Genomic DNA, 72,089 nt, shown 5'->3' on the forward strand with positions numbered 1-72,089 from the left:
ATTTCAAATTAAATAACTTATATAATGGTGATTTCATTTATTATTATAAATGCTAAATTGAATAAGTCATAATTACTTTCGATTAAATACAATGCTGAGAGAGGTAGAAAGGCAAGCCCTTGCATTTCTAGGCGAGGCCTCTCTAATGCCTACACTTCCCCTTATGCGATGTTTGTTTGAGTGGAAAATGGAAGGAAAGAAAAGGGAGGAAAGAAAATGAGAAGGAAAATGATTATTTTTCATTGTTTGGTTGGAGAGGAAAATTGAGGGAAAAGAAAATGGATGGAAAAAAAACTGGTGGGGCCCACCAATTTTTTTTCTCCAACATTGGAAAGAAAATGGAGAGAAAACTAATGTTTCTCTCTCTACTTCCAATACTACCCCTTCACTTTTTTCAATATATATTATAATATAGGGGTAAAATTGTCTTTTTATAACATTTCTTTCCTTCTTATTTCCCTTCCAACCAAACACATCTAAAGAAAATAAAAATCCACTCAATTTCTTTCCTTTCCTTTCTTTCCTTTCTATTTCCTTTCTCTCTATTTCTTTCCTTTCAACCAAACATAGTCTTAGGAAAAGGAGTGAGGATGATTGGTAGGTCCGCTTACAACGAAGCTACCTACCTGATGGAATAAGTCAAGCTAGAAGGAAAGTATTTTAGATCGGTTGTGAACTGGAATTAAATGAGAATAAAATCATATATTATCTTTATTTGGGCTTTAGATACTATTTTTATTTGGGTTTTAGGGTTTAATGAGTGTCATGCTCAAATATAAATAATGACTTCAAAGTTTCGATCTCCAACATACCAAAATCGCTTTCGCAACTCTTTTTCCATCAGAGAAGTTGCAATTCAACCGTGATACTAGGAATACAAAAGGTTTCGATTGAAGAAGAGTAAGACAACTCTTCTATTAATTTTTATGAATAAAGGTACACTTTCGCATTGTAACATATACTTTTAACGGTTTAATATGGATGATCTAGATTATAAAGCAATTAATTCTAACAAAACAGATATCCCATTGATCCTTCTTATCCCAGGATACTTCTTGATAGTGGAATGAATTTCCAAGTAATTCTCTAATAAATTCTTAAAGTAACATGGTCAAAAATCACAAATTTGAAACAAGCATCCATAAACTATAATATCATTAAACTATAATATCGTTGGAGATGATAAATTCGTTTATAAAGTACAGTGAAGAAGAGTATTCTCATCCAATTAAAACATGTAGCATACTGAATGTAACATTAACAAAACAAAGGTGTGTAGACTAATGCCTTTTAAATCCATATTGTTACGAGGTTGCTGTTCATTCGAGAATTAAGATCATCTGACTACTGTCTTTGCCATCATTCCCATGATACAAGCAAATGACGACTCCTTCATCACAGTCCATGGAAATTCAGCAAGTTTATTGTGTGAGTAACTTTGAATCACATGCCACAATTTTAACTCTTCCAACATTCTCTTGACAGTCATCAGTCTTAATCACTGCATCTTGTAACATGAAGGTCCAAACGTTGTCACAAAATCTGTATGTGTGGAGATGTCCCTGTGAAATTGGACAGACAAAAAGAAAAGGAAAACAAACAAGTCAGATTTTTCTTACAAAGCAAAAGAGGAAAGGAAGGGAAGAGTTATTATACCATTCTCACAAAGAAAATAAGTACGTACAAATCTATAAAAAAGGAATATGATGATTGGCTACCCCAAGGTTGCTTTGAGAATAGCTACTCAAATCTTCGGTTTTTTTTTTTTTTTAATTGGATAGAAAAGGAAGAACTTTATTAAGAGAGAAAGAATTTGCAAATGAAAATGGTTACCATGTAACAAAGCATGCCAATCCTTTTGCATGTTAGTTAATGAAACACCTTTGAGCAAACTATATGTTGAACACTAAAAGGAAGCGAAAAAAGTATTCCTCCCAAATAAAATCAACCAACGGAAGGAATTGTTGAAAAATCTAGAGTTCCTGTGTTGAACCGGATTATTAACATGAAAGATCAACCCACAATCAAATTAAAATCAAAATTTAAAGACACATCAAACCTTGCCTTTTCAACATGCATTCAGCAACAGGCTCTAATAAAGTTAAAACACTGCATCAATTGATAAACTTTCAATCACATGCTTTCATTACGTCACCTTATATTCCATTAAAGTAGAAGAGTGATTGGAGAGCACTCTTCAAGCAAAAAGTTTTACTTTTTATATACAGAAAATAACAAATCTCCAGACAACCGATGTTGAAAACAGATCAAATATGAGTAGAAAAAATTATGCCAATTTGATAGGTTTAGACAGTTTTCTTTTCTCACCAAAAAGCCACTAAGAAAAACAACAAAGGGCAACTAAGAGCGACAAAGAAAGCTCTTCTTTCAGACTGCATATCAAAATATAATGTCTGCAAGCTTGGACTACATTTTATTTTAAATACAAAATGAAAATGCAACAGAAAAATGTCAATAACTGTACTTCTACCTTATCCAGATTATCAAGGACTCGACAATCAATATATATGCAAATTATCAATGACTCAAGATCTCTGTAATATAGATTCAATTTAAATCTAAATGTTTTCCCTCTCTTTATGCTAAACTACTAATATTCATATATCTTCATATGTCATAGGCATTCCTTGAGTTTCGGGGCTAGGATAACAAGTTGTCAAAGGGAATAAAAATCTTCATAACCTGAACTATCAATTAGCACTATCTTACAACTAGACCTCTTTGACCCGTTTGAGGAAAGACAATAAAATTAACACTTTTAATTATGAAAGCACTTATCATAGAGTATATTAAGTTTCACACATTTATTGGTTGCTAATTATACTTGAAGATTTCAAACATCAGAAGTAGTTAAGGGGTACAAATGGCATCATGACGAATAGTACAAAAATGGTTTATAAAAAAACTTTAAATAATTTTTGTCAAATGGTGTTCCTTTCATTTGCATTTCACTCATGATTCTATCACTCCATGTTTTCCATAAGCCGCATTATTCTCAAAAAAACCTTTGAAGTTGCTTCTCTGAGCCAAATAGTGTTATTCTTCAAACATTTGTTATTTACTATTAAAATCCAGCAATCAACAATCATTACTAGTTATAAAACTCATCAGGTTACCAAGCTTAACTAGCAGTACTCTCTGGTTACCTTATCGTGTTAACTACTATTAAACAGTTCTTGACAAGTCTACACCAACAATAACAATAGAAACAAGCAAGTCCATGTCAAATCTAATTTAACCTAAAAAACAATACTTCATGTTCATCAAATCTAAAGAGCATATTTTTTTGGTACCTTAATGGAGACCTTGCTCTTAACTTGCGTTTCCAATGCTTCAGCCATGGACTACAAAATCCACACGCCATTAAAATAAAAAAAAAAAAAAAAAAAACACTAAACACATAATATCATGAAGTTTTCAAAATTGAGGCCAAAAAAAAAAAAAGAAGACTCAGAAAGATATTAAGAAAGAACCGAATCAAAGAGCATATATAGAAAACAAATTTTACCTTATCAAACTGAACAAGAACCTGAATAGCCAGCTCTGGGCTAAGGGTTCCGTTTTGAACCATCTCGTCCAAAGTCTCCGTCAGGCACATTCCTATCGTTGATCTACGGTACAACTCGAACGTCGCCATTATCGGACGATAACTGCAAAAATTCATGTTAAAAAAAAGGTGCATGTTAAAGAAGAAAACAGAGAATATAACAGAAAAGAAACATAACTAAAAGTAAAAAGGAGAAAAAACAGAGAGAAAAGATTGAAGTGATGGAAGGAAAGAAGAAAGATGCAGAAGTTGGAATACATGGTGAGAAATCGGGAAATGAATTTGGAAGAGTTGAGTGAAGCTTATTGTCGTTATAGTTTGTTGAGCTCTGCTTCAATTCTTCTTCCTTCTGTTAATCGGTTTTTCTTCGATTTGATTTGGGGCTTTTATATACCCTAGGATTCGGAGCTGGAGGTATATATGGGAAAGCATGAGGTCAATGTGCAATGACGGTTTTGCCCTCAATCTTTTCATCAGTTAATACCAAATCAGTTAATTTCAAAACACAGGGGCAGCCTTGTACCAAAACATATTTTAACAGTTTTTTTTACAAATTTTTAATGGTATAGAAGAATTAAATTCTAGTAAAAATTGAGTTTTAGTTAGAATTAGATTAAATTTTAATATGTAGAATAAATTAATAAAATTATGGAATTGAATTGAAATTTAATATTTAAAATATTAATTAAATGAATTAAAATTTTATAATAAATAATTTTATTTTTTATTAATATAATATTATATTTAAAAAATAAATATAATTATTTATTAAATTATGTAAAATAATTAAAATTTCGTATTTTTTAACTAAAATTTTTTCCAACTAAAATTTATTCACTTCTTTAAAAAAAGCAAAAATTAGATTAATCTAATAATATTAAATTAAAAAATATTGTTATTAATTAAAAAAATAAATAATTTTCTATGGTTAATTTTAACGACAAACCAACAACAAAAAATAAACATAAGCTATCAAAAACTAACATGTTGAGTGGTCTAATGATATAATAAATAAAAAAATTAGTTATTAACAATAAATTATAGCAACTAATTAATGTTATTAAAATAAAACAAAATTATGCTATTTTTTGAAGTTAAACCCCAAAGTGGTCCGTGAGATCCACAAAATGCACCAATTTAGTCCCTGACTTTCCAATTGTACTAATTAAGTCCTCCAGATTGAAAAAAATGCATCAACGTGGTCCCCCTCATATTTTCGGTCATATTCTTTGCCGGCAGGAGTGACGTGGCGAATGAGTGTCACGCTAGAGTGTCTAACGGTTAGTTGATGTGGCAATTGAAAGTTTAAATCCCAATTTGGTCCCTGATCCCTTTTTAAACCCCAACTCAGAAGTAGCGCAGCATTTCTTCGTCTTCATCGTCATCTTCTTCTTCTTCCTTTTTCCCCACACTCTTCAAACGCATCCTCCATCCCCTTCTCCACCTCCACCTCTTGTTCCTCTTCATTTCCACCTAAACTAAACCGCACTCACTCTTCTCTTTTTTCTTATTATTTTTTTAATGATGTCTGAATCTCTTCTCTGCGTCTTAACCGAGGACCTCCTCGTCTGAGTCCTTTACCACCTCCACTCTGACGCCGACCGAAAATCATGGCGACTCATCTACAAGCACCTGAACCGGGTCGAATCCCTCACCCGAAAAACCATTCGGATCCTCCAGATCAAGTTCCTGCTCGCCCTGCTCCACAAATTTCGTAACATTCAAGAACTTGACCTCTTCCTCTGCCCGCGGATCGATGACGGAGCTGTCAAGGTTATGCTGAGTTAGGGATTGCCCGGTTGGACTCGGGGGCTTAAGATGTTGGTGCTGAGTCGAGCCACCAGTTTGGGCCACTCAGGTCTGGAACAGCTGGTTCGTACGTGTCCCTTGTTGGAGGCCGTTGACGTGTCGCATTGTTGGGCTTTCGGTGATAGAGAGGCTGCGGCCATTTCGTGCGGCACGAGGTTGAGGGAGGTGAACATGGACGAGTGCTTGGGTGTCACTAATATTGGGTTGGCCAGGATCGCTGTTGGCTGCAGCAGATTAGAGCACCTCAGCTTGAAGTGGTGCTTTGAGATTTCTAATCTTGGCGTTGACCTTCTTTACAATGAGTATGAGAATGAGCAGGGAAGAAGAAGATGATGATGATGATGAAGACGAAGAAGTGCTGTGCTACTTCTAAGTTAGGGTTTAAAAAGGGATCAGGGACCAAATTGGGGCTTAAACTTTCAATTGCCACATCAACCAACCGTTAGACACTCCAGCGTGGCACTTATTCATCACGTCACTCCCGCCGGCAAGGAATATGACTGGAAAATATGAGGGGGACCATGTTGATGCATTTTTTCCAATCCGGAGGACTTAATTAGTGCAATTGGGAAGTCAGGGATTAAATCGGTGCACTTTGTGAATCTCATGGACCACTTTGGGGTTTAACTCCTATTTTTTGCTAGTGTCATGATGACATAACTTCATGAAATGTTCAGACATAGCAAACTGACAAATGCTTGGTGTTATTAATCTAAGTTAAACACATAAAATTTATACGTATAGATTTTTTTTAGATCTACATAGTAGACCTTCCAAAAAAAAGTATATATTATATTAAGTGAGTTGAAGAAAAGAAAAGAGAATGAAGGTGGTGAGAGAAGAGAGAGTATGTGTTGAAAGATGGGAGGCGTTGAGCGAAAGGGAGTGATGAAAGTTAAAAAGAAGTAATTAGATTATAAGGATATTTTAATTTAAACATTTTAAATTTTAAGTGAAATCCCAATGGAATGGAATTTCAAATCAAACTCATTTAGGTTGAAATTGAATTGATTCTATCTAAACTAATTTAATTATTTTTGTTTCAAATACTGAAATTGAATTTTAAGAAATTTTCAAATATCCTGTAAAATCATAACAATAGAAACGTTTGAGAGCAATGAATGGGGTGATCGAAAGTGAGCATAAGCTGGAGAGAGAAACACGATGAGGAAGTCGGCGATGTTGGTGAAAGTAATAAGGGGGAGTGAGTGGGAACGGGTGCATCAAGGGTTAAAGAGGGTTTGAAAGGGTTTAAAGTTTCGTTTAGGGATAAGGTTGTAAGGGGTTCTAACCCAAAACCTTTGATAGTGGATAAGACCTTAGATGGGGACGACCTTGCGGTTGTAAAAGGAGGACAGAGTGATTTGGATCCTTCTCGTGTGATTTTCAACGATGAAGAGCAACGGGCATTGTCAGAACCTTATGATGGCTCATTTGTTATTAAGGTCCTAAAAAGGCACGTTAACTAGACTGCGATGATCCATAGGCTTAGAAAGTATATGACGTGTTCGTGGTGGATATGAACTCATGGATACCAGGTATGGTTATTTTTTTTAATGAAGTGTGATTTGCTTCAAGACATGACGATTGGATTTTTGACGGTTTAGAATTTCATTAATGAAACCTCGTTGTAAAATATAGTCTCTAAACCAACAATAATCCTTTCATACAAAAAGTTGTTTGTCACAAGTAACAAACCCCTATATTTATAAACCGAAGTATTGAACCTCGGGTCGTTCTCCCTAGGAATTGTAATGAAGTGTTTTGTTATTGGTTGTGAGTTATTTTTTGGGTTTTGATAAGAAGCATGAAAGATAAATGGCAAGAAAGTAAACTAAGGACTAAAAAGGTCTTGGCAAGGGTTGGTGGTCAAGGATCTCTATCCTAATCACTAACCACAATATGAGAATTGGCAAGGATTAATCTCATTAAATCATCCTCTAACTAGTAGTAAAGGAAAGTCAAATGAGCTATATCAATCCTAGTCCATAAGTCCTAACTCTCCACTAATTCAATTAGTGAGAACTAGAGTCGATGGATCCCAATCATCAATTACTTGGACATTAGTGACTCAAGAGTTCCTAAGTTACCTTTCCAAGCCAAGAACATAAAACTCTACTCTAAAATCCAACCAAGCATTTCATCAAACACTTGGAAGACACAAAAGGAAAACATAGTAAATCAACAACAAGAACAAAATCTAACAACAATTATTGAAAGGAATTAACAACACAAATCAAAAGGAACACAATTATTATGATTTACCTTGAATTGAATTGAAAGAGAAAGGAAGGAACAAAAGTGGATCTACAACAAAGTATAAGAACAACATAAAGGAAGTTACAACAAAAGAATAGAGGAAGATGAATGTAACAACAAAGAATTGAAAGGTAGAAGTAGAAGAAAGCAAAGATTAAAACCTAGATCTAAGAACTAATCCTAATCCTAATCCTAGAGAGAAGTGAGAGTTTCTCTCTCTAGAAACTACTTCTAAACTAATCCTAAACTAATGGTAACTAACATATGTTTCCCTCTTCACTCATTGGGTTAAATAGCATCAGAAATGAGTTGGATTGGGCCCACAAGGCTTTAGAATTCGCTGGCCACGTTTTGCTTTAAGTAAACCAGGTGGCAGCAACGGTGCATGCGCGTACTTTGCGCGTGCGCGCCACCATACGTGTAGCAACTATGGCAAATCTTATATCGTTTCGAAGCCCCGGATGTTAGCTTTCTAACCCAACTAAAACCGCATCATTTGGACCTCTGTAGCTCAAGTTATGGTCGTTTAAGTGCGAAGAGGTCGGCTTGACAGCTTTCCGGTTCTTTCATTTCTTCATGAGTTCTCCAACTTTTCATGCTTCTTTCTTCATTTCCTTGATCCAATCTTTGCCTCCTAAACCTTAAATCACTTGACAAACATATCAAGGCATCTAATGGAATCAAGGAGAATTAGATTTAGCTATTTTAAGACCTAAAAAGCATGTTTTCACTCTTAAGCACAATTAAAGGAGAAGTTATAAAACCATGCTATTTCAATGGATAAATGTGGGTAAAAAGTTATAAAATCCCCTAAAATCAATACAAGATAAACCCTACAAATGGGGTTTATCAAGACACGGAGAAGATTTTGTTAGGGGGTCCTTGGAAGTTAAGAGACCATTATCTGGCTGTTAAACTATGGACTACATCGTTTCACCCTTGCAAAGAAACTTTTGGTTTAATTAACCTTAATATTGGTGCGTATCTCCAAATTAAACATATGGTATTATCATGAGAGAGCCATGAAGAGAATTGTATGGCCATGGATATTCCTACGAAGGTTGATTTGGCAACTAAGGAAGCAAAACGTATGAAGTTTGAACGTGTCTGTGTGTAAATTGACTTGGGTCGTCCGTTAGTATCAGAGGTAATTATTGATGATCACAAATACCAAATTGAAAACAAAAATATGGATCTCCTATGCAATTGTTGCAAGTGCTTCGGATATGATCGTGTGTCTTCTCCGAGAGTTACTAATAGTGGATCACAGGTCTCACATGAAGGTTAGGATTCTCAACCAGCAGTGGTGATTCAGGCCAAGGAAGATAAAAATGAAAAGAAAAAATTTGAAAATCAAAATGAAAAAGAGAAAATCTCAGAAATTGATTTAAAAAATCAATTTGTTCTTGAAAAAGAAAAAACTTCTAAAGTGGAGAGCATTGGGAAGATGAATTTTTCCATGAACGTTGCATGGGAGTAAAGTAGTGAAAGCAGATTCATGCATGAGATTTTGTATGGGATTAATAAAGAAATGAATGCTAATAATGATGATGATTAGATCCAAATGCTTTGAAAGAAAAAAAACCAAAAAATAGAGTTGGAAGAACATAGTACATGTAAATTCTGAGAAATTAGTAAATAATTAACTAATAAATTAATTATTAATCAAATAAATTATAAAATAGAATTTTATGATTTAGTGAGGTAGAACTAATTAAAATAAGAATTTCGACACTAATTTTAAAGAATTTGTCCCAAAATTAGACCGAACAAACTTAACCTGTAACACCCTAACTACCAAAGCTCACGCTTCCGGCTGCGCAACTCTGATAGTTCGGATATTACGACGACACTTATACTATTTAATACTAAAATATGAGCCTGTTTAAAACTTTAAACCGCAATACCATTCCCAAAAATACTTCATTCGATAACGTACATCCATAGATATCATACAACTTATAATAAACTTGTAAAGAGTACATCCATATATATACATACATATACAAATAATATTACAGACATTAACCAATACAATTCCTATCCCTCTTATAGAATATATCAAGATAAGGGCGAGGGTACAATAATTAATAATCCAAAGCAATACAGAACATCACAACAATAACTAAATAAATTCTTCGTAACTTCTGCGCCCATATCCTGGAAGGGGAAAAATGTAAGGGGTGAGAACATCATCCTCGAAAGGGTTCTCAGTAGAGGGTTTTTGGGAATTACTGTAATAGGATACACGAAGATAAACCGTACCAGTGATTATTAACCATCTTATGCCTCTTTTCAAAAACAACAGTTTACAATAAAAGTAAAGTCAGAAATCTTTTCTGAAAGAGGAACCGTTCAATTCTCAGAACATCAAAACATTTCAAAAAGGTTTATCTATTCTGAACCAAAATAACCTTTCATATCTCATTCCAAACCAAAACCACAAAACCAAAATCAACCATCGGTCCATCTCATTCAACCGCGGCCCTAGGCCCAAACAATCCAACCACAACCAATCCACCACAACCCAACATAGTTCCAGAAGCAAACACAAGTAGGAAGATGCAAACACAAACAAACAGTTATTGCAAGTAGAACAATTAGCAGTTAATCACATAGGCAAACCAAGTACAATATGCATACCCAAACAATGTCACATAGATGCATATGATGCATGCCTGTCCCTAGTGGCTGATGATATCATCTGTCGGTTACCAAGCCAACCCGACGTGTCCGGTAGCTAACCCGGACACAGTCTCTCTGTTGCGCATTATTATCATTAGAGGGTATCTGCGCCCTGTCGCCATTAGAGGGTATATGCGCCCTGTCGCCATTAGAGGGTATATGCGCCCTGTCGCCATTAGAGGGTATCGGTGCCCTGTCACCCTTACAACCAGAGAGAAAACACAAGCATACTCGCTTACAACTTTCATCTCAGCCATTCGGCTTGAATTCACAAATCATTCAATTGCATACATGCACATATATTCAACCATGGATCACCATCCATCTCAGCCATCCGGCTCACGGTTCAATCCAGAACCAATCAACTTATCAATAAATACAGCCCTTCGGCTTAAATTCATAATTCATAATCGGCCTTACGGCTTATAGCTCATTCGATAATCAGCCATAAATCAATATCACACACAGCCATTCCGGCCCATAACAAAACAGTACTTCCATCATTCAATATCATCAAATTCATAAAACCGACATTTAAGCCATAACTCACTTTTCTCAAGCCATTTCACTTTGAAATCAAATTTTAACTCTTTTCAGCCTTGGCTTTAAAGATCTCATTTCTCAAATCATCTCAGGCTCATAAGCCAAATTTACTCAAAGTGAGTTCCCTTTTTAAAACAAAGCCACTCTCGGCATTCTCTTTCCAAAACTTCCAAAACCATGGCAAGTTAAGGATTTATTTCAAAGCATTCAAAATCACCCATCCAACAATGGGATTTTATAACAAAAGTTTCTCGGCAGAGTCCCAAGTCTTTAGGGAAGGTCAACTTATATAAATTCCTTAAAATTCATTGAAACTCTTAAAATCATAGATTCTCGGTTCAAGTAAATAAAACTGAATTTACTATAAAACCGGCCATACAAAATCACAAGTTCCAACCCGGTCCAAAAATCAACTCATTTGAAACGGAACCGGTTTATTTGAATCAAACCACTTTCAAGTTTCTTTTTAGAACCCATTTTTCTAACTCTTCCAAAATGCCTCAAACTTGATTAATCAATCAAAAGTCTAGATTCCTTTGAAATCACTAAAAACTCCTTTTTATATTAAAATCAATATTGGAGCATCATTCTTTCCTTTAGTGATTCAAATGGTAAAAATAGTTCAATTCTAAATAAGCCGAACTCAACGTATAAGGTTCATTAAATAAATTAAGCTTGAAAACATAAACATCCTCTTAATAAATCAAATAATACAATTTCTCAAATCTAACCCTTTTTAAATAACTTTTCAAACAAGACTAGGATTTTGCAGAAATTTCGACAGCACCTCCCCTAAAACTTGGACTTTTGCCACCCGGTTCGGGTCCCAACTAAACCATTTCTCATTCCTTTTCAACAGCTCAAAACCAGAAATCAATTTAAAGCAAGCTAAATCCAACAATCGCCTCAGTGGCGTATCTCAAAGATACCATTTCAAAATCAACTCAATATCAATCGATATAACTCATTTCCAAAGCTTTAAAGAAACGGTTCAATAACAAATCACTTGTCCAAAACCAAATCAATTAAAATGAACCGGGCTAAATTCAAAGGTACATTCGACTTTTCAAATCATCAAAATAATTTACTCAAATCAAATCAATCCTCAACGGATTAAACTCAGATTCAAATCTTTAAAGAATCAACTTCAAACATTACATTTCACAAGCCGCACAACAATTCAGCCAAATCAACATCCATAATCATTCGAGTTAATCAAATAATACATAAGGCAGATACAATCACTAAATACACAAGATCTCACATCAGTATCCATATGTAATAATTCCAATACATAAAACATAGTTTTTGGAAAGCGCCCCTACCTCACAACATTGGAACCACAACCCAACTCGTTAACCAACTCCTTTTATCTCGACCCGGAATCACTGGCAATCAAAATCTCGGCTATGCTCGCTCTCTCAAAAGCAGAAACAGCCCCAAAGGCACAAGCAAACCGGATTCTAGCTCCTAAAACCATTAACATTACGATTACTTTATTACACAGAACAGAACACTAACGCAAGGCTTTCCAAACAGAATTTACTTACTGAAATAACAAAATAGGGCAGCCACAGCTCTATATCAGCCTAGCAACGGCTCTGTCAGTGGCCAGAAGCTCTAGTGGCTCAGCAACAAACCTCCATTTTTGACAAGAAACCCCATAAAGTTAATCTTACAACATATATTCATCCGAATCCATAGCCATAGATAATTAGAACGATTACGGTTTGAGTTTCAGAGCGCAAGGGGCTTACTGTAATGAAAAGGAATGGCAGAATGGAGCAGCGGCTCCGGCGGCTACCTCCTGCAGCAACCACACCGTCTCCCGGCAACCAGAGGCACATCGGGGTTTCTTGGCGGCAGAAGCGGCGGTGGTTGGGCACGGTTCTGCCTCTTCTCCTCTGCGCGACCCAGCGGATGGCCACCATCAACAGAAATAGAGAGGTGATGGCGGCAGCTGGACTTGTCGACAACAGCGGCGGCAAGGGAACCGGCGACGACGAAGACGGCACAGACAGCGGTAGCGGCGCGGCGCTCTTGGCGGCGTCCTCCTCCCTTGCGCGACCCTGCTCCGTTTGTGCCTCCAACAGCGGCAGATCGGTGAGGACGTAGTGAGGGCGACGGCTCTGACAAGGACGGAACCCTCGGCGGCGCAGGGTGCGACGGGGCTCGCGGCGGCAGAGCGCGATGACTCCCCTTTTTTTTTCGCGTCATCTCTGCTTCTTCCACTTGCGAGCTTGTCATCAGCGACCATGGAAGCTCTTCGTGCGGCGGTGGTGAGGACGATCGGCACAGTGATAGGCTCGGCGGCTGCGCCGCCCTCCTCCCCTCTCAGATTTCCCTTCCCAACCTCCCCCTTCTTGCTTTTTCTGCTTTTCTTTTGCTTCTGTTCCTTTCTTTCATGAAGAAAGAACAAAAAGGAAACTGTGCGTGCTATAGCTGCTGGGTTCTTGGGGGAAAGGGTAGCTAGGTTAGAGTTTAGGCAAAAGTTAGGTTTAGGGGTAATTTGGTAATTTTAACAAAATTAGGGTAATGGGGTTAGTTTTGTAATTTCAAATAAAATTTGGTATAATATAGTAATTGAAACCCAAACTGAATCCAACACTATATAGAAAATACCATTTGTTCCTCACTTTTACAAATTATTTTCCAATGAAATGCCCAAATCTAAAAATTAGGAATAATATCATTATTTCCTCTATTTTCTCAAAACAGTAGTAGTAATATTTAAAATATTAATTATTCAATCCAAATCATATAAAATCCTTATTATTTCACAACTACCAGCTTTATAATTTAAATATAGAAAATAATCTAATAATGGTAAAATTGGAAAATAATTATAATTCATCTCAAATTCAATAAATCAAAACTTGCCTTAATTATCCTTAATAAAATAATTCCTGAAATTAAGGCTATAAATAACTATATGATTTGAGACTTGATCATAAAAATACTTTTCAAAAATACTTTTCACAATTATCAATAATTCAGCATAAACATGCATGAATTCTCATCCATGGATCAACATCCATATCAGCCATCCGGCTCACGGTTAAATCCATAACCAGCCAATATTCATAGCATACACAGCTATTCCGGCTCACGGTTCAATCCAGAACCAGCCAATATCCATAGCATACACAGCTATTCCGGCTCACGGTTCAATCCAGAACCAGCCAATATTCATAAACAATTACGGCCCTTCGGCCAATGGCATAACAAGCACTTCCACCATCATCCTCCACATCTCACATAATCCTCAATGATCCTCATTGATTATTCATTGTTCCCCTTGCTTCACTCGCAAGTTACCTCATTCACTAGCCCTTTTCTAATAGCTAGGCATATCATAAAGATTTAAGATATAAGTGGTGAGATCGGAGGCTTAGAAGTATGAGATTTGGCTTTTAAAACTCAAATATCAACTTTGGCATGAAAACAATGCCACGCGTACGCGTACTCCACGCGCACGCGTGGATGTCCTTAAAAACTCATCGACGCGCAAGCGTCGTGCACGCTAACGCGTGGATTAAAAATTTGCCAAATCGACGCGCACGCGTCAACCACGCGTACGCGTGGATACTCTCGTGCCCCAGGCACAAAGCTGGCACAGTTCTGGCACAACTCTCTGAAAAATGGCTGGGCATTGGGTGCAGCACTATCGGCGCGCCCGCGCACATCACGCGCACGCGTGGATGGCGTTTTCTGAAAGATCGGCGCATACGCGCCAAGTGCGCCCACGCGCAAGGAGTTATTCTGCTAAAAATTTACTAAGTTAAAAACTGCAGAATTCACAGCTTCAACCCCCAATCTTCCGACGGACATAACTTCCTCATTTTAAATCGTTTTTCACCCGTTCTTCGAACGGCATGGACATCCCGGATCCAATTTCATTTCTAAACAGATTTGGCACAAACAAAGATCCGTAGTCCAAGTTATGTCCCGTCAAGATATGCCCAAAAACCATGTTTTTCATATAAAACCACAAAGTGCCATTTTCAAAACAAGCCATTTTCAACTCTTTTCAAAATCAATCAAAACATGCCATTTTCATCCCTTTTCTTTGAAATCAATCAAAATACATCAATTTCAACATCAAGCCTCCTCAACTCACACATTGACACTTTACCACAAATCACAAGACCATCATATAACCATCTTTACCCATTTCAAGCAAATGGCTAAATTACAAACATAATAACATGTCATACATCCTTCCTCATCTCAATTTCCAACAATACTATTTCCAATCAACCATCATTATACATAATCAATATCATAATCACTATCACGTGGTTTCACCCACAAATCAACCTTAATCATCCCTCAAGCATATATCACAACATATATACCTCTCATGCATCACCATACCATCAAGACATCAATAATCATAATCACATATATGACCACATAATATTTCTCAACCCAAAACCAAACATACTTCATCTACATAATTTCACCCTTCAACTCCTCAAACCTCATTATTCAACAATCAACCCAATCATTCGCATATTCATTATATGAAATTCATCCAATCACTTGTGTCATCATACAATGCACACATCAACTTACCTCCCTTACCTCTTTCCGGCCTCCGGCCCAAAATTTACGGCCTCCGGCCCAATTTCACAATTTAAATGCATAAATCACAAATCAATACTCATTACCCAAAACATCAAATTTTCAATACACCAAGCATACAAGGCCACACAATTCTCAACCCAAATCATCAATTCACATTACATACCAACTATGCATATTAGCATCAACCATTTACACAATCCAAACTTAATCCTAGGGGCATCTAGCCTAGGAATTCTCATCACACCACACGGTACTTAAATGGAACTTAAACCGTACCTCTTGTAGCCAAATCAATTGAGCCTCTTCTTTGGAAGTCTCCACCAACCTTAGCTCCAAGCCTCACCAAAGCTCCACAAGCAATACCAACCTCCCAATTGTGCATCAAAATCACCAAATACACTAACATAACCAATATCACATACATACATCAACCTAGGGCTCATAAGGATGATAAATCACAAGAGTTTGAGCACTTCTTACCTCAGCCCATATGAAGTAGGGATAGAACCCACTTAGAATCCATGTTGGAGTATCCCTAAACACCCAAATCACAAGATTTCAACACTAACTTCCCAAAAACGTGTAACAGTGGGGAAATTCGAAAACTGGGCAGAGATAAATGGAATACTCACCACAAAACTTAGATAGAATTGTAGAGGATGAGAAGAGCGACGCGTGGCCGCAAACGGCTCGTCAATCGGAGCTCCGTAGCTCAAGTTATGGTGATTTGAAGATCAAAGAGAGTTAGGTTTTCTCTCTTCTCTCCTCTCTTCACTATTTCAGCGCCCCAACCCTTCTCTTTAGGGTAAAATGAGCTGAAATGCTCATAACTAATGTTTATATATGTTGGGTCTTGGGCCCACTTAGCCCAGTTCACTTATTTTTGTCCGTTGGCCCAATTTTGGACCAAAACCCTTAAGATTAGCGCTCTAAATCGCACTTCAAATATTTCTACCTCTCCTAATTATAATTCCTCATTTCTTAATCTTATTTACCCATAATCAATTTTCTCAGCTGTAGTACCAGACAAATCTCAGCCGGTACTTCCGGTCAAAATTCCACTGCGCGCTTTTACGCAGAAAACTATGTTTTCCGACTCGGAAAAATTCACTGAATCCAAATATCATATTTAAATCATCAAATTCCAATTGCAAAATCTTCCAACCATATTCGCTCCTACTTAACTTATTATTTAATCAATTTCGGTTAGGCCGGGTTTTACATTCTACCCCCCTAACAGAAATTTTCGCCCTCGAAAATTCCATCCATCACTACGAGTACGCGAGCATAGTCTGCCTTTATATCAACGTATAACAGTTCCAAGGTCCTTTTTACTCTGCGCGCTTCCGTTGCCGCACTCTGATCTCTCTATCCCTGAGGGTCTCGGTCGTTCGTTCAACGCCGACCAACAGCCTCGTCCCCTACTTTTACCGGCTCATCAACTCACACCCTATTAAATCTCGAATCATGTCATCAATAAGATTGCCATCATCGTTAATCATAGCCATTTTTTTTTTCACATCACTATAATCAATCAATGATCATCACCACACCTTAATCATACTCCATCACTATCCTCTCTCTCTCTCTGCCAAGCCAATTCCTCTAATCACAGCTCAACTCCAAGCATAATCTCCAAACTTACTTTCTTATTCTCAAACCCTCAAATTTCTTCATGACTTGCTGATATAAAGCCTCTGGCTTATCAATCAAAAACCCCTTTCATTTCTAGAAACCAAATGAGTTCGGAATAGCGAGTTAACAAAATCATAAGAGTTCGCATTTCCTTTAATAATCTATAAAAGCATTTGAGACACATCTCTTTTGTTAAAATTACTCATATCAAAAATCATCTTCAAAACCAAAACCAACACTCTTTCAAATTCTTGGGGAAAAATTTTCAACAGTACCTCTCCAAAAATTGGAGTTTACCACCCGTCACGGGTTCCCTCAAACCAATCTCAGTACCGCATCAACATTTCAATCTAATGGTTTTCACATTCTTCTTTCAAAACCGATCATTATAAACCTCAATCTAAATCCAAGGTCACCATGACCAAACATCATAGCACTCATCTCTCGAACACAACAACTGGCACTCAATCATCACCTAAATCTAATTGTGCATTAATGAAATTTTCCTCATCCGCTTTAGAACCATCAAAGCTCGCAGCCGCAATCATTCCCAACTATTTGGGGATCATTACTTGCAGTAACCCTCTTAACCCTTCTAGTATTCAAACATAAGATACTATATTAAACTTTTACAACTCTTATTCGTAGCTATCCTGTGTTACTGCTTCCACAAGTTTCCGTTGCTTTATTCTGACCTCTCGTCTAGTACGAGCTTTATCACTTACTTCCTCAAGTACTCAACCACAACTTAGCATGACTGGCATTCATTAGAGTTCTATCTATGATAGCCAAAATCACATACTAACTTAATCGTGCCTTTAGCACGTTGTTACCAATTCCCAAACCGTCAGATCTAACGGTATCCCCCGTTGTTGTAGTGAACACACGACCTTGTTGTTGGCTCTTGGTAGTATTCCGGTTGACCTTCTTAGGACATTTCTAGGACACATGTCCAACTCCTCTGCAACCATGGCAAAGTCCCAATCTACCTCGACACGGAGTTCCCGAATGATGGCTTTGACATCACCCACCAGTCATTCCATTCTGAGGTTGCTTTCCGTTAAAGGCCTACCTAATCATTTATGCTCACCAAACCTTTTATTAAGATAACTTAGGGTTATCTAGAACAGATCATAATTTTTCATTCGACCATGTATTACGAGTGAATACCAGCCTTCAGCATTATGTAAAGTGGTAAAGAATTAAGTTATCAGTTTTCTTATTACCTTAGGTACGAAAATCGGACCTGGCAGTCTCCCGATCCTTCCGGTGTGGGCAATCTCTGACCACATGTCCTAGCTTTCCGCAATTGTAACACAAACCCGAACCATAACGACACGGTCTATTTGGGTGATGACCTCCACATCTCTGACAGCTCGAAACATCAGAAGCAGCCGCTGCCCGTTTTCCCTTACCGTTTCTTTGGGACTCCTCACTCGTCGCAAAGTCATTTCGCCTTTGAGGAAAACGTTGTGGGTATCCTCTTCTCTTAAACTCTTGACCCCTTGTTGGGTATTCTTGATTGTGCTCCCTGCGGTGGGACTCCCGACGGTCATTCTTCGCCTCAACAGCCTTCCTCACACATTCTTCAGCAATACGGCTCTTGTTCACAAGTTCGGAGAAGACCCTAATCTCCATCGGTCCAACGGAGTTCAGGATTTCACTTCGAAGTCCTCCCTCATACTTAATACACTTCCATTCCTCAAAGTCTCCTGGAGCTCCCTGACACATGCGGGAAAACCTGAATAGCTCCTCAAATTTGTCTGTATACTCAGATACGGACATAGCACCTTGCTTCAGCTGTAGTAACTCCAATTCCTTGGCTGTTCTGGCGGAATTCGGAAAGTACTTCTTATAGAATTCCACTTGGAAGGCACCCCAGGTGATAGGATCATTCCCCTGCTGCAGGAGGCGTCGAGCCCCTTGCCACCAATGCGATGCTTCCCCCGTGAGCAGATAGGTAGCAAATTCAACACACTGCTCTTCAGGCACCAACTGCGCTTGCAGGGCTCGCTCCATGGCCTGAAACCAAGTGTCAGCTTCAGTCGGATTAGTGGTTCCCTTGAACTTAGGTGGATTAACCTTTAAGAAAGTTGCTAGTGTCATCGGGCCTTGAGCTCCTCTTCCACCATTGCCATTATTGTTTATCTGTTGCCCAAAAGCCTCCGCAGTGGCCTGCATAGCAGCAGCCATATTCTCCAACGCCGCCATAAGGTTTACCGGGTTATTCGGGTTGATTTCCGGTTCCTGAGTACTAGTACGATCTCTCTCACGTCCCCGACCGGGTCCACGAGGCGCCATCTGGTTCCTATACACACCAAACAATCGATATCAAGTTGATCAGTCTCAATATCGGAAGTATAGTGCTTCAAAGTACCAAAGGTACACTCATGAACTTCATGCTAGATGTATCGGTTAGATACCCTAACTAGCACAGGCACAGACTCAGAGTATGCATTGAAGCATAAGCAGTTCCATCCCTCAGGCTCACGAGGACGAACTGCTCTGATACCATAATGTAACACCCTAATATTCAAATCCTTATGCTCGAGTCATAAGTCAATGAAATTACGGTGGTACGACTCTCAGGTGGATTTTTAATATATAAATATATGTAATTTCGAAAGGAGTATTAATCAAGAAGCCTGAAAAGAGTAGAAATAAAATCGCGAAGACGTATCACTCACGTTTCGACAACGAAAAGATAAAACGTGAAGCCGAAAGCGATATACGGACAAGGCATAAAGGAGATCAAGAGATAGATAACAGATAGATATATATATCATAAGTAAATAGCCACTAGTCGCGACCCGCGAAGTTTAGGCCGGCTAGGGTACAGTATGAAAGCAGTTGACAACAGTACATCCTAATCTCTCCCAAAAGAAACATAAGAGCCTCTATAGGCAAGTTCCAAAAGAGTTCAATACATAATATAATCTTTTCAAAACAAAAGTGGAGAGATTCTAAGCAAAACACAAAGTAGAGGAAATAAATATCTTCGCCGTCTCTCAGACGAACCACAGCTCGCTTCTGAGCACCTGGACCTGTATCTGAAAAACAAGAGATATATACGGAATGAGAACCCCGGGCCCATGGGTTCCCAGTACGGTAAAAGTGCCAAATAAATCCAATGCACTGCAATAAAAACTCACTAAGCATCCTAAACTCCTTTTCACCAAATATCCAGCCTAGATTCTTACTAATCCATAAATAGGCATCTGACGTAAGGGGATGCTAAATCTAGTTCATATTACACATGTTTTCCCAATCCACTGATTCTTTCACGAATCGGACTCAGAACCACAAGCAAAGCCATTACCAGTTGCTCTGCCTCAGCAGCTCTATATCAATACATCATACCCTCGCCTGGAGCCAGTGAAATCACATCACTACGTCCACCCAGGGGGCTCAAATGATCTCATTCAAAAATCATCATCATTATGCAATCGCATTATCAATTCATCTCATCAAGAACAGCCCCCAACATCCACCAACACCATCATGAGGGATCTCTCAGTTGTACAAACACAAGCAATACAGTCAAGTAATACACAAATAAGGTACAAGTAGAACAAGTAGCAGGTAATCAGGTAACATAGCATATATGATATAGAAATCCAAAACAAATAGGCAAACCCAAACAATTCAAACATATGCAAATGATGTATGCCTGCCCTATGGCTGATGATATCATCTGTCGGTTATCAAGCCAACCCGACGTGTCCGGTAGCTAACCCGGGCACAGTCTCTCTGTTGCGTATTAATATCATTAGAGGGAATATGTGCCCTGTCGCCATTAGAGGGTATCTGCGCCCTGTCGCCATTAGAGGGTATCTGCGCCCTGTCGCCATTAGAGGGTATCTGCGCCCTGTCGCCATTAGAGGGTATCGGTGCCCTGTCACCCTTACAACCAGAGAGAGAAAACACAAGTATTGACCCGGAGCAAGCGGGACGAACCACAACCCTTGCTACTACCCAGGTAAACTCGTATCTCAGATAGTGGAAGTGCAATTCACAATTATCAATAATTCAGCATAAACATGCATGAATTCTCATCCATGGATCAACATCCATATCAGCCATCCGGCTCACGGTTAAATCCATAACCAGCCAATATTCATAGCATACACAGCTATTCCGGCTCACGGTTCAATCCAGAACCAGCCAATATCCATAGCATACACAGCTATTCCGGCTCACGGTTCAATCCAGAACCAGCCAATATTCATAAACAATTACGGCCCTTCGGCCAATGGCATAACAAGCACTTCCACCATCATCCTCCACATCTCACATAATCCTCAATGATCCTCATTGATTATTCATTGTTCCCCTTGCTTCACTCGCAAGTTACCTCATTCACTAGCCCTTTTCTAATAGCTAGGCATATCATAAAGATTTAAGATATAAGTGGTGAGATCGGAGGCTTAGAAGTATGAGATTTGGCTTTTAAAACTCAAATATCAACTTTGGCATGAAAACAATGCCACGCGTACGCGTACTCCACGCGCACGCGTGGATGTCCTTAAAAACTCATCGACGCGCAAGCGTCGTGCACGCTAACGCGTGGATTAAAAATTTGCCAAATCGACGCGCACGCGTCAACCACGCGTACGCGTGGATACTCTCGTGCCACAGGCACAAAGCTGGCACAGTTCTGGCACAACTCTCTGAAAAATGGCTGGGCATTGGGTGCAGCACTATCGGCGCGCCCGCGCACATCACGCGCACGCGTGGATGGCGTTTTCTGAAAGATCGGCGCATACGCGCCAAGTGCGCCCACGCGCAAGGGGTTATTCTGCTAAAAATTTACTAAGTTAAAAACTGCAGAATTCACAGCTTCAACCCCCAATCTTCCGACGGACATAACTTCCTCATTTTAAATCGTTTTTCACCCGTTCTTCGAACGGCATGGACATCCCGGATCCAATTTCATTTCTAAACAGATTTGGCACAAAACAAAGATCCGTAGTCCAAGTTATGTCCCGTCAAGATATGCCCAAAAACCATGTTTTTCATATAAAACCACAAAGTGTCATTTTCAAAACAAGCCATTTTCAACTCTTTTCAAAATCAATCAAAACATGCCATTTTCATCCCTTTTCTTTGAAATCAATCAAAATACATCAATTTCAACATCAAGCCTCCTCAACTCACACATTGACACTTTACCACAAATCACAAGACCATCATATAACCATCTTTACCCATTTCAAGCAAATGGCTAAATTACAAACATAATAACATGTCATACATCCTTCCTCATCTCAATTTCCAACAATACTATTTCCAATCAACCATCATTATACATAATCAATATCATAATCACTATCACGTGGTTTCACCCACAAATCAACCTTAATCATCCCTCAAGCATATATCACAACATATATACCTCTCATGCATCACCATACCATCAAGACATCAATAATCATAATCACATATATGACCACATAATATTTCTCAACCCAAAACCAAACATACTTCATCTACATAATTTCACCCTTCAACTCCTCAAACCTCATTATTCAACAATCAACCCAATCATTCGCATATTCATTATATGAAATTCATCCAATCACTTGTGTCATCATACAATGCACACATCAACTTACCTCCCTTACCTCTTTCCGGCCTCCGGCCCAAAATTTACGGCCTCCGGCCCAATTTCACAATTTAAATGCATAAATCACAAATCAATACTCATTACCCAAAACATCAAATTTTCAATACACCAAGCATACAAGGCCACACAATTCTCAACCCAAATCATCAATTCACATTACATACCAACTATGCATATTAGCATCAACCATTTACACAATCCAAACTTAATCCTAGGGGCATCTAGCCTAGGAATTCTCATCACACCACACGGTACTTAAATGGAACTTAAACCGTACCTCTTGTAGCCAAATCAATTGAGCCTCTTCTTTGGAAGTCTCCACCAACCTTAGCTCCAAGCCTCACCAAAGCTCCACAAGCAATACCAACCTCCCAATTGTGCATCAAAATCACCAAATACACTAACATAACCAATATCACATACATACATCAACCTAGGGCTCATAAGGATGATAAATCACAAGAGTTTGAGCACTTCTTACCTCAGCCCATATGAAGTAGGGATAGAACCCACTTAGAATCCATGTTGGAGTATCCCTAAACACCCAAAATCACAAGATTTCAACACTAACTTCCCAAAAACGTGTAACAGTGGGGAAATTCGAAAACTGGGCAGAGATGAATGGAATACTCACCACAAAACTTAGATAGAATTGTAGAGGATGAGAAGAGCGACGCGTGGCCGCAAACGGCTCGTCAATCGGAGCTCCGTAGCTCAAGTTATGGTGATTTGAAGATCAAAGAGAGTTAGGTTTTCTCTCTTCTCTCCTCTCTTCACTATTTCAGCGCCCCAACCCTTCTCTTTAGGGTAAAATGAGCTGAAATGCTCATAACTAATGTTTATATATGTTGGGTCTTGGGCCCACTTAGCCCAGTTCACTTATTTTTGTCCGTTGGCCCAATTTTGGACCAAAACCCTTAAGATTAGCGCTCTAAATCGCACTTCAAATATTTCTACCTCTCCTAATTATAATTCCTCATTTCTTAATCTTATTTACCCATAATCAATTTTCTCAGCTGTAGTACCAGACAAATCTCAGCCGGTACTTCCGGTCAAAATTCCACTGCGCGCTTTTACGCAGAAAACTATGTTTTCCGACTCGGAAAAATTCACTGAATCCAAATATCATATTTAAATCATCAAATTCCAATTGCAAAATCTTCCAACCATATTCGCTCCTACTTAACTTATTATTTAATCAATTTCGGTTAGGCCGGGTTTTACAAGAAGGATACAAGATTCTAGCAAGGAGAAACGATATCAAGGATAGTACTCATAGATTTGAGAGAATGTATCTAATTCCAAATACACAAGGACACTCAAGCAATGAAGTTTACTAGACTCAATTCAATAGGATCATCAAAGAGAAAGTCAACGCATTAGTTTGAAACAATCTCAAGCTGAATCGAAGAAGTATGAGGTCTACAGAAAAGAATATCTCAGACCCAAGACAAAACTCACAGAACTCAAGAGCATGATTAAAATACTTCCGAATACATTGTTCATAAAAGAATCGAAAACTTGCAAGAAAGTCACCTCGCAGTCTGAAAGAGAAGTTAAACAACAAACATCCTTCAAGAGAGTAACAAAAGCATAAATGTGGCTTTACTTCAGTACAATTTCATGTTGAAAACAGATCATGTAGAATTTTAAAAACGAGGTGTACACAAGTTTGGATAAAGGCTAAAATATCTCCTCAAATATTTTAGAAAAATAAATAGGTGCACAACTTAACCAAAAGCAGTTCATAAAAACTCGGAAGTAATCAAATGCTTGTTCATAATTCTCAAAATTTCATATTCAAACAAGCGTGTATAACATTTATAGCAAGTACAAAAGAGGAAGTTAAACTCTTTTTAGAAAAGAAACTCCGAAGGTAAAAATTTTGCTTACAATCTGGTAAGGAAACAAGCGGTGTGTTACAAACAAACAGGTTTCCATTAAACAAGGGAACTTTTCAGAACCTCATTTAAAATAGCGCATGTCAATTTTAAAACAATTTTGTCAAAAATCGAACAATGGTTTCAATCTCAATCAAGCAATAGAAAATAAATTCTATTTAGAACTTCTTCAAAGAGAATTCAAAACTTTTTTTTTTTTTAAAGGTTCAAAACAAGACTCCAAAAGTATACTTGAAATCACCATCTCAGAAGGATATTCAAGAAAATTAGGATGTACTTAAAAAGAGTCAAGCCATGCAAGAGAAGGTTTTAAATCAAGGTAGTTCAAACAAGATCCACTAGACGTGAGACATCAAATCAGCTTTCAATCGATTCAAAAGAATACAAAAATCATAGGAAAAGACAACTCAATCATTAGTAACTTCTCAAGGATAAATCTTTGACTAAAAACTCTTGTAAAGATAATGAGAGGATATATAAATGATGCACTATTTTGAAACGAATCAAACTAACTCACATAAGAATGAGATTCACAAGATTGGAAAAAAACCAAGATCAATGGTAATGTTCAAAAATTGTAAAAGATTAGTTAAAAATAAGGTCAAGTATGATATTCATATAGATGGAAGGTTTAGTAGAGAATTTAGTCCGTCCATAGGAAGAAAGCTATGAGTCCAACACTCTCAAAAGAACAACAATGGCATAAATCATATAGCATGCTAAATCAAACTCAATTCAAAATAAGTTAAGTAAAGCTTATCAAATGAGACTCAACTGGGATAAAAGTGAAAAAGCTTTCCTTTCCAAAATTTTGAAAAATATCCAAATACCTAATCAAATGAAGATGTGCGTTGGAACCGTAGTAAAATTACTAGAAAGTCAAATTGTATTTTAAAGTAAATGTAGTTCCGTAAACCAGTAAAAGTACAGGCAAGATATTAGAGATAAATAGTTATTAAACTGTATAAGAAATCTTCAAAGTTCATATATAGTATATATCTATTCAACAGAAATTTTCATAAAGATCTCAAAAATTGGCTGTAATCACTGTTAAATAAGAGAAAAATTGAATCAACAATCTCTCTAATAATGAACTCGAAATCCGGAGTAAAAGGCACAGCGCATCAAGACAAGTTCAAAGCTATATCAAAGAATACATGAATCAAGAAGAACTCAAATAGAGGAAGATAGATGCAACAAGGATTTTCAATAAGCATATGCACTTAAGATCAACAAGAATGCATATGAATAGAGAAACAGAGTGGAAACATTAAATTACTTTTCAAAAGGAGTAGCAACAAGAACTTCAAGTTAGGATATGAAGGAATAGGTCGACTCGAACAAAATCCAAGACACATAACTGAGCAGCCTCGAGAAAAGTTTTCAACGTTCCCAGAACCCGCGATTCGCTTAACTCAAAACTCGGATTTCATCTATGATAACTCATTAGTGCTTTCATATACAAAATTCACTAGTATTAAGCCGGCCAAACTTAATACCAAGAATTATGCAATGCAAGACTAACATCGTTAATCAATAGACCGTCATGTGCATAAAGCTCTAATTCTCGTCATTCGACAAGACCTAATACATGACAAACGCTCAGAGTATGCAACTGAAGCATAGTCGGTCCATTCCTCAGGCTCTACAGGAAGGACTGCTCTGATACCATAATGTAACACCCTAACTACCAAAGCTCACGCTTCCGGCTGCGCAACTCTGATAGTTCGGATATTACGACGACACTTATACTATTTAATACTAAAATATGAGCCTGTTTAAAACTTTAAACCGCAATACCATTCCCAAAAATACTTCATTCGATAACGTACATCCATAGATATCATACAACTTATAATAAACTTGTAAAGAGTACATCCATATATATACATACATATACAAATAATATTACAGACATTAACCAATACAATTCCTATCCCTCTTATAGAATATATCAAGATAAGGGCGAGGGTACAATAATTAATAATCCAAAGCAATACAGAACATCACAACAATAACTAAATAAATTCTTCGTAACTTCTGCGCCCATATCCTGGAAGGGGAAAAATGTAAGGGGTGAGAACATCATCCTCGAAAGGGTTCTCAGTAGAGGGTTTTTGGGAATTACTGTAATAGGATACACGAAGATAAACCGTACCAGTGATTATTAACCATCTTATGCCTCTTTTCAAAACAACAGTTTACAATAAAAGTAAAGTCAGAAATCTTTTCTGAAAGAGGAACCGTTCAATTCTCAGAACATCAAAACATTTCAAAAAGGTTTATCTATTCTGAACCAAAATAACCTTTCATATCTCATTCCAAACCAGAACCACAAAACCAAAATCAACAATCGGTCCATCTCATTCAACCGCGGCCCTAGGCCCAAACAATCCAACCACAACCAATCCACCACAACCCAACATAGTTCCAGAAGCAAACACAAGTAGGAAGATGCAAACACAAACAAACAGTTATTGCAAGTAGAACAATTAGCAGTTAATCACATAGGCAAACCAAGTACAATATGCATACCCAAACAATGTCACATAGATGCATATGATGCATGCCTGTCCCTAGTGGCTGATGATATCATCTGTCGGTTACCAAGCCAACCCGACGTGTCCGGTAGCTAACCCGGACACAGTCTCTCTGTTGCGCATTATTATCATTAGAGGGTATCTGCGCCCTGTCGCCATTAGATGGTATATGCGCCCTGTCGCCATTAGAGGGTATATGCGCCCTGTCGCCATTAGAGGGTATCGGTGCCCTGTCACCCTTACAACCAGAGAGAAAACACAAGCATACTCGCTTACAACTTTCATCTCAGCCATTCGGCTTGAATTCACAAATCATTCAATTGCATACATGCACATATATTCAACCATGGATCACCATCCATCTCAGCCATCCGGCTCACGGTTCAATCCAGAACCAATCAACTTATCAATAAATACAGCCCTTCGGCTTAAATTCATAATTCATAATCGGCCTTACGGCTTATAGCTCATTCGATAATCAGCCATAAATCAATATCACACACAGCCATTCCGGCCCATAACAAAAACAGTACTTCCATCATTCAATATCATCAAATTCATAAAACCGACATTTAAGCCATAACTCACTTTTCTCAAGCCATTTCACTTTGAAATCAAATTTTAACTCTTTTCAGCCTTGGCTTTAAAGATCTCATTTCTCAAATCATCTCAGGCTCATAAGCCAAATTTACTCAAAGTGAGTTCCCTTTTTAAAACAAAGCCACTCTCGGCATTCTCTTTCCAAAACTTCCAAAACCATGGCAAGTTAAGGATTTATTTCAAAGCATTCAAAATCACCCATCCAACAATGGGATTTTATAACAAAAGTTTCTCGGCAGAGTCCCAAGTCTTTAGGGAAGGTCAACTTATATAAATTCCTTAAAATTCATTGAAACTCTTAAAATCATAGATTCTCGGTTCAAGTAAATAAAACTGAATTTACTATAAAACCGGCCATACAAAATCACAAGTTCCAACCCGGTCCAAAAATCAACTCATTTGAAACGGAACCGGTTTATTTGAATCAAACCACTTTCAAGTTTCTTTTTAGAACCCATTTTTCTAACTCTTCCAAAATGCCTCAAACTTGATTAATCAATCAAAAGTCTAGATTCCTTTGAAATCACTAAAAACTCCTTTTTATATTAAAATCAATATTGGAGCATCATTCTTTCCTTTAGTGATTCAAATGGTAAAAATAGTTCAATTCTAAATAAGCCGAACTCAACGTATAAGGTTCATTAAATAAATTAAGCTTGAAAACATAAACATCCTCTTAATAAATCAAATAATACAATTTCTCAAATCTAACCCTTTTTAAATAACTTTTCAAACAAGACTAGGATTTTGCAGAAATTTCGACAGCACCTCCCCTAAAACTTGGACTTTTGCCACCCGGTTCGGGTCCCAACTAAACCATTTCTCATTCCTTTTCAACAGCTCAAAACCAGAAATCAATTTAAAGCAAGCTAAATCCAACAATCGCCTCAGTGGCGTATCTCAAAGATACCATTTCAAAATCAACTCAATATCAATCGATATAACTCATTTCCAAAGCTTTAAAGAAACGGTTCAATAACAAATCACTTGTCCAAAACCAAATCAATTAAAATGAACCGGGCTAAATTCAAAGGTACATTCGACTTTTCAAATCATCAAAATAATTTACTCAAATCAAATCAATCCTCAACGGATTAAACTCAGATTCAAATCTTTAAAGAATCAACTTCAAACATTACATTTCACAAGCCGCACAACAATTCAGCCAAATCAACATCCATAATCATTCGAGTTAATCAAATAATACATAAGGCAGATACAATCACTAAATACACAATATCTCACATCAGTATCCATATGTAATAATTCCAATACATAAAACATAGTTTTGGAAAGCGCCCCTACCTCACAACATTGGAACCACAACCCAACTCGTTAACCAACTCCTTTTATCTCGACCCGGAATCACTGGCAATCAAAATCTCGGCTATGCTCGCTCTCTCAAAAGCAGAAACAGCCCCAAAGGCACAAGCAAACCGGATTCTAGCTCCTAAAACCATTAACATTACGATTACTTTATTACACAGAACAGAACACTAACGCAAGGCTTTCCAAACAGAATTTACTTACTGAAATAACAAAATAGGGCAGCCACAGCTCTATATCAGCCTAGCAACGGCTCCGTCAGTGGCCAGAAGCTCTAGTGGCTCAGCAACAAACCTCCATTTTTGACAAGAAACCCCATAAAGTTAATCTTACAACATATATTCATCCGAATCCATAGCCATAGATAATTAGAACGATTACGGTTTGAGTTTCAGAGCGCAAGGGGCTTACTGTAATGAAAAGGAATGGCAGAATGGAGCAGCGGCTCCGGCGGCTACCTCCTGCAGCAACCACACCGTCTCCCGGCAACCAGAGGCACATCGGGGTTTCTTGGCGGCAGAAGCGGCGGTGGTTGGGCACGGTTCTGCCTCTTCTCCTCTGCGCGACCCAGCGGCTGGCCACCATCAACAGAAATAGAGAGGTGATGGCGGCAGCTGGACTTGTCGACGACAGCGGCGGCAAGGGAACCGGCGACGACGAAGACGGCACAGACAGCGGTAGCGGCGCGGCGCTCTTGGCGGCGTCCTCCTCCCTTGCGCGACCCTGCTCCGTTTGTGCCTCCAACAGCGGCAGATCGGTGAGGACGTAGTGAGGGCGACAGCTCTGACAAGGACGGAACCCTCGGCGGCGCAGGGTGCGACGGGGCTCGCGGCGGCAGAGCGCGATGACTCCCCTTTTTTTTTTCGCGTCATCTCTGCTTCTTCCACTTGCGAGCTTGTCATCAGCGACCATGGAAGCTCTTCGTGCGGCGGTGGTGAGGACGATCGGCACAGTGATAGGCTCGGCGGCTGCGCCGCCCTCCTCCCCTCTCAGATTTCCCTTCCCAACCTCCCCCTTCTTGCTTTTTCTGCTTTTCTTTTGCTTCTGTTCCTTTCTTTCATGAAGAAAGAACAAAAAGGAAACTGTGCGTGCTATAGCTGCTGGGTTCTTGGGGGAAAGGGTAGCTAGGTTAGAGTTTAGGCAAAAGTTAGGTTTAGGGGTAATTTGGTAATTTTAACAAAATTAGGGTAATGGGGTTAGTTTTGTAATTTCAAATAAAATTTGGTATAATATAGTAATTGAAACCCAAACTGAATCCAACACTATATAGAAAATACCATTTGTTCCTCACTTTTACAAATTATTTTCCAATGAAATGCCCAAATCTAAAAATTAGGAATAATATCATTATTTCCTCTATTTTCTCAAAACAGTAGTAGTAATATTTAAAATATTAATTATTCAATCCAAATCATATAAAATCCTTATTATTTCACAACTACCAGCTTTATAATTTAAATATAGAAAATAATCTAATAATGGTAAAATTGGAAAATAATTATAATTCATCTCAAATTCAATAAATCAAAACTTGCCTTAATTATCCTTAATAAAATAATTCCTGAAATTAAGGCTATAAATAACTATATGATTTGAGACTTGATCATAAAAATACTTTTCAAAGATTCTGGGTCTTACATAACCGACTGAACTGAAGCCAAGTGGGTCCAAGCTCACTCACCTAACCCTTATATAAGGCTTGCCAACAGCCTTCTTTCTTCTTTATTCTCCATTTTACGCTGCAAGAAGAAGCAAAACCTAAAGCTTTACTCCCTTTCAAATTTCAATCCATCATAACTTTCAATCCGGAGCTCCGATTGACGAGCCGTCAGCGACCACGCTTTTTTCTCAAAATTTTCTACAAAACACACTGAACAATTTGGTAAGAAACTTTGTTTTTGTACCCAGCTTTTCTTTTCTATTCAGATTTCGTTTTGGGTTAATGGGTATTGAGGATTTTGATGTTTTGATGTATTAGATTGAATTAACTTGAGGAAATTGATGGGTTTTGTCAAAATAATTCATGGATAAGGTAAAAAAAACTCTAAACCCTTGTGGTTATCCAATTATGTGAATCCTAGTTATTAATTTGGTGAATTTCATGGAATTAGATTGAGTTTATGCTAAATTGGAGATTTAATCGGTGAATTGGAATGCTTGAAATCAAGCTTTGGTGGCTGGACCTTGTAGCACTTGATTCGGAACCTTGGAGGTTTGAATTGAGGAGTTTGAGTTTGGGGAGAAATCCGCCAAGGTATGGTTTTGGTTTCTTGTATTTAATATATAATGTCTTGTGAAAACTTAGGCTAGTTGACCGTAGGTTAGGTTAAACCTGGATGACTTGTTAAAGTTTAATGAATTCGTAAAACTATGGAGTTGAATATGTTAATGTGTTGCTGAATTATTGAGTAATGATGAGGTTTGAGTTTGATTGTAAATGATGATGATGTTATATTGATGATTTATGAGTATTGTTGCTTTGGTTATGATTGCGTGGGTTAGAGTTGATGAAATTGAGTGTTGAAGTATTGTGGAATGAAAGAAATGGTTATGGAATTGTTTTTAGTGTATTTAATGTTGTTTTGGGTTGTGAAACTTGATTTGGAAATGAAAATTTGAAAACTAAAGGTTTTGAACTTTTTTGGTAAAAGCATATTTTTAATGAATTTCGGCGGTCCATAGCCTGAGTCTCGGATATTGAATTTGAGTGAATTTTGATTCAAATTGAAGATAGTTTTAAAAGCTTTAAGATGGTATAAGCTTTAAGTTATGGACGTCGGAAGTTATGTGTAAAAACTGAATTTTCGAAGTTGTAGGAAAAACTAGAAACTCTGTTTAAGGTCTATTAGTTAGGTTTTAGGTTACGGAGTAAGGACTAGTGAGTGGGAGAAGATAGAATTAGTGTCAAATGAGTTGAGGAAGGGGATGCTTGATTTGATAGGGAAGCTGAGAGTAATGAGGATTTGTAGTTTAAAGAGATATACCGGCTAGTAGGCAGTGGTGTTGTCCACTTGCACCGGGTATGGGATAAGGAAGAAGAATTATGATAAATGAATTTCATTATGGAATTTGAATGAATGTATGTTTGAGATCCTGGGCAGTAGCAAGAATGGTGGTTCGTCCCGCTTGCTTCAGGTTAGTGATTGTGACGCCTAGGTAGTAGCAGTAGTAATGAATTATTCCGCTTGCTCCAGGTTGAGTTTTAAAACACCCGCTTGGGTAGTAGCCGCAGTAGTGGTTATTCCACTGGCTCTGGGTTAAGCGGGTAGTAGTAAGGGAGTTGTAGCTCAAACCCACTTGCTCTGCAATGGGTGTTTCAATCCATGGTTAGCTATCAGGACGTATCGGGTTGGCTATATAACCGACAGATGATATTATCAACCATAGGGCAGGCATTCATCATATGCATTTGTCTGTTTTGCTTGGGTTTGCATTTCTTGGGATTGCCTAATTGATAATCAATGCTTACCTGCTATATTCACTACCTGCTGTAATTGTATTCTACTTGTGTTTGCCATTGTCTATTTGCTTGTCTGCGTGGTTCCACTAGAGTTGGAGGTTTTGGAGAAAAGTAGACGACGGAGGGTTTCCGTTAGAGTTTAGTTAAGAGTTAGAACCTTAGATGACCTACCCTATTTAAGGTTTACAATTTATTACCTTTAAGTTTATAATTTGAGTGTCCGTATTCTAGGATTGCCTCTGGCTTTTCCGAAACTTTATTTATTATATATGTGGGCACCTTAACCATACTGAAAACCCCCGATTCTCATCCCATACAATATTGTTATTTTTCAGATGCAGGTAGAGATTTACCTCAGTGAGCGTCTGGAGTTTCCTCTGTAAGCGAAGTTGGTTATTCTGGGATTACTGTATTTTGTTTTATGCTTTGTATATATGTATATAGATTCTCCACCCTTGTATTTTGTATTTTGTCCCTATTAGAACTTGACTTGGAGAAACAGGTGTTTTATCTTATATTTGGGGTTAATCTTTTGGGTTATATATATGTATATGTATATATTTATTTTGTCTGGTTCTAGCTTCGTGAGCCGAGTCAGAAGCCTTGTTATATGTATCTTTGGAATTCTTCTCTCATATTTATCGCTTACACGAGTGACACAATTTTTTGTTTAACACTTTGCTTAATTTTTTTTCACAGGCTTCTAGTTAAAATTTTTTTCAACTATTATTATATATTTTTTTACTTTTAGAATTGGTAATACCTTGTCACCTCAATTTTATGACTTAAGCATAAGATTTTATGTGATAAAGTATTACAGTACACATAATGAGCCACAGCATAAAAAGCCTAATAAAAATAAAACAAAAACTCCTACAGGTTTTTATATTAGAAAAAATGTCAAGGCTAATCCAAATTACTTGAAGTAAGGAAGTAAGGTTTTTTTAAAGGGACCTGTGATAGCATTTTATATAAAGGAGGGGACTGTAGGACTATATATATATATATATATATGTTTTGATTTATTATTGAACATATTAAAAGTGAATTAAATGTATTGTTTGATTTTTTAATAAGAAAATTTTTGTAAGATAAAAATAAGCAAACAGCAATTAAGTAGTAAAAATTATGGTCAACAATTTGACTAATAAATGACTTTATTATCAGCTAAACAATTAATCATCAAATTTTTGACGATATTACAGGTTGTTAAAAGTAAAAAATTATCTGCATCAACTAAAAGCTTATATGAAGTACCTACAACTAACAGATATGTATTATTACAACTATATGATCTTTTTAAAACCAAACCACTATCCGCAGAACACCCTTACTATGAAAAACCTATACCTATGAAAATAATGGCCTTAGAGAAAAAAATGGTACCTATGAAAATAATGGCTTTAGAGAAAAAATGGTTTAAAATAGATCGAAAGACCCTTTATAAAACAGTATTCCCAAATACCTTTCACTACCCACCCATGAATATCCAAAAGACTCAAATTTTCTGAGTTCATTCTAGTTAATGCAAGATCAATTGAACTAACCCACAATAAAGACCCAACCACCAAAAACGTAATATACTCGAAAATCAAAATCAATAAAGTAATAACTCTGTCAAAATAAAAAAAAAATCTCTCTTTGACTGCAAAAGTTTTACTAGAAAATTTGAGCCATAAAATTATTCCTATTATGATTATATAAATGCATAGTAGTTTATCCTGTACCTATCTTCGAACCCACATTCATGGTTCATATGGTTCTACAAGAAAATTTTTCTACAATTTTTTAAGTGGTTCAAAGTATGGTTACAAAAATTCGGACCAATAAAAGCTATTTTTTTGAAGAAGGCTAACCTGACTTATGAATACTTTAAAAATAAGACCTTATTTTCAGATGAATACAAACTGATCTCCTTCATACCCACTATGAGGATGTGCTGGATAATGACGGAAATATGACTCAGCAGTATATAAAGACATTCTTAGTGTACAATATTTATTTCAAAACATAAAAATAAAATAGTAGAATAAATTTGATCACAACCTAATCAGTAAAAAGACCATTAATAATTGGATGACTATATCTTAAAAAAGATCAGACCCCAAGCCATAGTTCAGGGTTTGATAAAATGTCATATGAAAAAGAGACTCATTTTTTAGCATACAAAAAATAAATGATGGCTGCTCTTGCAACGAATACCTTAAAAAAAATCAAAAATCTTTAAAAGTAATAAAATCAGTCCAATCAAAAGAAGATGAAAAAGTTCAGTCTAATCCAGAATTGTACATATTAGATATCCAAGACCCATTTGAACGTTAAAAAAATATTGTAATAAAAGAGGTAGTCCCTCTACAAATAGAGAGGGAGAGAAAATATTAAGGCATTTGCTTTTACACACACAATCTCTTATGTTGAATAATATATAAAGCTTTTGTTGTAGTTTTTGTATTTTTAACAATCATCTTTATATTTTTTTAAAGCTTCTGTATTGCAATACAAGTTCGTTTTTCATTTATACTGTGAGTATTATTAGATAATAATTATCATAATTAGTTCAATAAATATTACTATGTTGTTAATATTGCTTTTGTTTAATTTATACCTTATTAATATAAATTTTTACTTGATTAATAAGTTGTTAAGATATACATACATATATATATATATATATATATATATATATATATATATAAAAGAATATGGGACAAGCCCATTATTCTCTTTACCTTTCGTTCCAACTCTGAGGCTGCGTTTGTTTATTTATGAGAATAGTATATGATAAAACACTGAGAACAAGATATAAAAGACAGAGACAATAAAATATTGTGTTCTTATATTCTTTTTAGTGATAAACTAGAACAAATTATGAAAATCTAATTTATTTTTATTTTTTTCATTAAAAAAATTTGAGATGAAAAATATAATAATAAAAAATATAATTATAAAAAATAAACAAAAATAATTAAAAAAATAAAAAATAAGTTGTGTTCTTTATTAGTGTCAAAAAAAAACTCGAATAGCGCACACATACATGCACATCACTCCAGCAAAACACATTTTTTTTCATCTGTATCTTCCTCAACGTTCCACTAATGCTCTCCTCCTCTCCCTCATGTTATGCTCCTCCAACAACAATAAATTACCACCCACTTTTGTTTTAATTATTTTTACCATTCTTCTTCTACTCCTTTTTTACTCCATCACTATCATGCCCTATCAATTATGCTCTCTTATGTGGTTCTTATTTTTAAATTCTATTGAAGTAGTCTAAGTTTTAGAAGAGAAAAATTACCATTAATTCAGTTTCACCAATTATTAAGACATCAAGGTGACTCTTTAGCTTGATAATTACTTATATCTTTAATTTTTGTCATGTTTGTAGTTATGAGTATTAATAAAAGAAGTTTGTTGCATAATAAATGACAATGGTAAAACTAGTGTCCCAGGAAGGACCCGCCATATCTCCATATATTGGCAAGACTTCTTTGAGAAAAACAATTCAAAGCAATTGCATCAAGCCAGATCGTTGAAGTCTTATCTAGTAGCTCTAGACAGTCAACATCGCCATTCGTATGCTGGCCAACTCCTTCCGCTTCATTTTCTGAAATGTTACTCTTCCTAAATCCATATGCAAGCTCCGAAATTTGCAGGTGTTGAACTTGGAATATTGTTACTATCTGAAAATGTTGCCAGACCACTTGAACAATTAAAAGCATTGCAACATTTATATCTGAGGGGTTGCAGTTCTGTATTAAGCATGCCTCCATCCATAGGAGAGCTAATTTCCATATTGGGCACTCTCAAACTTAGAGGAGAGCTACATATCAAGCACCTGGAAAGAGTAACAAGTGTGGCAGATGCTGAAGAAGCCAATATGGGGAATAAATACCTTCATCATTTATTCTTGTCATGGGATAAAGATGAAGAATCAAAATTACAAGCAAAAGACTTGCGTCATGTGGTGATTGTTGACTGCAAAAATTGTTCAAGTCGTCCGCCACTAGAAAAATTGCCATCTCTAAAGAGACTTGAGATATCTAATATCAAGCATGTAACATATTTAGATTATGCGACTTATGACAACAGAGGAGGTTTCATGGCTCTAGAATTATTGATCTTGGGAGAAGAAAATATGTTCCCAAATCTTTACAGCATATAACTGCCTTGCAATCCTTAACTCTATCCTGATTGGTTGGGAAATCTTGTCTTTCTTGACTCACAAGTTATTCAGAACTGCCCGAAGTTGACGTTTATTCCAGCAAGCATCCGATCCCTTTGCAATTTGACATCTTTGTCAATCGGCGTTTGCTCAAAGCTATCTAATAGCTCTTGTTCTGAAAATTGATCACACTTGGTTATGTTACTCTGATTGGCTTTATCCATAATTTCGGATCAATAGAGAAGGTGATATAGTTGATCCTGTCTATTACTTTTTCTTTCTTTCCAATCATGGTTTGAAAATTCAGATCTTTTAGAGTTATATAATTAGAGAAGATTTCAAGGATTTTGAAACAAAATTAAGCATTTTCGTATGGCTGCTCAGAATTCTACTAATCCTATTTTATTCTCTCTATTCTATTTCATCCCATTATCCATTTAGGAGATTGCTCATGTGTGACTCATTGATTTTCTCCCTCACATGTTCTACTTCAGGACTAAAAATAACAAGGATGAAGCCAAAAACTCTTACCTTCACTCTTCTCAGCAATTGGTAGCCTATTCTATTCAAACTTGACATCTTTGACGTCTGCAACTGAAAACTATGTTATGTTTTATTTTCAGGGGTTTAAAGGACCAGAGATTCAATTGTTGGACCTTGAAATTGAAATGCTTGCTACAGGTAGTGCCTGAAGACTCCAATGACTTTTCTTCAGGCTGCATTTAAAATCAATTTTAGGATAAATTTCACAAAAATGATGTCACTATACATTGTTAAGAGATTTGTGTTGCTCCAAATTTTGCATGATTCCTTAATTTCCGTCTTGTTTCTTTGCTCTCTTTTTCCAAGTCAATGTTTGAAAAAGTGAATTTTGAGGGATCCTTGCCATTGCTAGAAATATTTGAAGGGCTAAGAAACATGCAAATACAAATGTAGAGTGACTCATTATTGAATTGATCGTGTCAGAAATGTTTTGCTATAAGGTTTGGCCTACGCCCTAGCGCCTAAGATTCGCATTATGGGCAGAATCCATGAGAAGCCTTAAATATGAATGATCAAGCTTTCCCCAGCCCAAATTCCTATCTCTATCTATTTATGTAGAAGGGAAATGTTATTCCCACTTGGACCAAGATATAACTTGTTCAAATACCAATTAAGATGAATCACGATCCCTTTATGATATGATAAAAAGGTTCACGTCACAAGTTCGCTATTACAAGTAGAATAAACATCTTAATTGGTCCCTAATAAATTCCAGATCAGACACTTTAATCTTTCAACATTTGTATTACTTTAAAAGTCTCCGATAATTACTCTCATCAAACATATTAATCTCTATTGCTTTCAAATAAAAGTTTTAATATACGAGTAAGATAAATAAATTTTTAATAAATTTTATTATAAAATAATGAAGTTACAAAAATATATCATTATTAGACAAATTAGTCTCTCTTCAAAATAGAAAAATCAATCCGTTGAGTAACTTTCAAAGACTTCTAAAGTAATAAAAATTTGTTGGAGATCAAAATGTATGTCTAATCTAAAATTCTTTGCGTACCAATTTAGACATTTACTCCATTTTTCAAACAAAAGTATTTGGCTAAATGATTATAGTAAGGCGAGGCCCCATTATCATGTCGTAAGGAATTAGTCTTGCAACATTTTTTATCCAACAGAAAACTGTCATAATACTGTTTCTTTCCAAAATGAAAATGATTTTATCCAACATTTTGGGTGTTTGCTACGGTACGATCATAAATTTATACGTACCGATACGATAAAATTGTGGACAAATTAAAACACTACATGTGGATTATGTTTTCCACGTCAATAATTAATTTTTTTGGTTTTAAATATAGATCATATAAATGCTTTTACTAAATCATCCTTATTCTTTAATAAAAATAAAAAATATTTTTTATTTAATTTTATAAAAAAACTTAAATATCCTTTTTTATATTAGACAAAAACTATCCAAATTCTTTTAATTTAATCAAAATTCAATTAGATTTAGTTTTATAATTTTAAATTTGAATCAATTTAAAAATTAAAACTAAAATACATTTCATTATTCATATACACTAAAAGATTATTTTATTTCTCATGAACCCTAATCTAATCTTTCTTATCCTTCTCATACCAAAACGAAGAACATATCTTAAAAATTGTTCATCATCATTGTATACCATCCTTCTAATAAAAAACAATCTCACCCCTAAACTCCTACCCGAACAGCAGCAGGCTATCTTCATCCTCTCCCTTCCTCGGAGCCGCGCTCCCTCTCCGTCGGTCTTCACGCATAGCAGAGCCGCTTGTGGACAGGTAATAACCGGAGAACATTTGATCACCTTAAAAGTTCTTTCGAAACTTGTGAGCATGTAATAGACTATTAGTCTTTCCCACACTTCTGCAGAAAAGAAGGTTCCGGATCCTCGAAACACCGCGTAGATTGAACCAGAAAACTGTGAATTCCCTTGGTGATCTTGTACCCTTCACCAACAAGGTAATTTATTTTTTATGATTGAATTATGTCAGTGATCAAACATCATCATATGATTATTCATATTATAATCTTTTCAATTATATTATTATGCAGTTGTACACTGGAGACCCTCAAAAGCGCATAGGCATAACAGCAGGTATCTGCATTTTGATCCAAAATAATGCAGAGAAAGGTGGTGATCGTTATGAAGCAATATACAGTTTCTACTTTGGTGACTATGGACACATTGCTGTTCAGGGTCCATACTTGACCTATGAAGACACATACCTTGCTGTCACAGATGGTTCTGGAATCTTTGAAGGTGTTTCAGGCCAAGTCAAGCTTCATCAAATTGTGTACCCTTTTAAGATCTTTGTACACTTTAATTTCTATCTTAAGGGTATTAAGGATTTGCCAAAGGAGCTTATTGTTGAAACTATTGAGCCTAACCCTTCTGTTCAGGCCTCTGATGCTGCTAAGAATCTTGAGCCACATGCTACAGTTTCTCGTTTTACTGACTGATAAACTTTAGGCTCTTATTCTTATTTTTTTTATGTTGTGGCTGGCGATAGTTATGAATAATAAGTGGGGCGGCTATGATGTAGTTGGTGGATGGTTGTTATGTATGAAAAGCTTGATCATTTGGAACTCTTTTTAATAAGAAATTTATCAGAATTGCTTTTGTTTTTAGTTAATATTTTGTTGAGGAAATTTTATATCGAAAGTTCTTCCATTTGATGTTGATAATTGTTATGTGACACTGTTGAGTTTATCTTTTGTTTATTTTGCAATTTGCATTATTATCATCATGCACCATAAGCTGCATTGTGCTCAACTGCTCATATGCTAGAGTAACATGTTTAAGATAAAATTCATTCACTAAAAAATGTATTCTTTTATCTGAAATTTTACCCTATTGTTGAGTAAAGCAAGAGTATTTTCTCTCCATCAAAAAAAAAGCACCCTTCTTCCGAGATATATAGATGTAAAATATGTCAACTAACATGAATAGTAGAATATTTTAAAATTTGGTAAAAAATTTTTAGGCAGAGTAGCACATGATTCCAATACACAGGATTGGTACAATCTGTAATGTTTTCTTTTATAGGGTAAGATCAAACAAAATGGATGTACCAATGAAACACTGCATCTGATCTGAGATCATTCACAACAGTAAAAAACCAACACTTGATGAATCATTAATTAATAATAGTCTGTTCTATAATAAATGACAGTGAATCGATGACACTAGTGAAGACTGAGGAGTAGTAACGCCAACAACAATAATAGGCTGCTTTATGGTAAGCTTTTTTGTTCCCCTGTGTTCTGATCTGACTTATAACTCTTGAGCTTATTGTTGCCATTGACTCTCAATTCTCATCACAACATGCTCCAATCTATAAGGGAAAGATATATAATACTTTGTCATAAGTGCATGATCTACTTTATTTTGTCACCAACCCAACAATAGAATTGAAAAAAAAAATGCAGAATTAAATGGTAGGTGTGTTTTAAAAGATAAATAATCATAACTTGACTCATTATGTCTTTAAATAATTCTCAATGCTGATATAATTATTACCAGGCAGATAGGGGTGTGTTTTTTTTGGTCAGGTGGATTGGACAACCCCAATCCTAATCCCAATCCAAATTCTTCCAGAATTTCTCAATGATCATGGTCTATTTACTCAAACATGTTGAAGATATTGGTTAAAAGAAATTTTAAGAAAAAGCTTGATTTCTCATAGATGTCCCTCCCTGACCCCGAGGTTGTAACTTTACATTTAATTAGTAGCAAATTTCAAAGGTGGCAGCACTAAGCAGGAGTGTTTGAATTGCAGTTTGATGAAAAAAGAACAATACAGGAATAGAAGACACAAAGCTAAAAGAGATGTTGCCATAATGTTGTACATCAAACAGACAATCCAAGTGCAGTTCTGATCAAGTGTACATTATGGAAAACAAAACAAGAAGGAAAACTGGTTGTCCGCACGCGAGTAGGCGACAGCGAGAGTTTCAGTCTGACAATTGAGAGAGATGTAAGAAAAACCCAGAAAAGATGAAGAACACTAGAACCGATCTTTTGAATATTTTTTGTTCTTTAGATGTGTTCTTTTTTTTGTATGAATGAACATATGAAATTAGGGTTTATGGAAGAGTATAAACATGATTGATTGTACATGACTAATCAATTAGATGTTGTTTTAAATTTAAAGTCAGTTAAATTTAAAATTTTGATTAATTTGAATGAATAGTTTTTGTTTAATATAAAAAGGATATTTAGGTCTTTTTATAAAATTAAATAGAAATATATTTTTATTTTTACTAAATTATAAGGATATTTTAGTAAAAGTATTGATATGATATATATTTTCTTTAAAAAAATAACTGCTTACAGAGATAATGTAATCCACGTGGCATTTTATTATTTATCCACGTTTTATTATATCGGTACGTATGAATTTATCATCGTACCGTAGCAAACACCAATAATTATTAATAATCCGAGAAGAAAAAATTGAAATAATTGTGGAAATGAAAGATACGTAACACCAAGTTGGTCCTCGAAGTAGTTGAGACATCGGATTTGGTCCTACAAAAGTTTAGTGACATCTATTTGGGTGTGCATTCAAGTGATTCTACATCTACTGTCATGTAATTTACATCTTAATCTGAATCTGAGACAAGTCATCCCAACTAATCAATGGCTCAGCCTCAGACTCAATTTAAAGTTCTGAAAACAATCTAGCTGCTTCTAATGATCATTTCTCATTCACAAGAGAACTTTTCCAACAACTTCTGTAGCATCGTGACCAGTATTTAGCATTCCAAGGAGGGAGCTTGTGAAACACCCTATATCTTCACCAGAAGGGTGACAACATCAAAGATAGCAAGAGTCCTGAAAATGCATCCCAAACCCCCATCAAACATGAAGATAATTAAAGGCAAAAAAGGAGGATATGAATTGCATATAACAGTATGCCTAATACAGCTTTTGTTAGATGAGCATACCGCCCTAAAACTGTAACATAGTAACACTAATAGTGTCTTGATAGATGCAATGTCAAATGCCATGAATCATGATACCTTCACAAGCTATACAGCACTTATGAACCCATCAGGATCTTTTAAAGTAAATATATTATTCACCATTGTATGTTTTTTTTTATATGTGTGGCATTTTTTTACGAAATACATATATCTCATTTACAAACAAGTTCTATTTCGTTGGTAATAATAAAAACGTAAATTCCCCCATCCCCCCCCCCCCCCCCAAAAAAAAAAAAAAAAAAATCCAGACCAACCAATCACTGGCTTGGACAATATTACATATAACATCCATATGTTTATTAAACTATACAATAAACTCTCTTATACCTTAAGTTTATATGACACTTGGTACCCCTATAACACTAACCACTCTTATAAACAGAACATTAACTTCCTCAAAGGGAAGCTCAAACCATAAGAATAAAAAGTTAAGGAGCAATGTATCTAATATCATCTAACCTCAGGGATAATCATTTAAAGACTCTTGGTGGAAAGAAAAATGGGAGAAATTACCTCCAATAGCCAACATGGTTTGAACCTTCAATGCTGTTGTTCCACTCCAAGCATATCCTAATCATTAAACAAAATCAGGTTAAGAAATTCTTAATAAAGGTAGAGCAAAATGAAATTGTAAGTTCTAACCTCTTCCAAAACAATTAGTGGTAGTGTTGACACCATTCCTGCAAATACAAGCAAAAGACTTATCCAAACTTAGAAACCCACACAACCCTCCACTGTCTTCACAGTTCCTACAATCATCAGTGTCATAGGAATAATTATACACCAATGATATCCCAAACTTCCATTTCATAGGGTCTCCTTGATCCACAAACTCATACACTGAGGCATAAGAGGAGCATTGAAGCTTAGGAAGATCCAAACCTAAACCTGCATTGGCTTCATAATCATAGACACAACAAGTGTTTATTGGTGCATGTTGTGGCAAACCAATGCCATTCACTCCTTTACAAGAATACAACCCTCTACAAACTCTTGTACCTGAGCCTGTGTCGCACAAATCTTCCTTTGGGTCAAAAACTGGAGAAGTTGTGGAGCAACCAAGGAGAACAAAGATGTTCTCTTTGCCAAGTCTAAAAGGGCTTCCACTATCAATGCCAAAGCTACCAGAGTTTTGCATTGAGGAACAGTTTGACATAAAAGGGTCATGGACCATGATGGTGTTACTAGGGTAGTCTATGGAGGAAATGGTGTAGGTGCCAGTCCTAGTTGAGAACAAAAGGGTTCCATGGTTGCAGCTTATGAAGCTTGAAAATGCAGGGTGGCCACAACCATAACCAGTTCCAAAGGGGTATTTGACTGGTATTGTGCCACATGTGGTTTGACATGTGGTGTTGTTGACAGAGATTATTGGTAAGGCAGCATTAGCATAGGAATTTTGAAGGAAGAAAAGAAAGAGAGAAATGGTTAGAGAAAGTGACATTGGTGAGGGTTTTGAAGGGTTGAAGTAAGGTTTTGGTGTTGGTAAAGTGATGTGAACAAGGGTCTTCTTTGGAGTGGTTTTGTTGCTTTTTCTTCTTCTTTGTCTTTTTGACTTTTAGTTGTTCCAATGGATGCTCTAAGGTACTGTTTTGTTTTGTTTTTTTATTCTTAAAAAGAAGGGACTGAAGGGTAGGTTAAGTAATAAATTAGGTGGGAAATAGCTAGCAAGCTATCAAGTATGGACACTTTTTTTCTATTTGTTTCGGACACGACATTTATCTACACTCTTTGACATGTGTATTTAACCATTTTTTAATAAAAAGTAAAAAAAATAATTTAGACACCTTTATATACATCTAAATACCATCACGTGTCAAAGTATCCAACTTTATTGTTAATGTATATTCTTGAAATGAATTTAAAAATAATATATATAATATAAAAAAACATTAAAAATAATTAAAAGATTTATTTATATCTTAATATTAATAAAATATCAAAATATCATTACAATTTATCTAAAAAATACTTTATATTTTATATATATACTGTGTTCCCATATTTTATAATAATTTTAAATTCGCGTATCAACGTGTCTCATGTGGTGTCATATCCCGTGTCCATATATCATAACAAACAAATACAAATGTTACTCGAGAATTAACATATAAAAAAGTTTTTAATGTATCCAAAACACTAATATTTCGGTCATTTTAACTATTGATTTTAATTAATATATATTATATATATTTTTTATAATTGAGATCAACAGTTAAAATGTATATCTTATACACTTAAAATTCTTCCTAACATATATTTCAAGGGCAGAGCCGCAGACATATTTTTAATTCATTTATTTATTTTGAAATAAAATTTTAAATAATATTAAATAAAAATTGATTTTTCCTAAGAAGAGAAGGCTTTTATTATACTAAATTACTAATACAACTATCCGTCTATCACCCATGCACACAAAATCTAAAGAGTTATGACTTATGTATGTGATGTTTTATTTTTCCAAGAGGATAATAACCCTTGGATATAGGAGGATCCCGGAGACCCCTACCGAAGAGAAATCCGATGGTGAATGTGTGTCAACACAAAATGGTAAATAATCCCCCCCCCCCCCCCCCCCCCACCCCCCTTCTTCTCTTCTCCCCCGCGGGGAAGGGGCCTCGTGACAAAACTAAAAAGTAAAAAGAACTAACCTTCAAACTCAGAATGCATTAACATTTCAAGAAACACATCATCACATTGAACTACTTTATACACAAAATATATAGTTTATATATATTTACAATTTTAGACATCCCCTCCCTTTCTACCCCCAACAAGACAAAATGGCCCCAATACGGACACCAAAAAAGAAGGCCTCCTGGATGGATAGATAATTAGATATTAGATACATCATATTCTGTAAGATTAGAATAAAGGGTGCATGGAAATCAGGAAGGAGACCACTTTCCAACAGCAAGCCATTGAATGTTTAAAGATTTCTTTCATGTGGTTCAAGCCAAGGAAAGCCCAAGAAATCAAACACCTCCTTCTCCGTATCAAATTTCAAACTTGCAATACCTTTTGCACCCTGCAAAACAAATTTGCTTCATAAGTCAACCTTGCAAATGAGGATGCAATTGTTAGAACCGAAAAGGGGTGAAGGAATCGAAGCCATACCCGTTTGCCTCCAGAACCTTGAGTAGCTGGAAACAAGCCTGTATCATCAAGCCGAAATCCTTTAGATTCAGCAAGCAGTCTCAACCTGCATCAAGCACGAGGGGAAAAAGCACATTATTCGTATGATATAGAAACACAATCTGCACAAAAACGCCAAAACTTCAGAAATGGAAAGTTATCTGCAAGGAGAAGCATGCATACCTCCTATTTAATACGTCGTTTCCTGTCCAAGCTATTAGTCCAAAAGCATATATGTCTCTTGGGTAGACCTGCCAAAACATTAAAATCAATAGTGTAAACTTGAGACGTTTAAAGTTTGCATACACTTATAGTTGGCTAAGCAACAAAGCATAACCAGCAACAGGATAGAAGACAATACCCCATGTTTAATTTGTAACTACTAAATATTTAACAAAAATTTAGAAATTGAAGACAATACTAAAGTTTGAATAGTCATTCTAGACCAAAAAAAAAAAAAGCCATGGCATGGCATGGCAGCAGCACATATGCAACAACAAATTACAGAATGACAAATTCTGGAAAAACCACAATGTTTTGACACTCATGAGCCTCCATCAGAGAATACACAAAAAGATGCCATCAATTACCTTTAAATCAATTCTGTGTCGCAACTCCCGTCCAGGATAAGTGCAAAAGCCAAAGTAAGTGTCAACACCAGAGTCAGTACCCTGTTCACATAGTGAAATGTTAACAAAGAAACTGAGCAACAGACATAAAGAAACATGTAACATATATGAAAACAGAAAATTATCAGATTTATTTTTCAGTATGTAGATCTAGAGTCTAGACATAATTATTTTAAGATTCTAGAAAAGATTTCACCAGCCTATCTGGTTGTGTATCATAATTTAGGGGGTGAAATCAGGACAAGCAGCCTGTCAAAGGCCTTGGGCCTGGCCTGATAAAAAAGAATTGCAGGCCTAGAATCATGCTAAAGCCTATTTGTTTTAAAAGGTCAAGCTTAGGCTTGTCAAGGGGTCTGCAAAACTTGTCAGGCCTGTTTGAAATTTTTGTATGCATATATTGTTTTCACCAAATTACCGAAAAAAAAAAAGGAAAATATATTGTTTTCACCAAAATGTTATGAATGAGGTTTGAAATCAAAACCTTTATGTTAAACACTTGACTACCAAATCTCTTTAATACATATATAATTCTTTGCTATTTGTATCTCATTAGTTGTTAGGCCCTTTCACATTTTTAGAACAATTTAGATTTTTTTCATTTGTTAAAAAGCTCGTTAACAGGCTTCAGGCCAGGTCAAGTATTCAAACAGGCCAAGCTCGGGCATTTAGAAAAGCCTCTAGTAAGCTACAGGCCCAGCTCTGGCCAAATAGCTGCAATATAGGCTGTTAGCAGTAAATTCTGACCTATTTCCATCCCTAAATTCATCTCAAACAAATATCATATTTTCTCTCTTTCCTCTTTATCTTTGCAAAGTTGTTCACTTTCAAAATTCATGTACTTTTAAGGTATAAAAACACACATACACACACACACACACAAAAAGAGAAGTTGAGATGTAAATAGCCCAACTCCCAATTTACAGCTGAAGAAACACTTTGTTTTTTGTTTTCTTGATGTAGAAGAAAACTTGCTTTCCCTATATTCAATCATATATATACAACCCCCCTCTCCCCCCCTCCCCCCCCACCCCAAAAAATAAAAAATAAAAACAAACACACACACACTCTAAAAAAAAAAAAGATATACTTCCTGTGTTGTGAAAGAAAGCTTAAATCTACCAAACTAAATTCCCATTTGTAGACAACAAATAATGCAGACATTACCTCTTCGCTATGAGTACTGAAAACTAAATCCTCTCTCAGGAAATCAATATCCTTTAAACACTGTACAAACTTTGGCAAAAATCCTTTGTGACTGCAAGCCATAAACATATCTACTGAGTCTCTAAATATAAATAAAGAGGTTTACGCATGCAAAATGAAAGAGTAGTGCAGAATTTCACTCAAATCAAATTCTCCTTTTCATGTAGAGAGTAATGTTTATCTTTCTCCACAAATGAACTAAAAAATAGCATGACTTAAACTAACTATTTAAAAGTTCAGAAGAAACTATTCAAGCAGTAAAGAAAAAGTGTGTTCAAATTTAAACCAAACTTATATGAAGTAAAAGGAATGCTAGCCCCACCTTTGTCCATCAGGATGTGTTATAATAACATCAATGTCACCACAAGTAGCCTTCCCGCGCCTATATGATCCTCCACAAACAATAATAACCTAAACAATATGATCACCATAACCAAGTTTTGGATATCATGCTTCAATTCAAAATGAGGGACCATCAAAAAATCTTATATCAGTCTGTATGAGTATATAGGAATTATCTGCAAACTCCGCGTGTGTCTCATACTCAGTCAAGTAAAAGAATTTTAATGCTCACCCCAGGCAAAACTTCCTCCCCAACTTTCTGCAAAATGCGCTCCATCTCTTGAACCTATCAGATCAAAAAGAGTATAAAATACTGTTTAAAAGTTATTTTTTATTCTTTTCTTTCGGAATCGAAAGTAGCATCAGACCTCATGGCGTGGAATTCGTTGCCTGATATCATCAAAGTATTTCAACCCTAACTTTTGTGCATTTGTAAGTGAATCATCATTCCTTAGATCATCTAATGTACGGTGTCCTTTCTCATACAATTTCAGTGCTGTGGCAGGACCAATACCCCATACTTCTCCAAATAAGGATATTGTCCGCACCTATGATTAAATAAGGTTAAAGAAGAGAAGGCAGCATGCTCAATAAAATGCCAAAGATATACATGTTATTATTATATTTAAGAATATCTGGCATGGCCTTTTAGTCTATTACACATGCACTATATATATACCCAAACAAATAAAGCACACATTAGACAGAACAGAAGTCAAAACCACAATTAGCTGAGAAGACTGAATTAAAGCATAATTCAAGAAATTGTAACCAATCATAATTACAGACTTCAGTAACAGGATGGTTAGTTATAAAATATCGCATGAAAAATTTGTGCGTGAAAATGTTTGCATATAATTATTTTGAAATAAATAAATAAATAATGAGATGATAATATATTAAATATGTAATCAAACAAGGATCATGAATAAAAATAAATATGGAAGATCAAGCTTAAAATACAATGAATTCTGCATACAATTTTTTTCAGGGATCACAAAATAACCTGAGTCTGCAGTTAAAATACCTTCTCATCAGTTTCAAAGTGTTCCAGTTTGGATAACTTCCCAGTAGTTATTATCTCCTGAACCTGCACATATTAAAACCAAATGCTTGAGCTTATTACTTGACCAACAATAAAAGAACGTCGATATTACCACATTAATACTGAATTTGTCTTCTTAGATGGTTCACCAAAATAACTAGACAAAATATACTTCTTTATTCCAACAATAATAAATAGCATCTGGTAGAATATCACGTAAGAAAATATCACAACTGATAAAAAAATCATATGCTAGATGATATTTTTCCATTAGAGATTGCTTGCATCTGAACAAGGAAAATTTAGTGGGAAAGAGCAACAACAAAGTTATTGCACTATAAGATAGCAGCCACTTTATCCGGACAAAATGTGTAGTCAAGTATCACTTACATGATCTTTCATTGATTTTCCAATAGAAGGCAGGTCTTTGATCTGGTCTGTGCTTTCAATTTTAAACGGCAACTTCTCAATCACTGCAATAGCCTTGTAATAGCTGAAGGATCTCCGATCATCACCCAGTGCTTTCAAAATCATTAAAACGACAAACAAGAACTTCAGAATAACAGAAGTTAAATAAGATAATAACCTGTAGAATTTATATGACCACATCTCACCTCTATATATGTTAACAAGTTTTCCAAATATCTCTGTTATATTCTTGTTGAGGTCAGGTGGACAGTATGGCAAGGACGACTGCAATGCCCTCCCATTGTTAGAACAGTTTCAACAGGAACAAAGAAACATAAAATGTATAATGTCTTCATCAGCATTTGCATTATTATCCATTTTGTCAACAGGCAGGAAAGTGCATGCATATTTTGAAAAAAAATATTAGCACTGGCTCTTAAGCCAAAATTATGGAATTTTAATTTGTTAGAACTAAGAAGGTCATTTTAACTTAAAGAGCTATTACATGAAAGTTCTGAATATATTTTAATGAAATAATCTAGAAATGCAGACTTTTAGATCTTACTGCCTCACTTTCGGACTCAAGACTTTGACGTCTCGTGTTTGCATAATTAAAACTGTCAACTTCAGCAGGACTGCTTGTCGTGCTTGTGGACAAAAGTGGAGCATTTTCTGTTTTATTTTCATTACTTTTGAGATCTGCAACCTTTGTTTCTTCAGAAGATAACTTGATCTTTTTACTCGGTGATTGCTGAGAATCACTTGACAAGTTTCCATAAGTTGGCTTAGGGTTCAAAGGCTTATGAGGAATATCTTCACTTTGAGGATCCAACTTCAGCTCATACATGTCCTCAGATAGTTTTTCCCCAGATTTCAAGCTGTCCTCCAGCCATTGGTAAAGGATAACTTTCTGCAGCAAGCATCATTAACCCTTAAAATTAAAGATGACAAATTCCTCATTCTAACAGAAGCATAGTAAGCTATGCTCTTTAATTGTGATTGCAATGCAACAACAAACCATTATGTCCCAATGTCATACACAACATCAAGGTAATACATTTAAAAATAAATAAATAAATAAATAAACAAAAGGAGTCCAGCTGAAAACATGAGTAAGCCCTTCAAATAATCAGAAGTTTACTTGGTCCTTCGAATATGCATTTGACATCAAATTGATCATCAATTTATATATTACTAAATTGGTCAAATTAGTGCAAAGATATATCAGACATCTAATTGTCTCTTCACTATCAATCTGTTACATTTCTCCATAAAATTAGACCTCAAAAACACAAAATTGGTCCTTGATGAACAGAAAATTGATTATTAAAGAACCATTTTGATGCTGCTGACACAAATGAGCATCAATGCGTTGTCCCACGTACATTTGGAGGGCCATATTGAGTGATAAGTGTTCACTCCACGGTCCACTCAATCACTATATTCACATGGTCCCCATTGAAACTACAGTAAACTCAAACCACTTGCTGTAACTTACATGTAATTAAAAAAAAATGAAAAGGTTAAAATAGCTAACCCCTTTAAAACGTGATAAACGCTCCTTGTCCAGTTCTTTGAGAAGAGTATGAGAATCCATTGCAAAAACATGAGTGACCCGTCTGGAGAGGCGCTCCTCAATTACACCACCCATTTGCACCAACCTCTGCTTCCAAATCTATGAAAAAGAAAAGAAACAAACACACTTTGCCATTGAAAATGGGGGATGATTGAAACATGGAAAGTAGGGTTTTCCAAAATGAGGATTTTGGGGTTGTAAATTACCTGCAACCGACGTGGTTGGACTCCTTTGGGGACGAAGAAAACCACCATTCCTGAAAACATTCCATCAGGTTCTGACTCGGAGGAAGGGCTTCGCTTCTTCTTTGGTTTTGTTTTTGGCGCCATTTTTGCATGCGGTGTTGGCTTGTTCGGTGGTGTTTGTTTTTGTTTTATTTGTCTTTCGTCTTCTAGCTTCTTCAAGACGCCATGAACTTGGGAGTGTGAATGAGTTGTGAGTTTGGGGATGTTATTTGGGTGCAACTCATATATCAGCATTTGGTGCAACCTCATACTTGTTGTTCTACTACTCGACACGTGGATTTCCTTTTTAAATTTTTTCCATGTGGTATTAAGATGGGCCAATCACCAAAGGCCCAGCCCCATTTGTGCCGATTTCAATGCAATGAGAAAAATATAATTTAAAATCTCAGACCCATTGTTTTTGAAAAAAAAAAAAGAAAGAAAGAAAAACTAAACCAATAGAAAAAGTAAATAATTATTTTGATGTAAATAAACAGTCATACTACACATTCATGTAAAATATATATCCAAGTTATCCAAGTTAGCTCAAACTCAAATTCACTTACACGCATTAATGAAGTGTGATTCCATGCACCAAAGACATACGAAATGTCTCGTTGCTTCATTCGAGTTTCATTATGAAAAAACGTTATTTCTTCTTCAACACGAAATTACTACACGAAACCGCTCATTCTCTTCGAATCTCTCTCAAAATCATTCAAACTTCACTCACATTCTCTACGAAAACCACTAGTGGAGAAGAATCGCGAGAAGATTTCGCAAGGAACAAGCAAAAACGAACGAAAATAGCAACAGAGACTGACAAAGATATGAGAAAAACTACTGTTCATTTGAAATCTTGCAATGTAGCGTTTCTCCTAGTTACATTTTAAGTTTACTGGATTGATTTGCTTCGTTTAGTAGATCGACGTATTCTGATTACATTTTTACAGTGTAACTAGGGCTTTGAATGAAATTTGTTCTTATTTTCATTCAGTTCAGTGGATAGTGTAACTTGGGCTTTGAACTTGATTGTTACTCTGTTTAGTAGACTTCTTTTACATGGAGAAATACTATTCTTGATGATTGAAAGTTTATAACGATTTATTCACTACATGAATGTTATTTGGTTCAGTAGGTTTGGTGATTTTCATTCACTTGATATTTAGTGTGTTCAGGGTTTAGGGTTATTCTGATTGTATTTTTACAGTATAACTAGGGCTTTGAACTTGATTATTACTCTGTTAAGTGGACTTCTTTTGCATGGAGAAATACTATTCTTGATAATTGAAACTTTATAACGATTTATTCATCACATAAATATTGTTCAATTCGGTGGGCTTGGTGATTTTCATTCACTTGATATTTAGTGTGTTCAGGGTTTAGGGTTATTCTGATTGCATTTTTACAATGTAACTAGGGTTTTGAATGAAAGTTGTTCTTATTTTTATTCTGTTCAGTTGACTTCTTTTGCATAGACAAATACTATTCTTGATGATTGAAAGTTTATAATGATTTATTCACCACATGAATCGTGTTCAGTTCGATGGACTTGGTGATTTTTATTCACTTAATATTTAGTGTGTTCAGGGTTTAGGGTTATTCTGATTGCATGCAGCAATGCTTTTCTAGCTGTTTCATTATTTCAGTTGGGTTTGTTTCTTGTGTAACTAATTCCTTTCGATTGAAATGTAGGAAGAGATTGATGGCTTCAAGCACGAATATGGTCTGAATATTCTGTTACACGAAATGAACAAAATCAGAGACCAAGTGATTCGGGCATCTGAAGCAATAAGACTCTCGAAGCCATCTGCTGCCCTCTCTAGCCCTTATTGTAAATTCTCATCTGCGGATTTAGATAGTAAATAGGATATACTATGATTGACTGGTTATAATTAACAATATTTTGTTTAACTTGTTTAAAAAAGCAAACAATGCTTCTTTCAATGTATATGTGTGAATATTAATGTAAATGTTAATGTATATATCTAATCTTAATATCAATGTATATATCTAATGTTAACATTTATATCTAATTCAAGATGGATTACTCCTTGTCCTGTCGATCTGAGATGTTAATTTATATATCTGTTAGAACTGTCTGGCTGCTGTTTTGTTCCAGGTTCATAGTGAATGGAATCAGGGTATTTATCAAGACATTAAGAATCCCAAAAAACATAATGAACCGAAATTAATACACTGGATGAACTGAAAAAATTGCATATATCAATATAGCAGAGAGCTAATTATAAAAAAATGTTTAAATTAGTATTCACTTTCAGAAACATCTGAACTCTCTAACATAGCACAATAAATTGGCTATTTAATAAAAAAAAGTGACTTTGGAATAAAGAATTTCACAAAAGTTAATATCAAAAACCAAAAAATTTACTATTCATTAAAGACTAACAACAGTGAGAAATTAACCCAACTATAACATCAATGAATCGAAATTTTCTCATGGATGAAAAGAAATTTACATTAATAAAAACTAAAACTCATATAATCCTGTCTGGGATAATTCATATCCGGTGCATTATAAAGGTTGTAGCTTGACTGAATGTTTGATCTGCCGTCTAAAAGGTTCAACTGTAAAAGACATAATAAATCAAATATTAGCAAAATGCACAAATGAATTTTTTCCTAATCAAAAGCAAATCAATTTTACCTCGCTTGGAGCTGTCTTTTTCTTTTTCTTTGTGACCTTTGAGATATTTTTTCCAGGTTTGATCCAAGTCTGTTCTTGGGCCGGCCTCTTCTTTTGACGTGTGGCGCGCTTTGAAGGTCGTTCACGTCGCTCAACATCGCTTCTTCGCGGGATAACGAACTTTTTTCTTTACTTCTCTCTTGATATTCTTACATCTCATCCATGACCTTGTCAAACGCCCCGTGCAAAATTTCGGTTAGCTCCTCGGACTTGGATGCAAATTCGCATATATTGTGCGACCAAAACACCAAATCGTTAAATCTCTTGCTTCTCAACTCTAGTAGAGGCTCGTCTTGGCTGCTCTTGATGTGTGTGTGCCTTCTCTTTATGTTCTTGCTCTAGCGTTCCAGTATGTATTTCGGTGGCACGTTATCCACTTGCTTGAAGCTTAAGACGCTTAGGGAATGGCGGCACACTATGCCCCTTGACTCAAACAGCAAGCACTGGTACTTTACCTCTCGTGATACTATGTCGTAAGTGACCATAAACTTGTCGAATTTGGAGTTGGAAACCTGCTCTACGACTTTGTATGTTGTGAAACCTAGGGTGGAATGCATTGATTTGATGATGCAGTTCACTTTACCTCTAAATTGTGCTTGAACTTTGACAAATCCCGTTTTGACGGTTTATCTTGTATTGATTTTAGGGGATTTTATAACCTTTTACCCACATTTATCCATTGAAATAGCATGGTTTTATAACTTCTCTTTTAATTGTGCTTAAGAGTGAAAACATGCTTTTTAGGTCTTAAAATAGCTAAATCTAATTCTCCTTGATTCCATTAGATACCTTGATATGTTTGTTAAGTGATTTAAGGTTTAGGAGGCAAAGATTGGATCAAGGGAATGAAGAAAGAAGCATGAAAAGTTGGAGAACTCATGAAGAAATGAAAGAACCGGAAAGCTGTCAAGCCGACCTCTTCGCACTTAAACGACCATAACTTGAGCTACAGAGGTCCAAATGATGCGGTTCCAGTTGGGTTAGAAAGCTAACATCCGGGGCTTCGAAACGATATAAGATTTGCCATAGTTGCATTGCGCATAGGGGCGCGCACGCGCACGGTACGCGGACGCGCCGATGGTGGCACATGACCCACTTAATGCAACACGTGGCCAGCGATTTTAGAAGCCTTGTGGGCCCAATCCAACTCATTTCTGATGCTATTTAACCCAAGGAGTGAAGAGGGAAACACATGTTAGTTACCATTAGTCATAGTTTGGTAGTTAGAAGTAGTTTTTAGAGAGAGAAGCTCTCTCTTCTCTCTAGAATTAGGATTAGGAATTAGGGTTAGATTAGGATCTCATAGTTCTAGGTTTAATTCAAGTCTCCTTCTACTTCTACCTTCAATTGATGATTGCTACACTTTGGTTCTTCTTTCTATCCCTATCCTCTTGTTGTAATTTCTCTTATTTTGTTTCTAGGTTTTGTAATTGAGATATTTTTGTTCTTTTGTTTTCTTTTAATAATGCAATTTGAGATAATTCATGTGATTGTGGTGTTGTTGATTGTTGTTTTGTTAATTCTTTGTAATTGTTAGTTGTTGATTCCTTTTATTCTTACAAATAAAAATGCTTTCTTTCATTACCCTCCAAGATGAAATGCTTGAGAGGATGTTAGAGTAGAATTCTATGTTCTTGGCTTGAGAAGGTAACTTAGGATTTCTTGAGCCACTAGTGTCCAATTGATTGATAGTTGATAGCCATTAACTCTAGCCTTCATTAATCCAATTAGTGGAAAGCTAGGATTTATGGACTAGGATTGATATAACTCACTTGACTTTCCTTTGTTAATTGATTTAAGGATGACTAAGTGGGATTAATCCTTGCAACTACCATACTTGTGGCTAGTGATAATGATGAAGACCCTTGACAACCAAATCTTGCCAAGACCATTTTGTTAATAAAATTTTCTTACCATTTACTATTCATATTTCTCATCCAAAACCCCAAAATAAACAAGTCCATAACCAATAACAAGAACACTACCCTGCAAGTCCTTTGAGAGACGACCCGAGGTTTAAATACTTCGGTTTATAAATTTAGGGGTTTGTTTTAGTGACAAACAACTTTTTGTATGAAAGGATTAGTGATTGGTTTAGAAACTATACTTGCAACGAGAATTCATTGGTGAATTCTAAACCGTCAAAAATCCAATCATCAAAATGGCGCCGTTGCCGGGGATTTGCAATGGTGTTATATTATTGGTTATTGTACATATGTGAATAGTGTAAATAGTTTGTCTTTTGCTTGTTTACTAGATTTTGTTAGTTTTATTTTGTTTTTTCATAATGAATTCTCACTTTGGCTTTGAGTTTGGTTCTAATTGTGTTGTAGGAAATGTGAACTTTAATAGCAACATGTACCATGGATGGAACCATCAAAGATGGGAGGAGCCTCAAGGAATTGATCACTCCTATTGGCAACAACCTCCGGATACCTATGGGTATAATTTCCATCCTAATGCATGCTAATTTAACGGCTATGATGATTCTTTTTGTGACACTCAACAACCACCATCATATGCCTATGAATCTCACCCTCAACATGAATCTCAACCATTCTCACAAGCCTTTCCATACCAAGCACCTTCCCATGATCCATATCCATCATATGACCAAGCAACCATACCATACTCCTATAACCATTATGAGCAAGAACCTTTAGAACCACCACGATTCCAAGATTACTACTACCAAAAACCACCTCAATACACACAATCTCCACAACCTTACCAAGAAGAACCACCTTCCTATTATGAACCCCCTCTCCAAAATGATGAACCTTCCTACCCATCACAAGCCCCAATAGATGATCCTCTCACTTTGTTACTTCAAGGACAAGAAGCCATGAAGCGGGATACACTTGAGTTTGTGACCAACTTGACTAAGGTGGTGCATACTCTAGCCCACCAATGTTTGAACACTCAAGGTACTTCCGTGACCCCATGTGCAAAGTCAAAAGAAGAGCAAAGCATGAAGGAGAAATTGGAAAATCCGGTGAAGAAGGAGGAGTCAAATTTTGTATTAGAACAATTGGAGGAGCCTATGATCATTGAAGAAAGGGAAGAAGTGGTTGAAGATTTAGGAGATGTTGAGAGTCCATGGGAATGTAGCATCATGGAGCGCTCTTCCAAGAAGCTTGATATTGATGTTGAGGAGGGTGCGCAACCTCCGAGGCATGTCATCGTTGGAGACTTGGAAGAGGCTTATCAGAAGATGGATTCAATCATGGATGAATTTCTCTCTATAATGGAATCCTCTCCCATTGGACATGAAGTTGAAATTATAGAAGAATGTGCACAACCTCCCAAGGAAAACGAAAATGGCATGGTGTATATCGAAATTGAAGAATATGACAAGGTTGATCAAGAGATGGATTCATTCATCAATGAATTCCTATCCAAAATTGAATCACCCTCCATTGGGCAAGATGACATTCTTGAAGACAACACCAAGCCAAGAGAAAAAGGGGAAGAAGCTTGTGAAGAAGTGGAAATACACAAAGAAGAGCACAAGGAAGTAGACCTTGCATTGTCTAAGTGTGGGGAGGTCTCCCTTCCCAAGTCACCATCCAACACAACATTCAAGTGGGTAAAACTCTTATCCCTAAGCCTTACTTTCTCACTTGAATATGGTTTAATTGAAAATGATGGTCAACTTAGAGCTCTTTGTGGAGTCAAAAGTATAAGAGAGTTGTGTAGTGGTTGGAAACATCATTCTAAGCTCATGACGGTTGTAAGCCCAAAATTCAAGAGCAATGGTTGGTGTGGAACCAAATTGCATGGGTCTAGGAAGTTGTTTGGGAGCTTCTTTGAGAATTCCAAGGCCATACCACCCGGATGGAATAATGACGATCAATTCAAGGACGGGTGTCAAAACAAAGTGTGGGATCCCGGATCGCACAATGAAAATCAAATTTGGGAGCTCATGGTTTGTGGAGAACTCCATCAAAGCTTGAAGATATTGAAATTGAAGAATGGAGCTTATTGGAGATTCAAGCATTGGTGGGAGTTCCAAGATGAATACAAGCACAAGCCACCTTGATAAGAAGCTCCCCATAAGTCCAACTTAAGGACAATAAATAAAAGTGCTAGGTGGGAGACACCCCACCATGGTAAACTCTCTCCATACTCTTTTAGTTTTGTTAATAAGTGAATTGAGTTGCCATTGTAGGTAGATTCTCATTTTCATTTTTATCTTTTGTTAGTAGTATAGTATAGTATGATGAATAAGGTTTTAGGGTGTTTTGGTAGCTGTTTGGAGGATTGAAAGGCTTGGATTGGTGCAAGAACTTAGAAAAATATTTTTGAAAAACAGAACACCATCTACGCGTGCGCGCACCTAACGCATACACGCACCTGAGCATTTTTCGACCACCCACGCGGACGCGCACTATACGCGTACGCGTGGATGCAAAATTTCACCTCCAGCCAAAAAACCCGAGAGTTAGGCCTACACTGTGCGAACATTGGGCCTAAGGCACAAGTCTATGCACGCGTGCGCGCACTTGGCGCGTACGCGCACATGATCTTAAATTGGCAATGCACGCGCACGCACACTGTGCGCGCGCGCGTCGATTGCACAATCTGCACTCTCGGTACTTTTACCCGAGAGTTGTGCCAGACTTGGGCCGACATTATGCCTCCGGCCTAACTCGATGCACGCGTGCGCGCACCTGGCGCGTACGCATCCTTCAACCAATATGCACATCGACGCGTAAGCACGCATGACGCGCACGCGTCGGTAAAAAAAAAAAAGAGTTTTTTTTTCTCATCTTCCATTTTCTTTTGCTTATCACATTCGTATACTTCTACTCTTCCCATTTTCATTTAGTTTTTGTAGCATGTTTTCATTTTTTTTTTAGTCATTTTAATAATGGTGTTGCATCTTCCTACTCAATTGTTGAGGATTCATTGCATTACTTTGGTGCTTCTTGACTTGTTTCATATTGTTGGGTGATGTTTCTCTTCAAATCAATGCCCAATCTTTTATGCACTTGTGTTCTTTGTGCATTGACATGACCTTATATTGTCTTTCATGACCCACTTCTTCTCATTTGAACTTGATGCTCAATACACTCTTCATGCTTTGACTTTACTCTTGCATCAAGTATCATTGATATGCCATTTTCTCTTATTGTTTCCTCCTCTACATGTTGTAGCTACCATGTAGTAGAGAACCATACCTTTATTTGGCATTAGCCCTCGCCTATGTTCTATTTGCTTTGATATCTTTGTCATAGGCTTAATATCCCTTTCCTTTTCTATCCTTTTAGGTTGGCCACCAATACGGAAGAAAAGGGAAAGTTTCTAAACGGGGCAACAAACAAGTCATCCGCACAACCTTTTGAAGGAGCTCATCAATTATAGCAACCCATCCACCTTGCTCTTCTTTGCATGCACCGAGGACGGTGCAATCTTCAAGTGTGGGGAGGTCATTCGACCGATCTCCATGGGTAACAATTTCCTTTTCAACACCAATGTTAGTTAGTTGTTGCATTTGCATGATAGGTTGCATGTTAGTTAGAATTTGTACATATTTTACTACTTCCTTCTTCTTATTAGGACTACTTGGTTAGAGTGATGATTTCTTTCCCAAGAAACCATTTTAGGGCAACCTACCAATTTGAAAAATATTTTTGTTAAACTTGCTTGAAAGAATGTATTTTGGAACATGGTTTTGAGCTAAGAACACAAGCAAGTGAGATTTGAGCCTAATGGTGTGATTACATCTTATAACCACTTATTTTTCCTTCTTGTGTGCATTATTCTCTTCCTATGATTGTAATCTTCGATTTGTTTGATTCTTTATGTCCATTATTTTGTGTATTCATGCATTTATATGATTGAGGCCATCATTTCGTTAGCTCACTTACCCAAATGGCCTTACCTTTTATCTTCCTTTGTTAGCCAAATTCGAGCCTACGCTTAACCCACTTGTTCTTTAATTTAGCACATTACAAGCCTTAAAGCAAAAAAATAATAAATGTCCTTAATTTGGATCTTTGATTGGCTTAGGCTAGTGTGTGTGAGTATCACTCAAGTGTGGGAACTTTGGGACATTGGTTGGGATAAAAGGGTGTTTGTGTTTTGTATTTTTATATTGGGGAATTAGTACATACTCAGGTATTGATTAAATGTATAGACCTTATGCATTGATGTTCTTGTGTATAGTTTGAAAGAAAAAAAAAGAAAAATAAAAAAAAGAAAGAAGAGAAATAAAAGTGAAAAAGAAAAAAAAGAAAAGAAAAAAAATAGAAAAAAAAGAAAGAAAAAAAGAAAAAAAAAAGAAAAGAAAAGAAAAAAAATATAGAAAAAAAAGAAAGAAAAAAAGAAAAAGAAAGAAAAGAAAAGTAATAAAGGGGACAAAATGCCCCAAAGTGAAGCTCAATAAGAATCAATGCATAAGTGTTGCGAAATGAAAAGAAAATGCATGAGTATGTGAAAAAGTGAGGAATGGGTAGTTAGATTAGTACTTAATTGTATAGGTCATTATATAGGTTAGGTGGGAAAGTTTAAGTTAATCAAAGATTCAAATCCTAAGTCCACTAGCCATATATGATCCTACCTTGACCCTAGCCCCATTACAACCTAAAGAAAAGACCTCATGATACTTGTATGCATGCATGAAATATATGTTGGTTGTTAGAAGAAAAACAAATCTTAGAAAACATGATTAGGGGAGAATTGAGAGAATTGACCCTACACACTTGAGCGACTAGAGTGCAAACACTTCCGGTGAGGGTTCGATGCTCAATTCTTTGATTCCCGGCTTTTATGAGCGTTCTTCTTGCAAGTCTACTTGAACTTCATTTTGATATTTAAATTGGTAGGACTCATGAATCGTTATATGATCTTAAGCCCCACTTGTGCATGTATGTCTTGGAGATTGATTTATTTTTAACCAAGTAGGTAGAATCATTTTGCATTTAGTGGCATGCATATAGTTTCTTTGCTTTGAATAAGTGTCATACCTCTTATTTCTCTCTTGGCTTAAGCATGAGGACATGCTTGGTTTAAGTGTGGGGAGGTTGACAAATCCCGTTTTGACGGTTTATCTTGTATTGATTTTAGGGGATTTTATAACCTTTTACCCACATTTATCCATTGAAATAGCATGGTTTTATAACTTCTCCTTTAATTGTGCTTAAGAGTGAAAACATGCTTTTTAGGTCTTAAAATAGCTAAATCTAATTCTCCTTGATTCCATTAGATGCCTTGATATGTTTGTTAAGTGATTTAAGGTTTAGGAGGCAAAGATTGGATCAAGGGAATGAAAAAAGAAGCATGAAAAGTTGGAGAACTCATGAAGAAATGAAAGAACCGGAAAGCTGTCAAGCCGACCTCTTCGCACTTAAACGACCATAACTTGAGCTACAGAGGTCCAAATGATGCGGTTCCAGTTGGGTTAGAAAGCTAACATCCGGGGCTTCGAAACGATATAAGATTTGTCATAGTTGCATTGCACATAGGGGCGCGCACGCGCACGGTACGCGGACGCGCCGATGGTGGCACATGACCCACTTAATGCAACACGTGGCCAGCGATTTTAGAAGCCTTGTGGGCCCAATCCAACTCATTTCTGATGCTATTTAACCCAAGGAGTGAAGAGGGAAACACATGTTAGTTACCATTAGTCATAGTTTGGTAGTTAGAAGTAGTTTTTAGAGAGAGAAGCTCTCTTTTCTCTCTAGAATTAGGATTAGGAATTAGGGTTAGATTAGGATCTCATAGTTCTAGGTTTAATTCAAGTCTCCTTCTACTTCTACCTTCAATTGATGATTGCTACACTTTGGTTCTTCTTTCTATCCCTATCCTCTTGTTGTAATTTCTCTTATTTTGTTTCTAGGTTTTGTAATTGAGATATTTTTGTTCTTTTGTTTTCTTTTAATAATGCAATTTGAGATAATTCATGTGATTGTGGTGTTGTTGATTGTTGTTTTGTTAATTTTGTAATTGTTAGTTGTTGATTCCTTTTATTCTTACAAATAAAAATGCTTTCTTTCATTACCCTCCAAGTGTTTGATGAAATGCTTGAGAGGATGTTAGAGTAGAATTCTATGTTCTTGCCTTGAGAAGGTAACTTAGGATTTCTTGAGTCACTAGTGTCCAATTGATTGATAGTTGATAGCCATTAACTCTAGCCTTCATTAATCCAATTAGTGGAAAGCTAGGATTTATGGACTAGGATTGATATAACTCACTTGACTTTCCTTTGTTAATTGATTTAAGGATGACTAAGTGGGATTAATCCTTGCAACTACCATACTTGTGGCTAGTGATAATGATGAAGACCCTTGACAACCAAACCTTGCCAAGACCATTTTGTTAATAAAATTTTCTTACCATTTACTATTCATATTTCTCATCCAAAACCCCAAAATAAACAAGTCCATAACCAATAACAAGAACACTACCCTGCAAGTCCTTTGAGAGATGACCCGAGGTTTAAATACTTCGGTTTATAAATTTAGGGGTTTGTTTTAGTGACAAACAACTTTTTGTATGAAAGGATTAGTGATTGGTTTAGAAACTATACTTGCAACGAGAATTCATTGGTGAATTCTAAACCGTCAAAAATTCAATCATCAAACTTCCCTGAACTTCTCGTGGGTATACACGTGTTGAAACTGGGTCTCTATTGCTGATTTTGTTGTGCACGGTATCACGGTGTGAAAATATGCAGCGTCAAATTCTCTCTCTCTTTGCTCTCTGCTTGTAGGCAATTGTCATATTGCTTCACGAATTGTCTCAGGGAGCTGTTGCGTGTGATGAACTTGTTGAAAAATGCATGCATGCTCTGGCTCCTTTGTGTGCTTCTCATTCTGGTCCAGAAGTGGTGATCCAGGTAAATTGGAATCTATATATGCTGATCCTCGTACAGCTCTGCAGCATGAACCAAAACAATACGCTGTGGTAATCCGAAACATGTGCATGATTTGAAACAAAAAGATATGGGCATGAAAATAATTCGAATTGAAACCTTAGTTACCTGAGAGCCACTTGTTGCCTCTGAGGCCGTACTTTGTGAGGAAATCGTTCCAATTTTTGTCGAATGCGTCTCTCATGTAAGAGTTCCAAACGACATGACTCATCTCTTGTTCAATTTCTTCGTGCCCCTTGTAGCTATTTACTTTATTTGGGATCTTCTTCATGATGTGCTAGATACACCACCGGTGAATTATTGTTGGCATGCACATCTCAATTGCCCTTTGCATCGATGCACATTGGTCGGTAAGAATGCCTTTTGGTGCCTTCTCTCCCATGCAACAAAGCCAACACTCGAATAGCCATTTGAATGATTGGATGTCTCCTTTTTTCATCAACGTGCATCCGAGAAGTGTCGACTGACCGTGGTGATTCACGCCCACAAAAGAACCTAAAACCATATTCTACCTGCATAAATGGACGCACCCAGACAGTGATAAACCGAAATTTGTAAATTAACTGAACCTAAAACTATACTGACTGAACAGAATACCTGTTTGTGTTGTAGGTGGTGTCAAATGAAACCACGTCTCTGAAATACTTGCATGCGGCCCTACTTCTTGCGTCGGCCCAGAATGCATGTTTGATGGAGTGATCGCCTTCGAGGTTGAGCTAGAAAAAGAAATTTTGGTTCTTCTCTTTCATTTTTAGTAGGTACTTCCCGAATTCTTTGGCATCTTCTTGTTCGAAAACATTCCTTACTTCCCTTGTGATGTAATTTCTCACGTCTTTTTCTATAAAACTTAGTTCACAGTGGTTGCCGGCTGCTGCTACAAAGGATTGGTAAGTTTTGCTTGGTCTGATTTTGGCTTCTCCATTGGTTTCAATGGTGCTACGCACGAACATGGTTAACTCCCTATGTTGTTTGAGCATCTCTGCCCGGTCTGGATAGCAAGGATGCGAGTGATTCAGAACGACTTTGGAAATTGTCTAAAGACCAACATCCTTCATTATGTGTACATAGGTCCTGGCTGGACAGTTTAACCCGGCTGAGGGGTTTGTTTTCAAGGTTGGAGATATATTGGATTTTCACCTCCCCTCTCTGCTGCATACGATTAGTTGATTCTTAACCTCTTCTCCCTTTCGAGTCGTGTTCCTTATTTTCGTAGAAAAATCAGCAAGTTTGGAATAATGTTTATAGAACTTTCCAACTTCTTCTAGTGTCCTGAAAATCATCCCCACCTTTGGGACAAATTTTTCATCCACAACACACCTAGTCTGCATAATGAACCGAAAATGTCATTATGGTGAAACAATTATATAATACTCAGTGAACTAAACATAATCCATTATATAAAATCAAATTCAAACATCTTTCTGCATAGTGAACCAAAACACGTACTCATGGTGAAACAATTCTATAGTACTAAGTGAACAAAACATAATTTATTATACAAAATCAAATTTGAAACACCTCTGTCTACAATTTAGATATTATCAATTCAATTCAATTCAATTCAGATTCAAAAACACCTACGTCCATTGAATTCAATTTAAATAAAATAAACAATTACATTCCATTCAATTCGATTCAAAATTGAATAATCCAAACCTCATCAGCATGATTTGTTTCAGAAGAATAATCCAAATCGTTCTCATTCAATTGAATTGAAGTTGAATCATCCATTGTTTCAATTCAGAAGTGATGATCGAAGAAGAAAGCGAAAAAGAAGAAGAACGACGAAACTTATTACATAAAAATCAATGCGGTTCAATAAGGAAGAACGCGACCAGAGAAGAAGATATTTTTTTTAGAACGTTGAAGTCGCTGAAAATTTTTTTTTTTGGTTAAATACCTCATTATCTTTCGAGATAATTGTTAAAGGCCATTTAATTTTTTTTTAGAAATAATTGAGAGGATCCATTCTCCATCTTCCATATCTCGCAGTTGATAATTCCACTTCTCTCCCAAGTCCCAACAATCTATATGAAAAGTCAAAGTTGAATCATTTAATATTTTCGGCTGTTAATAATAATAATAATAATAATAATAATAATAATAATAATAATAATAATAATAACAAAAGCCACAGAAAAAGGCTTACGGCATGGTTATCAAATTTGGCTCGACCGGATCGGTTCGACCAGAAATCCGATCATCTGGTCATCTAGCCGGATCGAGCCACTCATAGAACCGTTTAAAAGTGAGTCCGATGAAAATCGGTTCGACTCAGTCGGTTCTATGAAAATTGATGATTCGGACTGGTTCATGTAATTAGAATTGGTTTTTTTTTAAGAAAAGTTGTTGTGCCTAACCGAGAATCAGAACCCATCTCACCTCTCTCTTCCCTCGCCACTCTCCCCCTCAATCTCATCACGGGCTCCTCAAATTCGTTGCTGCCTCAAGCTCACGTTGCCACCTCAAGCTCGCGTCGCCGCCTCAAGCTCGTCGCAAGCTATGTCTCGCTCTGTCATAGTTCGTAAGCTTGTCTTCCTGCTTCGACCATCAATGCTTCCTCCATCGTGAGTCGAGGTTTAGGGTTTCAGCTTCGACCTAGGTCTTCCATCAACGCTTGCTTCGTCTCTCTGCCCAGGTGAGTTTCATCTTCGACCCTATTATTCCTCTTCCAATTTCATTGCTGTAAATTATTAGTACATCTTGAATTTATTGTTGAAAGTTGAGTTTGTTGCTGAAATTTTGATTTAGATAACGTTGATTTGATGTAAATCATATTTGGAGAATTGAAATTTTTTTCGTTGCTGCCTGAAAGTTATCATAGCTTAAGTTTTTGTTGCTTCTTGAAAGTTATCATAGTTATCATAGCTGAATTTGTTGTTAGAACTCTAGAAGTATAATTTTTTGTCAACTGTAAGTTGAATTTGATGCTGAACATATCATAAATGTGGTTGTTGTTGGAAGTAGAATTTGTTGATGGATAACTGAGTTGAGTTGAATTTGTTACTGAACCTTGTTGTTGTATTGCTTAAAAAATACTAGGGGCTCGTCTGGATAGGTTTATAAGTTACTTTTTTTTTTTACTTTTAACTTATGAAAAGTATAGGATTAATGTCTAGTACAATTTTCAAAATCAAATTGTAGCTTTCTAAAAAGCTATTTTAGTGCTTATAGAGAAATTAAAAAAAATTACTTCTCTCATAATAAAAAGATTTTTATCACTTTTCTCTTAAAATAAGCACTTTTAGAACTAAAAAACCAAACACAAAATAACTTATTTATAAGTTACTTTTAATATAAGCATTTATTATTTAAGCTATTTTTTTCAAAATGAGTTTAATTAAGCTGGTTATCCAAAATGAGCCTAAATCTTTTGTTGCTGTATCTTAAGGGATAAGAAATAAGAGAGTTGGTCAGTAAAAAAATCAGTTTGGTAAAGTTAGTTAGGGTTTGTTATTCTGATCTCTGATCTTTCTCTCTTTTCCAACTCTGTTATAAATAAAGTTCTTGCATCTCTCTATGAGGTGTGTAGAATTGATTCATTGATGGATGAATAAGATGAAGTTAATTCAGTTCACTAGTTTCTTGAAGTTCTCTCTTCAAACTCTTCTTTCTCTGTTTCTGATATTCTGTATAATGCAGTGTTTCTTATGAAAGATATAGATGCAAATCAAAATGAGAAAAATATTGATCAAGCTCCAAATTTGTCCTATGAAGATATAGATGTCGATTTTAAGATCACTTGGACTTGGTTTATTGATTGTGTTATCTTTTGCTTGCTCTTGTTTATTTAAATGGAAGAAGTATTTTGTACTGAAAATTAATTTATTATCTCTTTTTGTATCATTAATTATGTCTAAAAATTAATATTTGATTATTATTATTATATTTGTAAAGACTTGCATTTTAAATTTTAATACATAATTTTAATTTCATTTATATAATTTTATATTTTTTAAATTATGACCGAGTCAATGGGTAAATCAATGACCCACCAGTTGAATCAGCAATCCGGTAATCCGATCATAAGACTGGATTAATTGTTGGTTTGATTCTAATAACTAGATTCTAGAAACAATTTAGAATTCAAATTTTAACATAATTTGTACATATATATTTAAAAAATAATTTTTTTATCCTTTAAATTAAATGGTTTATGTTAAGTAAATTTTTTAGAAAATTATTTTGTCTAAAGACTTTTTAAAACAAATTGGAAAATATATACTGAATTTTTTTCTCCGATTTTTTTATAATACTCTCTAAGTAAATTTTGAAATATTTTAACTAAAAATTAGACTAAATAGTAAATACATAATAATTTACAACTAATAGAAATATGATATATCAACTTGAGTCAAAATATGATTTTTTTTAAAAACTATATTTTAAAAAAAAATAATAAAAAAAAACTTTACTTACACATGATTGAAAAGTATAGTTCTAAATATCGAATCGAACCAACAAGTTTAACCGAATTAATTAAAAATCAATCACTAAATCGGTTCGATTAGCTTCAAACTAGTCGAATTGGTGGTTAATTGGTAAATTGTTGGGATTAACCGATTTTTTAAAGAGTTTTCGGTTCGAATACTCCTTCCAAACAACGCCGTTTTACAATTTACTAACGGCTTAACAGGCAGCGCTTTTTTTATTGGATTTAAAATTGATTAATTTAATTATTTTTAAAATTTTAAATTTGAACAATATAAAAATAATAATATAGAGTAGTCAATGATAATATGAAAATGATAAAATTAAAATAAACATATATCACCTATGACCTATCTACAAACAATGATAATATAAAAAATATTTTAATTAAAATAAACATACATTACCTATCTACAAATAACATAATCCAAAATAGTTATCACAGTAGTATTTTATCTTCTTCTATCTAACTTAAAGTTAAAAAATTAAATATTAAAACATGATTGTTTACAGATGAGCTATATTCAAAAGTTATGTATATTTATTTTTATTCAGAGACCTTTTTTTTAAGTGGTAAACCAAAGTACGGATCTATATTTGAAGAATCTTTCATGTGCCTATAAAAAGTGCAAAGAAAAAAAATAATTATGTCTTTTTTTAGGAGATTATAGATAAAACTATAAGTAAAAACGTAACATAAACCTAATGTAATTTTTAAATTTGTATCGAGTAAAAATCTTTTGTAATTTTTTATACATCTCCTTATTAATAAATTCTTGAGTCTTGAAGAACTACAAAATTTAGAAATAAATAATATGCTAATACAAATTTTATTATATTTCAATGACAATTTAACCAAAAAAATAATAAAACCTGTAAAATTAAAATTTCTTGTTTGGCATTGAATTTCTTACACATGCACAAGAAAGAAGTCATTAAACCCTCTATAGAACATTTAAATTTATTTTTATCCAATATTACCTCTATTTTGTGCGGTTTCTTAATCTAATGATAGGTGCCTGCAATTTGTTCTTTACTAATATGAGTTGGTTTCGCTCTTGTGAGTTTGTTGCTGGAAAAAGAAAAAAATTAATTTATTATCACTGGTATAAAATTATTTTTTCAACTTTATTAAACATGAAAAACATGCCAATGAGGTATAAGTCAAATGGCATAATCTCCTCGTATGCTTTCAAGAAGATAACCTATTCGTATTTTTTGTTGTTACTTTTTTTTAACCAACTACTGCGCCTCATTATTTTTTAGATTGTTTATATGATTGAACCATGGAAAGAAGCAAATACACACACACATATATATATATATCTTATGATTTATTAAACTATTATTTTTAGTATTATCATAAAAAATAAAAAAAATAGGTAACATCCATTATCAACAAAATATTAAATACAATTATACAACTCAATAATATCATATATATATATATATATATATATATATATATATATATATATATATATATATATATATCTTATGATTTATTAAACTATTATTTTTAGTATTATCATAAAAAATAAAAAAATAGGTGACATCCATTATCAACAAAATATTAAATACAATTATACAACTCAATAATATCACCCCAAAATAATACATAAAATCTAATGACATCAACAATATACTCCATGAGGCACAATAATAGTAGTATCTATTATCATGTATGCTATATGCTATACATTAAAACTTCTTCTCTTTGCTGAATACTTTCTTACTGTTTCGCTTCATGTTGTATTTGCTTATGTCACTAGTGCACACCTGCTCATATAACTCTTGTGGCTAAACCTTTTATATATGTCTTATAGTATCTATTACTTGCTCTTCACGCATCCAAAATCCATTCTAAATTATTGTTTAATATTCCATTATTTTTTCATTCATTCTTGCTAATCTCATTGTTTTTAATAACTATTATTGCTCCATACCAACCATTCTGATGTGATGTGTCCTTTAAAGTCATTTTAGATTAATAAGTATTAATATGTAAATAAAAATATTAATCGACTTTAATAAATATAGACTTTAATAATACGTATCAAACAATATAATAAAAAAAATATTAATAAATTTAAATAAATATAGAATATATTTATAAGTAAATAAATAAATAATTTTTATATATAACTTAGAATGACAAATATAATCTTTTTTATTTTTAAATAAATAAATATAACTTGTACAATTGCATAAAAAACATAAATATTTTTTATTCATTATCAATTATTATGTCATAAATTTTTTATAATATTAAAAAAATTTCATATTAAACTGTTATTTTTAATTAAAAAATTTAAAATATAAAATAATTAATTTTATTATAAAGTTATTATTATTAGTCTTATAAATGTATTATTTATTTTAATTTTTTTATTTGTTAATTATTTATTTTAATTATTTATCATAAAATTCATTGTTATTAGGGGTTTTATATAATAGTGTGCAATAACATATCTTTAAATTTATTCATTACAAAAAATACTTTGAATAAATATTATATATTATATGATGAAGATAAAATATTAAAAAAACTATTGTTACCATTTTATTCATTAAATTTATTTTATTAAATAAATTATTTGAAGGCAAATGATTCAAAAGTTGAATATCAAATTATAGTATTAACTTCTATTTACAGTTATACCAAAAAATATAAACTTTAGATATAAAAATGGAATAAGATAAGAAGTACACTGTCTTTTGAATTTCTTTTTTAAAAATAAAAAATTAGCACTTAAAAATAAAATAAACTGTGTATATAAAATACCAATCACTCGAGTTATTATAATGTCTGGTATTTGGACCAATTCTATTATGCGTGTTTCTATCTCTGTATTTTTTAAAAAGCAAAATATAGATACTGTTATTGAGAATAAAGTTGGCATAGGAGTACTTATATTTGGCAATGGAATTGACATCATTATACACTAGATAGGCGTGGATTCATCTTCGAGCTGGAGACCTCCCCGCAACCCACGCCGGTTCCAGTCCAAGATGGAGGCTCTCCTCCACGGTGGCACCTCCTCCACCTGGCCCGTTTCTTTTGGTGATGCATGTGCTCCTCTGACAGTAGTTGTCAGCCATCCCTTTCACCTTCTCTCTCACGCAACGTCTCATCCTTTTCACCGAATCACTGAGGCAACCTTCCTTCTTGATGAATCTGTTTGAATAGGTAATGATTTCTTTGAACCCTAGGAGCTTTGCTTTCTTCTCTAAATTTTGTTTCCCCAGCCGTATGAAACTCTGTCTACGACCTGTGTTCTCCTGGGAGTTTATTCGTCACCATTCATCCGGGTCACTGATTTCTCAATTTTTCGGTCAGATTCAAGATCTTAGATCAATCAATCAGGTGCATCCAAACCTATTTTCTTCTTCGTCCTTTTTCTTTTCCTTTATTATGTCGATCCTTGTGATGAATTTTGTCATCTGTTGCACGATTGATCCAGGTTTTATTGTCTATTATCTATGATTTGTGAAATTCCTAATTATTCAAATTATAATCATTTTTTGTATCTGTTCTATGGTTAATCGAGATTTTATTCTCTAGGGTTTGTGAAATTCCTAATCTTGCAATTTGTGATCGTTTTGGGTATCTGTTTGATGTTTAACGCACATGTTATTGTCTAGGGTTTCTGAAATTTCTAATTTGCAAATTGTGTGTGTGACTTGGTTTTTTTGTGGGTTCATGTTCTTGGTTACATTTTTTAGGAGTTGCTGTTAACCTTCAGTTTGAACTCATTATCAGATCTCCTTTTGTTACCTGTTGAATTGTTTGTTGCATGTGTTTTGTGTTTTTCATGAATATATTTTTTATTTTTTATTTTGTTTACATTCAACAAATCCCTTGAGTTTTTAAACTGTTTTCTGTATTCAGAAACATGTTCTGTTATCTATGTTTGATGTAATCTTCACATGAAAATGTGGTTTGGATACATGATAAGGTTGTTTTGTATATTCTTCATGGAGAATCCGAAATTTGGGCATCATTAACAAGGTATGAGGTTTGAATCTCATCCATTTCATGAATGTTGATGTCATTGAGAGATTTTTATTCATTTTTGTCTATACTTTTTTTTTCTGACTCATCTGGTGTTTTGAATGTATCCTTACCTAACATATTTACCAACTCTCATTGTGATGAGTAGAATCATTGTTTTTGGTAGTTGATTACTGCCTTCCTTATGGTCTTATGACGTGTAGGTGCACTATAGTAGGTATGGTCTCATATCTCAATTTCTGGTCCCTATTTCTTGATTTCTTGAAAGTTTCACTTGTTTTTCCTGTTTTTCTATTGGTTCAGGTTTTGCTCATATGATTAGTTGTCTCTGTGCCATTGAATGGAGATGAGAATGTGGGATTGCCTATCAAGGTATGGACTTTTTATCTAACCTATTTGGTGATAATTGATGTGATTGATATGAATTGATTCATAGCATCTTCGTTATTGAATGAAAGATTTTTTTTTCTTTTCAACTCAATTGCATTCTTAATTTTTTTTATTATTTATGTAAATACTATTTTCTATTTCACCTCTTCAAAAGACATGGTAGTCTTTTGCTGAATTTGAGATGTCATTCACAAAGGAAGTGGCTTTGTTAGAATAAGATGGCATCACTCCACTATTCCCAAAGTTTAACTAATTTTCACAATTTTTTTCATTCTTATTTTCTATTAATAATTAGAGAAAAAAATTATGGCATCATTCCACTATTTGTGTTTCTGGTTGTATGTGGGTTTTGTGGATGGTTATGAAGTTATCGGTTTTGTACGTAATCTATTTTATCAGTGGTGATGTGATTCACAAAAATTGATATATAGCCTATTGTTTATTTATTTTTTTTAAGTTCAACCGAATTGGATTACATTTTTCTGTTGATTGTGTTAAATTTGTTTATATTTCAGTTGTTGGATAGACATACACCTCCTTGGCCCCAAGTTAAGAGGTTCATTGAGAAAAGAATGGCATTGTGCCAGTAAAATGGCTTCATGGTGTTCTTTCTCTAACTAGCACATGTCTTTAGCCAAAGAAAAAACTATCCAGCAGCTGGTCCTCCCATGAAAATGTGTTTTTCACACATAATAAGGTTGTGCTATATATTCTTTATTGGAAATTTAAAATTTTGGAATCATTATCAAGTTATGAGGTTTCAGTCTCATCCTTTTCATGAATGTTGATGTGATTGACAACTTTTTATTTATGTTTGTGTATACTTTTGTTCCCATTTATCTATTGTCTCCAATTTATTCCTACCTAAC

General features: G+C 35.4%; 3 protein-coding genes across 4 annotated transcripts; all 3 read right to left on the minus strand.

Annotated features, from left to right (window-relative positions):
- Nucleotides 1–1,125: 1,125 nt before the first annotated feature.
- LOC130979688 (transcription initiation factor IIA subunit 2-like) lies at nt 1,126–3,961 on the minus strand. The gene is made up of 4 exons (XM_057903208.1): nt 3,827–3,961; nt 3,530–3,671; nt 3,315–3,365; nt 1,126–1,562 (listed from the first exon to the last, which is right to left on the minus strand). Exons 2-4 carry the CDS (start codon nt 3,656–3,658, stop codon nt 1,422–1,424), a joined length of 321 nt encoding a protein of 106 aa, XP_057759191.1. The 5' UTR covers nt 3,659–3,671; nt 3,827–3,961; the 3' UTR covers nt 1,126–1,421.
- Nucleotides 3,962–41,676: 37,715 nt separating this feature from the next.
- Nucleotides 41,677–43,702, minus strand: LOC130982933 (wall-associated receptor kinase-like 1). Its single transcript, XM_057907084.1, has 3 exons — nt 42,880–43,702; nt 42,751–42,807; nt 41,677–42,085 (listed from the first exon to the last, which is right to left on the minus strand). Exons 1-3 carry the CDS (start codon nt 43,676–43,678, stop codon nt 42,048–42,050), a joined length of 894 nt encoding a protein of 297 aa, XP_057763067.1. The 5' UTR covers nt 43,679–43,702; the 3' UTR covers nt 41,677–42,047.
- Nucleotides 43,703–44,916: 1,214 nt separating this feature from the next.
- On the minus strand, nt 44,917–51,000 carry LOC130982236 (DNA polymerase lambda). Of its 2 annotated transcripts, none has more exons than XM_057906138.1 (14): nt 50,779–51,000; nt 50,534–50,671; nt 49,562–49,906; nt 49,203–49,281; nt 48,979–49,109; nt 48,571–48,633; nt 47,912–48,091; nt 47,776–47,829; nt 47,524–47,612; nt 47,163–47,253; nt 45,960–46,040; nt 45,553–45,620; nt 45,352–45,436; nt 44,917–45,262 (listed from the first exon to the last, which is right to left on the minus strand). In XM_057906138.1, the coding sequence occupies exons 1-14, from the start codon at nt 50,899–50,901 to the stop codon at nt 45,164–45,166; spliced, it is 1,626 nt and encodes a 541-aa protein (XP_057762121.1). In that variant the 5' UTR covers nt 50,902–51,000; the 3' UTR covers nt 44,917–45,163. The 2 variants fall into 2 exon arrangements, with proteins under 2 accessions (XP_057762121.1, XP_057762122.1); XM_057906139.1 differs by having other exon boundaries at nt 50,534–50,698.
- Between the last annotated feature and the right edge of the window lie 21,089 nt (nt 51,001–72,089).

Source organism: Arachis stenosperma, chromosome 5, assembly GCF_014773155.1.
Source record: "Arachis stenosperma cultivar V10309 chromosome 5, arast.V10309.gnm1.PFL2, whole genome shotgun sequence".
NCBI classification, from domain to species: domain Eukaryota; kingdom Viridiplantae; phylum Streptophyta; class Magnoliopsida; order Fabales; family Fabaceae; genus Arachis; species Arachis stenosperma.

What these genes read in the sequence shown, in the direction of transcription:
- LOC130979688 (XM_057903208.1), bottom strand. Translation starts at nt 3,658, where the DNA reads ATGGCGACGTTCGAGTTGTACCGTAGATCAACGATAGGAATGTGCCTG. An exon ending in TTCTTGTTCAGTTTGATAAG is followed by an intron (nt 3,366 to 3,529) that starts GTAAAATTTGTT and finishes TGGATTTTGTAG; the next exon opens with TCCATGGCTGAAGCATTGGA. An exon ending in AGAGCAAGGTCTCCATTAAG is followed by an intron (nt 1,563 to 3,314) that starts GTACCAAAAAAA and finishes CCAATTTCACAG; the next exon opens with GGACATCTCCACACATACAG.
- LOC130982933 (XM_057907084.1), bottom strand. Translation starts at nt 43,678, where the DNA reads ATGTCACTTTCTCTAACCATTTCTCTCTTTCTTTTCTTCCTTCAAAAT. An exon ending in CACTAATTGTTTTGGAAGAG is followed by an intron (nt 42,808 to 42,879) that starts GTTAGAACTTAC and finishes TTTAATGATTAG; the next exon opens with GATATGCTTGGAGTGGAACA. An exon ending in AACCATGTTGGCTATTGGAG is followed by an intron (nt 42,086 to 42,750) that starts GTAATTTCTCCC and finishes ATGCATTTTCAG; the next exon opens with GACTCTTGCTATCTTTGATG.
- LOC130982236 (XM_057906138.1), bottom strand. Translation starts at nt 50,901, where the DNA reads ATGGCGCCAAAAACAAAACCAAAGAAGAAGCGAAGCCCTTCCTCCGAG. An exon ending in ACACATCCTGATGGACAAAG is followed by an intron (nt 47,254 to 47,523) that starts GTGGGGCTAGCA and finishes TATGGCTTGCAG; the next exon opens with TCACAAAGGATTTTTGCCAA. An exon ending in AACGACGTATTAAATAGGAG is followed by an intron (nt 45,437 to 45,552) that starts GTATGCATGCTT and finishes TGCTTGATGCAG; the next exon opens with GTTGAGACTGCTTGCTGAAT.